This window comes from Camellia sinensis, chromosome 1 (genome assembly GCF_055761805.1).
Source record: "Camellia sinensis isolate YWXY chromosome 1, ASM5576180v1, whole genome shotgun sequence".
NCBI classification, from domain to species: domain Eukaryota; kingdom Viridiplantae; phylum Streptophyta; class Magnoliopsida; order Ericales; family Theaceae; genus Camellia; species Camellia sinensis.
The window spans coordinates 157,946,453-158,018,541 of record NC_138961.1 but is presented as its reverse complement, the minus strand read 5'-3'; the positions used below and the strand labels follow the sequence as shown (position 1 = coordinate 158,018,541).

General features: G+C 32.3%; 1 protein-coding gene across 13 annotated transcripts; it reads left to right on the top strand.

The window, feature by feature from the left end:
• The first annotated feature begins 27,347 nt into the window (after positions 1 to 27,347).
• LOC114259441 (uncharacterized) lies at positions 27,348 to 56,963 on the top strand. 13 transcript variants are annotated; one of them, XR_014340444.1, is made up of 14 exons: positions 27,349 to 27,509; positions 27,653 to 27,885; positions 28,162 to 28,210; positions 35,404 to 35,464; positions 35,568 to 35,907; positions 36,158 to 36,191; positions 44,899 to 45,635; positions 45,778 to 45,826; positions 45,914 to 46,039; positions 50,447 to 50,537; positions 54,745 to 54,849; positions 54,979 to 55,070; positions 55,173 to 55,326; positions 56,445 to 56,963. XR_014340444.1 is itself a non-coding variant. In XM_028199458.2 (13 exons), the coding sequence occupies exons 2-13, from the start codon at positions 27,701 to 27,703 to the stop codon at positions 56,709 to 56,711; spliced, it is 2,199 nt and encodes a 732-aa protein (XP_028055259.2). In that variant the 5' UTR covers positions 27,348 to 27,509; positions 27,649 to 27,700; the 3' UTR covers positions 56,712 to 56,963. The 13 variants fall into 13 exon arrangements, 4 of the variants coding, with proteins under 4 accessions (XP_028055259.2, XP_028055261.2, XP_082743932.1 ...); XR_014340450.1 differs by having other exon boundaries at positions 27,649 to 27,885; positions 54,984 to 55,070; positions 55,178 to 55,326; XR_014340447.1 differs by having other exon boundaries at positions 27,649 to 27,885; positions 54,984 to 55,070.
• Positions 56,964 to 72,089: the final 15,126 nt, after the last annotated feature.

The window sequence follows — 72,089 nt, the reverse complement described above, 5'->3', positions numbered from 1 at the left end:
AAATTCAAAATCAAATTCATGACTCGAGTCGAATACCCTATATTATAGTACTAAAATTATAAATTTTTATAAAATTATTAATTATGAGTTTAATTATGAAATTTGCATATAAAAACCGTTTGCATATCGTTAAATTAATAACAACGGCTAATGAATGAATTGTTAACAAAAGAAAAACATACTAATACTAATGGGAAATATTGATCCATGTAATTTTAAAAGTTTTTTTTTTATGAATTAATTAGTCTTTTTTATTTTGAAAAGTTGTATTTATTTGATTTGGTATCATTTAAATTTAAGTGAATGCTCTTTTGTGATTCATTTTTTTCAATTTTCAAATTCGTTTTTTGGGATGAAAATAGAAAGGTGAGATGTGAAAGATTCTTTTTGAGTGGATTGGTGGCTAAAGTATTGGTTGTCAAACGTGAAAATTTACATTTCTGTTAGTATGATTTTCTGATGTTATATTGGAGTGTTACATTAGAATATTACGTTTAAAAAAAATATAATAAGGAGTTTTTGTTAGAACAATCTTCTGTGTAAATAAAATAACTCGAAATAAATTCAAACAAAATAAATAAATAACATACCAGATTTATTTATCGAATCAAATTAAAATTAAGACCAAGTCGAGTGTGTGACACTCTGTCTTTAAGACAGATTCGCCCCCGCTACGGTGCTTACGGTTGAGTGGCGTCTATCTCCCAGGATACAATGATCTTCACAAATTGTAGTAGCGCTTCAAACAATTTGTTCGGCGAACCAAACCTGTGATCTATACTCTCTCTATTTTATTCTAAAACTAAATATGAAGAATAAATGCACTAGAGAAAAATTGGACAGCAATGATGGAATATCATACTGAAATTTTCGGAATTTTTCCAAGTCCCAAAACTGCTGGAATAACATCTATATATAGGGAAAAAAAGAGACAAAAAACCTGCCCGAACAGGTGCTACCTGTTAAGTATCCAAAACAGTTTCGGACCGTTAACACTATGAAACCTTATATTCAAACAAATTTGAAAAAGGTTGTCCGTTGGTCAACTAAAGCAACTGCTTGTAACCTTATTTATTAAAAACTATTTAGAATATATATATATATATATATAACTAAATTGAAAAAATTAATAAATAAAGTAAGAGATACAAATTTTAGGAAACAATTAAGGAACCTAAAATTTGAATTTAGAATTTAAATAAAATTCCCACAATTACAAACTTTAGGAAACCACTTAGGAACCTAAAATTTGAATTTAGAATTTAAATAAAATTCCCACAATTACAAACTTTAGGAAACCACTTAGGAACCCAAAATTTGAATTTAGAATTAAATTATATTCCCACAATAATTTTTATTGAAAAAATTCAAAAGAATTTTTTTATCTAAAAAATTAATGTTAAACCCAAAAACGACGTCAACTTCCCATTCACTCATAAATAGTTTTGACGTTCCGTCTTCACCGTGTGACTTGCTACGCGGTAAGGAACACGTCACCTCTTCGGGCCCACCTCAAAAGACGTTTGGGGCCCACTCAAATTTGGGCTCAAGAATATGCCTATATTAAACTATTTTTCCAACAATCCCCCACATGAATGGAATTTGACGAAGAGAAAATGCAACAACATGACCTAATAACAGAGAGTACAGAAATTGAAAATATTCTGCAAAGAATAGGTAGCTTTTGGCTTTGAACCTTCCCTTGTGAGACACTATCGGATTTACTAGCTAACCAGTGAACATGATGTCTTGAACTGTTCAGCCGTTTGTGTAAACCAAGACAATAGAACTCACACAGATTATCTCCAGACACAATTTAGTTCTCACTATTGTGTTCATTTTGGCCATGAACAGCTTGGTTTCTCATGAGTGCTCGAAAGACTTGTAGCCCTTCACAAATCTTATAGAACCGGCCCAGTTCACACTCACATAGGTGATTCTTATGAAGAGTATCCTGCCATACTCCACTAGGTTTATCTAGATATAAGAATCATTAAAATTTTACTTAACCTCAAACGCTGCAGACATCACTATTTTATCAAAGAAATAGGTAGGAGTTAAACTCCCCAGTGATCCTTCTGGGTCAATCACAACTCGGTTGTACCTTTGAACCTAGATCTTAGGATCTCCAATCAACTAGGTTGGGTTGCCGTTGTGGTAACTCTTATTTAATAGGCTTAAGTCCCATTCCCCTCGATGAATTCTCAACTAACTCTCTTGCTAACCCTTTGGTTAATGGATCCGCTATGTTATCTTTAGACTTAACATATTCTATGAAAATAATTCCATTAGAGAGTAGTTGTCTCACGGTGTTATGTCGACGACGAATATGTCGTGACTTACCGTTATACATATGACTCTGTGCTCTACCTATAGCTGATTGACTATCGTAATGTATGCATATAGCAGGCACCGGTTTTGGCCATATTGGAATATCTTCAAGGAAGTGGCAAAGCCATTCTGCTTCTTCCCCTGCTTTGTTTAGAGCTATGAATTCAGATTCCATAGTATACCTAGCAATACAAGTCTGTTTGGAAGATTTCCAAGATACAGCCGCCCCACCAAGAGTAAAGACATACCCACTGGTGGACTTCGAGTCTCTAGTATCTGATATCCAATTTGCATCACAGTATCCTTCAAGTACTGCTGGATATCTAGTATAATGAAACCCAATGTTACGAGTAAATCGGAGATATCTTAGAACCCTTATAATTGTTTTCCAGTGTTCTACTCCCGAATTACTCGTATATCTACTTAATTTACTTACTGCATAAGCTATATCTGGGCGAGTGCAGTTCATCAAGTACATTAAGCTTCCAATAATTTGGGCATACTCTAATTGAGAAATACTTTCCTGTACATTCTTAGAAAGATACAAATTAACATCTACAGGAGTTCTAGCAAGATGATCATCATCTTTGCTGAATTTGTCAAGTATTTTCTCAATGTAATGAGATTGTGACAAAGCATATCCTTCTGATGTTTTGGTAATTTTTATACCAAGTATTACATCAGTAATGCCTATGTCCTTCATGTCAATATATTTATTCAACATTTTCTTAGTAGTTTTAATCATGTCATTATTACTACCAATGATGAGCATATCATCTACATAAAGACATACAATGACATAACCTTTATCTGTGTTTTTAATATAAACACATTTTTCACACTCATTAATTTTAAATCCATTTGACATCATTGCCTTGTCAAATTTCTCATGCCATTGCTTTGGCGCTTGTTTTAAACTATATAATGATTTAATCAATTTACACACTTTCTTTTCTTTTCCTAGAACAGAAAACCCTTTTGGTTGTTCCATGTAAATTTTTTCATTTAACTCACCATTTAAGAAAGCGGTTTTAACATCCATTTGATGAATTTCTAGATTGTATAGAGATGTAATGGCAATTAGCATTCTAATGGATGTTATTCTAGTAATCGGTGAGTATGTGTCAAAGTAATCTAGACCTTCTTTCTGTCTAAAACCTTTGACTACAAGTCTTGCCTTGTATTTGTCTATTGATTCATCTGCTTTCAATTTTCTTTTGAAAATCCACTTGTACCCAAGAGGTTTACAACCTGGTGGCAAGTCCACTAATTCCCAAGTGTGATTTTGCAAGATGGATTCAACTTCACTGTTGACAGCTTCTTTCCATGACGGAGCTTCAGGACTGGACATAGCCTCTTTAAAAGTTAAAGGCTCATTTTCTAACAAAAATGTGAAAAAATCTGGACCAAAAGATTTTGAGATTCTAGCACGTTTACTACGCCTAAGTTCCTCTTCCTCATTTTGATGTAACTCTTGTTCTAGATCATGTTCTTGATCCTGACTAGTAATAGCATCAAAAGATCTCTTATTATTACTAGTCTCTTGTCCAATCTTATTTGGAAATACATGTTCAAAGAATGATACATTCCGAGACTCAAAAATAGTATTTATATGCATTTCGGTATGTTCTGATTTATGAATCAAAAACCGATATGCACTACTATTCTTAGCATAACCAATGAAAATGCAATCAATGGTCTTAGGACCTATCTTAGTCTTTTTAAGACTAGGAATAGCCACTTTAGCCAAACACCCCCACACTTTTAAGTATTGGTAGGATAGTACTCTACCATGCCACATTTCATAAGGTGTTTGATTCACTTTCTTTCGAGGTATTTTATTTAAAATATAATTAGCAGAAAGTATTGCTTCCCCCCACAAGTTCTGAGGTAATCCAGAACTGATTAACATGGCATTCATCATTTCTTTTAAAGTCCTATTTTTCCTTTCAGCAATTCCATTTTGCTGAGGTGAGTAAGGAACAGTGGTTTGATGAATTATTCCATATTCTTTACAAAACTCACCAAAAGGTGATTCATATTCACCACATCTATCACTTCTAAGTTTCTTGATTTTATTACCAAGTTGATTTTCAACTTCATTCTTATATTGAATGAAAGTTTCCAAAGCTTCATCCTTGGTTCGAATTAAATAAATATAACTATATCTAGTATAGTCATCTGTAAAAGTGATTACATACTTTTTCCCACTTCTGGTTTGAATTGATTTAAAATCACAAATGTCACTATGAATTAATTCAAGTGGTTCTGTACTTCTTTCAATTGAATAAAAATGAGTTTTAGATAATTTTGCATCAACACAAATTTCACATTTATGATTTGAATCAATGTTAAATATAGGTAAACATTTCATATTAATTAATCTACGCAAAGATCCATAATTAACATGTCCTAGTCTACCATGCCATAAATTTGAAGACTCGAACAAGTAAGAAGAAGATGTATTATTAATAACTGAGGGTACAACAGTCATCACATTTAATTTGAAAAGGCCATCAGACATGTAACCTTTTCCTACATACATCCCGTTTTTGGTAAGTACAAACTTGTCACTTTTAAAAACTAGCCTAAACCCATTCTTACTCAACAAAGATCCGGAAACTAAATTCTTGCGAATGTCCGGTACATGCAGCACATTGTTGAGAATGAGTTCCTTTCCAGGTGTCATCTTGAGTGCAATCTTTCCTTGTCCTTCAACTTTGGAAGTTGAGGAGTTGCCCATAAAGAGTTGTTCACCATTGTCCACTATAGAATAAGATGTGAACATCTTTTTGTCGGCACAAATATGGCGAGTAGCACCAGTGTCCACCCACCATTCTTTAGGATTTCCGACAAGATTAGCCTCGGAAACAACTGCAGAAAGATTGATGTCATCGACACTATTACAGATGTAACATTTTCCATTAAACTTGCACTTTTTATTTCCCCCCCCCTTTAGAGCCTTGTGATGAACTTTCTTCAAAAGACTTTCGTTTTTTGGTTTTTGAAACATGTTCCACCACATTTGCCTTAGATTCCATAGGATGCTTACCAGCCCGCTTTTCAGAATTGCGGTTGTCCTCCTCAATTCTCAAACGCACAATTAATTCGTCCATAGAAATTTCTTTGCGCTTGTGTTTGAGGTAGTTCTTGAACTCCTTCCAGTCTTTTGGTAATTTTTCAATTAAGGCTGCAACTTGGAAGGATTCACTGAGTGACATGCCTTCTGCGTGAATGTCATGCAGAATGAGTTGGAAATCTTGAGCTTGACTGATCACAGTTTTTGAATCAACTATTACAAAATCCAAGAATCTGCCAACCACAAATTTCTTTGAGCCGGCATCTTCCGTTTTGTACTTTTTCTCCAACGATTCCCAAAGTTCCTTTGCTGTCTTGATTGAATTGTAGACGTTATATAATGTGTTGTCAAGTCCATTCAAGACATAATTCCGGCAAAGGAAATCGGCATGTTTCCAAGCATCAATCGCAGCAACCACTTGCCGGTCGGTTTCATCCTCTTTCAGGATAGGAGCATCTTCATGGAGAAAACGAGCCAGGTTCAGAGTTGTAAGATAGAACAACATTTTCTATTGCCATCTTTTAAAGTCAGTTTTTGAGAACTTTTCTGACTTTTCACCGTGATTTACCAGTACTATTACAACAGGAGAAGGGGTTGGCGTCATTGCAGCCACCACAGTAGTACTTGTTTGGGCATTAGTTTCAGTAGCCATCAATTCTAATATATAAAATAAAATTATAATTAGAATTTACACTACACAGAAAATTAAACCAAATTCACAGAATTAAATTCTGTAAAAATAAAAGAAACAAGAATTTAACTTTTATTTTCCAATTAATTTGAAAATAAAATAAAATTTTATTTAAACAAATTAATTCCACATGAAAAATTAAATTCTGTAAAATAAAAGAAATAAAATTATAACTTTTATTTTTCAATTAATTTGGAAATAAAATAAAATTTTATTTAACCAAATTAATTCCACACAAGAAATTAAATTCTGTAAAATAAAAGAAATAAGAAAATAACTTTTATTTTTCAATTAATTAGGAAATAAAATAAAATTTTATTTAACCAAATTAATTCCACACAGAAAATTAATTTCAGCAACACTTCAATAATTAAAATACTGAAAACAGAATTTTAATTAATGAAAACTCAGAAAATAATTTCTAAAAAACCAAAATTAATTTCCTGACAAATTTCCACAAAAATATATTCTGAATTGTTAATGACACCAGTACCATACTGCTAGTTGTCAAAGAAAAGAGACAGTATATTACTACTATCTGTCAAATAGCATATAATCACTATTTGTTTTTCCAACCAGAATATTATTTTGTAAATTCACAGAAAATAATTTTCTTCCAAAATTATTTACAAAGAATGAAAAAGGGAAACAAACGAAAAATTCTATAAACAGAATAATTCGAATCTGTCTTAAGATTGTTCGAACAATCTTCTGTGTAAATAAAATAACTCGAAATAAATTCAAACAAAATAAATAAATAACATACCAGATTTATTTATCGAACCAAATTAAAATTAAGACCAAGTCGAGTGCGTGACACTCTGTCCTTAAGACAGATTCGCCCCGCTACGGTGCTTACGGTTGAGTGGCGTCTATCTCCCAGGATACAATGATCTTCACAAATTGTAGTAGCACTTCAAACAATTTGTTCGGCGAACCAAACCTGTGATCTATACTCTCTCTATTTTATTCTAAAACTAAATATGAAGAATAAATGCACTAGAGAAAAATTGGACAGCAATGATGGAATATCATACTGAAATTTTCGGAATTTTTCCAAGTCCCAAAACTGCTGGAATAACATCTATATATAGGCAAAAAAAAAGACAAAAAACCTGCCCGAACAGGTGCTACCTGTTAAGTATCCAAAACAGTTTCGGACCGTTAACATTATGAAACCTTATATTCAAACAAATTTGAAAAAGGTTGTCCGTTAGTCAACTAAAGCAACTGCTTGTAACCTTATTTATTAAAAACTATTTAGAATATATATATATATATATATAACTAAATTGAAAAATTTAATAAATAAAGTAAGAGATACAAATTTAGGAAACAACTAAGGAACCTAAAATTTAAATTTAGAATTTAAATAAAATTCCCACAATTACAAACTTTAGGAAACCACTTAGGAACCTAAAATTTGAATTTAGAATTTAAATAAAATTCCCACAATTACAAACTTTAGGAAACCACTTAGGAACTCAAAATTTGAATTTAGAATTAAATTATATTCCCACAATAATTTTTATTGAAAAAATTCAAAAGAATTTTTTTATCTAAAAAATTAATGTTAAACCCGAAAACGACGTCAACTTTCCACTCACTCATAAATGGTTTTGACGTTCCGTCTTCACCGTATGACTTGCTACGCGGTAAGGAACACGTCATCTCTTCGAACCCACCCCAAATGACGTTTGGGCCCCACTCAAATTTGGGCTCAATAATATGCCTATATTAAACCATTTTTCCAACAATTTTTGTGTGCTACATTAATTAGAATGTTATGTTTGGAAAAAAATATATATATACTACGAATTTTTTTTATAATATTATGTTGCTACGTTTGAGAAAAATATACTAACGATTTTTTTAGTGTGTTACATTGGAGAGTTACGTTTGGCAAAAGTACATCAAGGAGTTTTTGTGCGTTACATTGATTGGATTGTTTCATTTGGAAAAAATACACTAAAGAGTTTTTTTGAAATATTATGTTGTTACGTTTGAAAAAAAATACACTAAAGAATTTTTTTAGAATATTATATTGTTACGTTTGAGAAAAATACAGTAAATAGTTTTTTAGTGTCTTACATTGAAATGTTACGTTTGGGAAAAGTACACTAAATTTTTTTTGTGTGTTACATTGATTAGAATGTTACAATTAAGAAAAAAAATACATTAAATAGTTTTTTAAAATGTTACGTTGTTACATTTGAGAAAAGCACACTAAGGAGTTTTTTAATTTGTGACATTGGAGTGCTACATTTGGAAAAAATATATAATGAGTTTTTGTGTGTTACATTTATTGAAGTGTTACGTTTGGGAAAAAGATATTAAGAAGTTTTTTTTTTTTGTAATGTTTCATTGTTATGTTTTAAAAAAATATACTAAGGAATTTTTTAATATATTACAGTAGAGTGTTACATTTTTAGAGTCTTACATTGAAGTATTATATTTGAAAAAAAAATACATTAAGAATTTTTTTTTTAAGTGTTATGTTTAATAATTTTAACATTATGAAAAAACTCACATTTGTCCATCAACAGATAACACGCGCGTGTTTATGTTTGGCCCTTTATATAATTCACACCAAAAAGAGACATTTGGGTCTATAAGAAAAAATGGAGGATCAAACAGTTCATAACATCACTATATATAATTTATTGGTACTTTACCCTATCATTTACATATTTCATAATATTTATACATTTTATATATTTCAATATAATTTTTATATGTCAGAACACATTGATAAATAAGGAGACATATACATTTTAGTATAAAACAGATGACAATATAATTTTTTATGGAAAATGTTTAGAGCTCTAATCACAGCTCTAATGAGCTGACAGTGAGCTCCACCCAGAGATGATGTGATGCATGTATCTTTTTTTTTTTTTTTTTTTTTTTTTGGCTACATGCCAAGTCAATGGAGCTTTGATTAGAGTTCTGAATTACGATTCTTTTTTCATCCATATAACCAATGAATTATTGATGAAATGGAAGATAAGTGTTATGTGTACTAAAATTTAACAAAATTCAACCTAATTATGCTAAAATTGTAGGACTTATGGTATTTTCTTCAAACTTAAGGGAAAATTAATGCAATCTATCCTTCTTATTTTTTTATAGGTAGAGATTGAGTAGCAACTTTTATTAATATTATTATTGATAAGAGTTTATTTACAATATGAAGCGAATTATACCTAGACGATCATAATAGGATAAAAATGAACAATACAACACATAGCGCTACAATGGGCCAAAAATTATCAATTCTCGTCTTAAGGAATGTTTGATTCTTTAGCCACTTAAATATAAGAAGTGTAATTTTATTCATATACTTTTGAAAAGGGTAAATAAAACAATTTTTTTTTTTTCTTCTTGTTGATGGAGAGCGGTGGGATCATGGGATGAGAACACTTTTTTTTTTTAGGAGTGGTTTACATTCTCAACCAATTATAAAGTGTGCTTTGTCTGCATCCTTTAAAAAATGTGTCAATAAATTAATTTTCAAATAGAGGTGTATAAGAATGACAAATTAAAACAACCCAGTTAGTTCTTGGAAAAAAAAAAAACGGTTAGTTGAGTGGTATATATATTATAGTAGTTGGCACGCGTAATGTGTGTGGTATTCAAATAAATAAAAATAAAATAAAATATTTATTATATATTGTGTATCACTTAAGCAGTAGAATTTTCATTTAATAGATCAAAGGTTCAAGGTTTGAGTCTCACTACTCTCATTTATTTAATTTTTTTTATTTTAAATAAAAAAAAATAAGAGACACAGCATAAGGAGAAACAAGCAAAGCTTGGACACCAAGTGAGTTGTTCAATTTATAATAGAAAAATGAGGGACACATGGTATACGGAGAAGCAAGCAATGTGTGATGTCCTGGGTCATTAAGCCGATTTGAGTGTGCCTTTTGAACTTATCGTTTTACATACAGAACCTTAAGTGTCATATAATGTGTCGGTGTTGGAGAGTTGAACCTGATTTAACCTTTTTGGCAATTCAGTGAGTGAGAATTTTTGAGTTCCGGGCGTAAGAATGAATTGGAGAAGTGCGGGATTAGGCTTTCAAGTTGATTTATGATCGTGTTTGTTGTTCATTGTTCCAGTGGAGTTTTGAGTTATTCATTGTTCATTTGATTTCTGATCAATGAATTTCTCTGACTAAATTTACAAAGAAATTTTATATACAAGTCAGATTGCAAGTGTGTGATAGCCAAATGTGCCCGAGAAATTTCAGAGAAAATCAAATGTGCCAGAGAAATCAATATGCAAGTTAATTTCTCTGACTACATTTGCAAATAATATAAATTTTTTTGATTATATTTGCAGAGAAATTTCAGAGAAAATCAAATCTACTAAAGAAATCAATATGCAAGTAAATTTCTCTGACTACATTTGCAGAAAAATCTTACATGCAAGTCAAATTGCAAGTTTGTAATGGCCAAAGAAGATTAATATGGCAGAGAAATTTTATAAAAAAAATCAAATGTGCCAAATAAATCAACATACAAGTGTGTAATGTGTCTAGTGAAAATCAAATGCACAAGAGAGAAATAGTAAGTGTGTGATAGTGAGAGAAATTCCACACTCGAACACACACATACATGAACATACTTATAGAAACTTTAAGGAGATTGTGATGTGTCTAGAGAAATTTCAGTAAAAATCAAGGGAGTGTAATATGGCCAGAGTAATTCCACACAAATAAATTCTATATTTCAAGTGAGTGAAATGTACAAGAGAGTAGTATGTGTGTGATGGCCAGATAGTATGTCGGGTTTTAAATCGGAGAAATTTTAGTTTTACAATTTTCAATATGCCAGAGAAATTTTAGTTTTATAGTTTTCAACATGCCAGAGAAATTTTAGTTTTACAGTTTTCAACACGCTAGAGAAATTAAGATTGATTTTCTCTATAGATTGTGTTGAAGGGCTGAACGAACGTGAAATCAATCATGGAGGAGGGGGGAGAAGATCAGTCACTAGAAAAAATGGAGAGAGAAGTGAACTCGATCGTTTTTCCCTATTGATGGTTTTTAAATTTGAATGTAAAATGCGCATGTTTTTAAGGGATCTCAACTAGTATAAAAGTTTTGGGTGTCCTTTATTTTCTAAAATTGTAATATTATGAACCTTAAAAAAAAACCTCCTTACAAATAGGATTTTTAAGTAATTTATCCTAATTTTTTTAATATAATCTTAAAATATTTTAGGTAAATTATCAAATTTAAATTTGAATTATTCTTCTTATTTTCTCATTACATGATTAATACCAAATTCATGCATTTCAAATTCATAAATACACAAATCTCAAAAAAAAAAAAAAAAAAAAAATCATAAATATAGAACCAGACCTAAATTTGATTAATTCTTCTTGTTTTCTCCTTAAATAATTAATGCCGATTGATTTGAAACTTTGCAATTGGGAATATTATTTACAACACGACAAGGCATCCAAAACAAAACCAAAAAAAAAAAAAATTGAAGTGTAGGAATGCAACCAAACCTAATTTGTCAATTTTGCCACCTAGTTGGATGCCTGTAACCACACGCACATAAATTTGTTGTATCTTCTCTCTCATAAAGACAATAACTATGAGAAATGAAAAAGGAATGTGTGAATATAATTTTTCTTCGATAATCATGACAACTTAAAATAGATTTATGATTTTCTCACCGTTCTTAAAAAGAAAATATTAAAGACATCATCAAATCTGATCACGTAAAATATTGTCTTTCAAATTAAAATAGATTTATAATTTTAGCACTATTCTTTAAAAAAATGCATTAAAGACATCATCAAATTTGTAATGGATTTCTTGTTTGCTTTGGTTGAATTGGTATCCAATCTATAAATAAATAAATAAATAAATAAGACATCATCAAATTTGATCACATAAAATATTGCCTCTCAAATTGGTCACGTTGGGCTGCAAGAAGAATCTGCCAAATTGAACCGCGCATTTGCGACTAATTCAATGTAAGAAGAATCAGCGAAATTGAACCGCCCATTTGGATTGAACAAAATTTGATTTTCGGTTGTTTTTTATGAGGTATTGTTAGTTTCGGTTCTAGAATTTTACATCGATACCTACTAAAGTATTATATTTAAATATATTGTACTATTTGAATATTCGAAGATAAGTAATCAATATTACAGATTCTGCAATAAAAAAATAGGGTTGAAGGCATTTATAGAGTAGCTCTCACCCTTTCTCTTCGTTTATTCTTGATGTGAGACTCTACAATTTTCTATAAAACCTTCAAAAATTTTCATGAATTCCTCATTTACACTAAGTTAAAAAATCTATAAAATCAAACCGTAACATATAGTTGATTTTGATTCCTCAACCAACAAAATCAAAGGATTCAGTTTAGTGCTAAGATAGCTAGGGCATTTGGCCTAGTGGCTGTATAATATCCTTTTGTGGTGTGAGGTCTCGAGTTCAACTCTTAAGAAGAGGAATTTAATACCCTTTGTGATGGCGATTTATTTCTTCGCAATTTTGGGGGTTGTATGTAGTTAGTAATAGTTGTTGGGTTTAAGCTTAGGCTTGGTGAGCTTGATATATTGGTTGTGTTAGGCTTTGTCAACTTTTTAGCTATTTGGGCTAGTAGTTAATTTGATAAATTCTCTAAATCGATTGGCCAAAAAAAAGAAGTTTAATGTTAAAGTTTTCCTCTCCTTGATCAAACTAAACTATTTACACCCTTAGTCATAAGCATTCTTGTTCTTAAAAAATTATCTTCCATACCACCATCACCCCAACCACCCCCTGGCTCCTTTCTCTACCCGCCATTATCCTCATCTGAAATGGTAAAAGAGATAAAAGACACACACACACACACACAGAGATTGGATGTAAAGAGAAGATGTGAAGTTAAAAATGGGAAAATGTTTGGAATTATGGGAGCCATAAAGAGAAAATAAAATTTCGAAATTTTTTAAGTGGGTGCAATGAAAATGTTGGTGTAAAAATTGAAGTGGTAAATTACACTTTGTACCCCTGCACTTTGCACTAAATTCTATTTTGGCCCTTATACATAAAATCATGACAGTTGACCCCCTGCATTTCTGGTTAAATCCTATTTTGATCCCTACACATGAAGTTATGATAGTCAACCCCTTATATTTTTAGTCAAATCTTACCTTGGTTCTTACTAGTGGTGAGCAGTGGATATACCGATCTGCCAAAACCGACTGAACCGAACCGATCCGCCGCATTTTGGACGGATGCGTGATGACGAGCCCACAACAAAGTCTATCGTGACATGCTCCCACTTCCACTCAGCTATAGACAAGGGTTGCAACAAACTCTGATGTTCGACTTCACTTGTTGACAAGTAAGGCACCTTGATACAAATACGACCGTATTCTTCTTCATTCCCCTCCACCAAAACTGGCGACTAAGGTCGTGATACATCTTTGTGTCTCCTAGATGCACCACAAGGCGTGAATGGTGAAATTCTTAGAGTACTTCATTTCGACAAGACTTTGGCAGTAAAAGACGGTCACGGTATCTAACACTCGAATCGGGATACACATTCAAGCCTTTCTCTACCTTCCTACTAGAGATCTTCTCCCGAAGAGATTCTACCTCAAGGTCACTCTTTTGCACTTCTATCACCCGGTTCACAAGTTTAGGTTATGCAACCACCGAAAACAACACTGCAGACTCAACAGACTCGCCAAGATGTAAGTTAAATTCACCAATAGCACCCAACATCTCCTATTCCCAAATGGAAATATTAGTTACATTGCTGATGGATTTCCTACTTAAGGCATCGGCCACAACATTGGCCTTCCTCAGATAATAATGCAACTCAAAGTCGTAATCTTCTATATACTCCATCCAATTCCTCTGCCTTAGTTTGAAATATTTCTGTGTAAACAGATATTTTCGATTCTAGTGATCAGAAAAACACTTCAGACTTCTGACCATACAGATAATGCCTCCAAATCTTTAAGGCAAAGATCACCGCCGCTAACTCTAGGTTAGGAGTAGGATAGTTCCTCTGATGTGTTTTCAACTGCCGTGAGCCATAAGCTACTACTTTCCCCTCTTGCATCAATACACAACCCAAACCTTCCCACGAAACATCGCAATACATAGAGTAGCCCAAATCCCTCTCCGGAATAATCAATACTGGAGCAGTGTTAAGTCTAGCCTTAAGCTCTTGGAACGACTTTTCACAAATCTCACTCCACACAAATTTAATTCATGATTTTCTCCAATCCGCCAATCTGGCGAACGGATGGCGGATTTGAGATTCTTTTGGCCGCAACCGAACCGCCAAACCACGAACACCCCTAGTAGTTTATAAGATTTTGTGTTTTCAGTTTGTTTAAATATTCTGTTTGTGTTTTAAATTAAAAAAGAGTTTAAGTATTCTGTTGAAAAAAAGTTTTCAACTTGAATATCTTTTTAAACCGTCAAGCCGATTCGCATCCATCTGCCAAACTGTCAATCTGCTCAATCTACATCTGCCGAATTGGCGGACGGATGCGGATTAATTTTCTCCAATCCGCCAATCTGGCGAACGGATGGCGGATTTGAGGTTCTGTGGCCGCAACCAACTCGCGCCCATCCCTAGTTCTTACATAAGTGTCAATGTTCACCTTTTGTGTTATTTCATTGTTTAACTCTTTAACATAATCTATCATGTGATAAGAATGTAACTACGAAATGAAAGTAAAAGAGAAAAATCATTCACATTTCCCACCAATACACGTTTTGTCCCAAAAATTACATTAAATTATGACTATATTAGGCTAAAACAAAGTGCAAATTGTCAACAATTAACAAGATGAACTAGGATTTTGCATAAACTGGAATCACAAAACTCGATTTTCCACATTAACATAGTCTTTACGAAACTCTCATATGGTTATCACGTAGGACAAAATGTGGATTGGTAGGAAATTAGGATGATTTTCCTCTCTTAATCTCATTTCGTAGTCACATTCTTGTCACATGTCTAGATTCTGTTAAAAATTTAAATAATGGAATAATAAAAGGGGAGACATTGACACTTGTGTAAAGACCAAAATGCGATTTGACCAAAAGTATATGGGTTGATTATCACAATTTCATATGTAAGGACCAAACTAAAATTTGACAAGAAATGCAGGAGATTGACTATCATAATTTCTTATATAAGGGTCAAAATGAAATTTGATACAAAGTGTAATTTATCCGAAGTCAAATTTATTGTGAAAATAGGTATTCCTTTTTTCTTTTTCTCTATAGTTATGGACAACTTTGCCCTTGCATACATTTATTTTTAGCTTGTTAAGTAAGGAAATCAAACATTTGTGTGTCATTTATAAAGAGAGATGTGGTTTATTGGGTGCTCCAATCTAATTCTTGTCCCTTAGTACATTGTTGTCATTCTAGTCTTGGCCCTCATACTCGTCATTGGTGTGAGAACCAGCATTTAATTTTTTAAAAAGAAAATAAATGAATAAATGAATTAATTAATTTTATCCAGAGTCTATCTAAAATATATATTAGTGTATAAGTTAGTTTCAAATTAACCCAATTCAATCACTAACAAAAGCATTATTAAGAATAATAATTTTATGGATGTTCAATATTTGTTGTTTATAAATTGTTTTAATAAGGATTCAACATGATAATTATCTTTGTTAAATAACTTAGTTAAAAGCCTTAGTGTATTAATTTTTAAAAAAATAAAAAATCTGAAATTTCAAATTTTCTGTGGCAATGAATGCCACATGTTTGTATGCATGCCATATAAGGACTATAACTCCACCATGCTTCTTGGAATTGAGATATACGAAATGACTACATAAAGTGATGGAGAGAGAGAGAGAAGGCTCAGTTGGTGAATTCATATATATATATATATATATGTTAGGTTTTTATTCTTAGCAATCCCGTTTGACAAAACTCCTTTAAGTTGTATTTGTTTTCGCACTTTTTATTTCAGTGAGGCTATGAGTGTTTAGATGTGAATCCAACCCGAATTGTGCCTTGTAGAGAAGTTTGTGATGTTAATGCTTTCAAGATTGCCATTTCGCTGATTATGACGGGGATCGAGTTGCCCGGTCAGCTCGCGGGGGTCGAGGGGGCAGCGCCTCTTAGCGAGTCCGGGGCAGCGCCACGGCGGGGTCGAGGGGCAGCGCCTCTGAAGCAAAATGCAAAAATGCATTCCAAGTTGTCTGTCCGCTCGAGCGGAGAATGCTGAGTTCCAGAAGTTTAGTTCGCCTGCAAAAATACTGGATGTTGTTTTTTCCCGCTCGAGCGGAACTTTCCGCGCTCGAGCGGATTGGCCGCTCGAGCGGAGATCGCGGGACAGTTTTCTATAAATACGTGTTTCAGTCCAATTCTAGGATTACGCCTCCAGATCTTCTTCTTGGGTTCTAGGGTTTATATCTGGAGATATTTTGCTAGTTTTCTTTGATGTTTCATTGAGTATTCAACTCATGGTTTAAGAATTATACATCAAAGGATTATTTGTTTGTTCTACACAAAAGAGAGAGTTGTTTTTCGGTGGATTCTGAAGAATTCGAGCCTGAAGCTTTGGTGGATTTCGGAGTGGCTCATGGTCAAGACAATTCCGAGGTGAAGACGGGGTTGGAAGAGACACATAGAGGTTGGTTCAATTCGAGCGTGGATTCACTAGGTAATTGAGAGTATACCTGTGTAATTCCTTTATATCTTCTTAGTGTACTGTTTTGTGGCTGTTGCCCGTGGTTTTTTATCACAGTTGGAGGTGCTCCAATTGTGGTTTTTTCACGTTAAAATCGTTGTGTCGATTTGTCTTGATTGCTTGATTAGAATTGTTATATACTGCTTAAAATTTATACATAATCACAAATCAACATCTAGGGGATTTCTAGATTTTTCAATATATATATATGTGTGTGTGTGTGTGTAAATGTTGCTCCTCCAAATCAGTGAGGAGAGGAAAATAAAAGGAAATCGGTGAGCAAGCTAGGCAGTAGGGACAAGAAGGAGAGGCGAAGATTAAGGAGTTGAAATTTTCCTACAATTTCACAATTCCATTTCAATCCTATAACTAAGTAAGAAAATCCTCTTAACCCTCTCATTTTTTTTAATTGATGAAATTTTCAGATTATATTCATAGGATAAAATGACTAACCTTGTAGATAGAATTTTATTTATAGTTGTATGTAAATTTATGATTTGTATGTCAAATATTTGAAGATATTGGTAGTCTTAAAATTATGAGAATATTATGGAATTTGGACTTGCATGTGTAATTTATGCCATTAAAAAGATTATTGAATATTTTATTTGGCCCTTAAATCTGTCAGAAAATTTTACGAATTTTTAGATAATTTTATACTCAAAATTTTGAGATAATTTCTTCTACAAAGTTGTTTATAATGATGTCTACTTCATCAAGAAATTTTTGCAACAATTATTGAATTTTGTACGAATTTATACAAAATTTTAACCAAATTTGGAACTATAGGCAGATTTTACTATGTGTTTGAAAAATTATTAAAAATTTTATATTACACAAAATCTGGTAATTTCCAAATAAAAAAATGAAATTTGAGAAGTCTAGTTTCATAATAAATTTTTAGATTATGGAATTGATTTATGAATTTAAGTATGAAATTAATTTAAGAAAATGTGATAAATCTGTGTCATGAAATTTCTGGGAATTTTACAAAATTACTTATAACTTATTTTTGGAAAATTATTTATGGAAAATTACCTAAACATGTTTATTGAATCTTCTATATATTTTCACGAATTTTAGAATTGCATAAATAATTTATTTATAATTTTTATTACCTAAGGTATATGCTGAAAATTTCTGAGCAGGTTTAAGATCATTACTTCAATTAATTATTTGGATAAAAAAATTAATTATTGTGTTGGTCTAATTCATTAAATATTGTAAATTAGTAATCCATGTATGGGTGTATTGTGGTTTATTTAGTATTGTGCTAGTCTAATCTTGTAAATTAAAAATCAATGCATGTGTGTGATTATGGTTTATTTTCTTTCTATCTAAATTATTATTCCATACCATGGTTTAAGTTAATTGTTTATTTAAATTTTGTACATTGATTTATTATTGTATGACGTGTAATATTTTATGTTAGGAATTTTAATGAGTTGATATAACATTATTTGCGATTAAAAATTGGAATTATTTGTGATTAATATAAAAACTAACTAGAATGATTAATGGCATATACAAAGTTAACAATTGAGGGTTAATACCGGTTGTTTCAGGGCGAGCCCTGATTTTTAATAATTTTTATATAATTGTGTCGCGAAACCCTAAGATGGCATGGGACTTATTTGAACCCTCATCGGTATTTGGTTTTGAGATAAGGGTGGATGTGCGGGTGGCACACAGGAAGGTTACATATCCCTATCAGACTGTTCCCTTGGGGCAAACCACGATGCCACGGCTTGGGTATATAATTTTGGGTGGAGGCATCCTTGGTAGTTCTTGAATATTTGACCAAGGGGGGTTTTCAAATTAATCGTGGCCATGGCTTAATGGTTGGTAAGAAAATCTCTTTGGTGAGATTTTGAGTGTCACCTAAATTAATAAAATTGTTGAAATTATTTTAAATTGTTATTATATTATCATGCTATTAATTATGTCATTTTCTCTTAATTGTTATGATTATTATCTGATTATTTTCTCTTAAAAAGAATGGTAGGTTGGTTATGTTTTCTTACCGTGTTGCAAAACCCATGGCATATATTTTGTTGCCCTGGCATTTTATGCCAGATTATGACGAGAAAGGGGCTGAAGCCGAAATTGGGGCCGCTTCTAATATAATACCGTGGCTAACTTGAAATCAAGAATTTAGCAAAATAAAATTTTATTATCTTTTATATTAGTAATTACGAATGTTATAAAATTGTTGTAATATTGTATGGGGACTCATAATTTTGTTTTGTAGTTAAGCTTTGACTATGTGAGAAATTAAAATTTCCTAATTAATTGTTAATTTTTTTTTTAGCAAGTTATTTGTAATTTAAATTTTATGATGTTTCAAAAATAAAATAAAATTTGGGGCGTCACAATTAGCCTTGGCTTGCTCACTCAAAATAGAGCCAAAAGTGGAATCGTCAAGTTTGTGGAAAATATGGTTTTTTGGGAACAATCTCAATCTTTATATAATTTTACATTAATGATCCATCTACACAAATTTTTTATCTGAATGGGTTTCTTACTAGACTATTATCGGTAAAAAATCCATTCGGGGTGATTCGGGAAAAAAATTTGTGTGGATGAATCATTGTTGATAATTCTATACTTGTAGTGTGTTAAATCACTTTGTTGGAAGTTGTGTTTTGAGTACTTCAATTTTCTATTTTTATTTATTATTTTAATTTTTTTTATTTGAAAGTGGATTTCTTAAGATAATAAAATTTCATTATTCAAAAATAAAAAGAAAATATAGTGAAATAGTTTTATCATTTTGTAATCTTCAATTTAGAATTTTTTTAGGTACTCTACTTTCTCTGTTGTCCCTTGTTTTTGCATTTTTTAGCCTTCAATTTGAAATTTCTCTATTTTATGAAATTTCACTCTCCAAATAAAGTGAAATTTCAAAATATGAAAACAACTAATATTTTAGAATTTTATATTCATTTGATAGATTTCAATGAAAGAACTGTAAAAATATATACTTTTAATAATAAAAATAAACATATAACTTGAAGTTATGATACTTTAAATTTTGAAAATCAGAATTTACAAATAAGGGAGAGACTATGGTACACACCCCTCAAAGGGAAAGACTATGGTACACATTATATGCACCTTATAATTAAAGAAAAAAATTGCATAACTCCAAGCTTTATGAGTGATAACTTAAAAAAGAAAAAAAAAAGTCATAACTTAGGTCTCGTTTGGGAAGCGACTGGTTTAGCCAAAAAGGCAAAAGGTTACTAAAACAATCAAAAAGTCAACAACCCATACAAAAAAGTCAAAGATTCCATTTTCTCTCTACTTTTTGCACATCTTTTCGTAAAATGTCAAAAAGTCATCCCAAACATACTAATTTTTTTTACATCACATTTTAGCCAAAAAGCCAAAAAGTTACTAAAAAAACTTGTTCCCAAACGAGGCCTTAATACCGCATAAGATATAACCAAAGATCTCATGAGTTATAATTAAAATAATGTCATAACTAAAGAAAAAAACTATTTATAACTATAAAAAAAAATATATCATAACTAGGCGTGCATATGGGTGTATATAATAGAATTTCCCTACAAATAAAGGTATTTTGGTAATCGTCAATTTTTTTACTATGTCCTAAATGCATGAATTTTATTATGAGAGGACTATCACCAAAAATTCTACTTTCATCCTATCTTATTAGGGGAAAATTATACAACAGCTTTGAAATATCATGTGGGCATATTCTTTTACCAATTATCATTCATTATATCTTTTCATATTCTTCAATCACCCAATATAAATAATTAATACTCAACTTTCTCTACCAATTATATTACAATAAAATATCACATGACAATATGCTCAGACTATTGAGTAATCATCACTTATTAGGACATGCTTCTTGCCAAGCCAAACTTCTTAGTGCCATTTAAAATATTTGAAAGTTTGACAATGTTATTATTGTAATTAAGAGTCATTTTGATTAGGGGTGAGCATGGTCCGGATTAGATCGGATTGGGGTAAAACCAGGATCAATCCGTTATCTACGGTTCTTGAAAAATTGGAACCAATCAAATCCGTTTAAATCATGGAACCAATCCGAACCAATCCATTTAAATACGGATTGGATCGGTTTAGGACCACGGATTCACATAAGTAAATAACAAAAAAATATATATAACACTTTAATTTCATAAAAATATAAACATAGCGCTATATTAGTTCCACAATAGCAACATATATTTCTATAATAGTGACATATTGTTCTAGAATTTAAACAATCATAAGAAAACTAGTTTCACTATAAATATTTAGACCATTACAAATTAAAATTAAAAACTAACAAACAAAAGTAATAAAAGAAGATGTTATACGGTTTTAGGTTTGAGTTTAGATTTTATATAGAATAAGAGAAGATACTATGGGGAGGATATATAATAAAAATATATACTCTTTGTATACGGTCCGGATCGGTTCCAATCCGGAACCGTGGGGTTCAATCCGGAACCAATCCGTGTACTACGGATTTTTAAATCTTCAATCCAGAACCGAACCGCGGATTCAAAAAACCAATCCAAACCTATCGGATTGGACTGGACTGGATCAGATTACGGATTTCACGGATTCCTTGCTCAGCCCTAATTTTGATGAATTTTTTGTTTGAAAGTTTTAGGGCCATAGCTCAATCACATCTTTTTATGGGGGAAGTAACATTCCAGTGGTAATGTTAAAAATATTGTCACTTTCATGAAAAAATTTATACATTTATTTTTTAATATTGCAAAGTTTTTTTTTATTAATTTGAAAATATTTATTTTAGTTTCCACTTTAATGATATTACCCTTTTTTTTGTTTGGGGTAAACTATCAATAGATCCTAATAATTGGACTTAATTTCTATCAAATCCTATTGAAAATACGTCATAGTAAAATCGTCTCTAAAAAAAAAAAATTTGTAACTATTTTTTGCATATGTCGCTAAAAATTGGCAATTAGTAACTTTTTATTTGCCATGATTTTTATAAATTGTCGGTAAAACTTACAATTAGTGACATTTTTTCTGTGATAAAATTTTCAAACTGTCGTTAAAAGTTGAAAATTAGTGACGTTCTTTTGTGACAATTTTTTTAAACTGTCGCTAAAACTTATAATTGGTGACATTTTTTATGAAAAAAATTTCAAACTGTCACTGAAAATTAATAATTAGTAACGTTTTTTTAATAGTGTTTGATGAAAAATGCTATTAATTTTCACAGGACCTCTTGAACAATAAGTTCACCAATTACACGTAACTTCCCCTTTTATTTGTATGGTTTTAGATTGTGAATTCCAACCCCTCAAAATAATTAACAATTCCATATAATTGTTAGTCCATAATATTTTTTTAGGTAAATATTTTAGGATAAACTATTAATAAGTTGTAATATTTGAAATTAATTTCTATCAAGTCTTATTGAAAATTAGTCATAATAAAATCGTTGTTAAAAATAATTTTTTGTGACTATTTTTTGTATATATCGTTAAAAATTGACAATTAGTGACTTTTTTATCATGATTTTTATAAATTGTCGCTGAAACTTATAATTAGTAACTTTTTTCTGTGATTAATTTTTCAAACTGTCACTGAAAATTGAAAATTAGTTGAACTTAATTAGTAGTAGTTAAACTTAATTTCCATCCAGATCTATTTAAAATAAGTCCTAGTAAAATTATTGTTAAAAATAATTTTTTTTACGAATTTTTGCATATATCGCTAAAAATTGACAATTAGTGATTTTTTTTTATCATGATTTTTATAAATTCTCGCTAAAACTTACAATTAGTAACATTTTTCTGTGATGAATTTTTCAAACTGTTGCTGAAAGTTGAAAATTAGTGAACCTTTTTTTGTGACGATTTTTTTTAAACTATCGCTAAAACTTATAATTAGTGACATTTTTGTGACATTTTTTAAATTGTCGCTGAAAATTAACAATTGGTGACTTTTTTAATGGTGTTTAATAAAAAATGTCATTAATTATCACAGGACCTATTGGACAATAAGTTCACCTATTAAAACCTACGCGTAAGTCCCTCTTACAAAAAAATAGAAAAAAGAAAAGAAAAAGAGTTTAATTCATTTTTGTATTTTGTTATATTCAATAAATTTTTTAAAATTTTTTATACATTTTAAATATACCAAGATTAAAATATTGATTAAAAAATTATTTTTAAAAAATTGATTAAAATATTTTAAAAAAATTATTAACAATACAAAAATATTAATTAAAAACTCGTAAAACTGTTTATGAAAATTCCAAACTAAACAGGGTCAAATTCACAAGTCCAAAATCCTATATACAAACATCATTCCTCACAGGTTAGTGCATCATATACGGGAGCTTCTATTTACACATCCCCATTCCCCTCTTTACACACATTTAATAAAAATTATTTTTATTATAATTTTATTTTCAAGTGAAATTACTATTATGAACATTAAATAAATACATTTAGAAGTTGAATGCCGAATAAATGAAAAAAATTCGGAACTCTACTTCCGAACAAGTTGTTTATTTTCGGAATGCTACTTCCGAACCAATTGTTTATTTTTGAAACTCTACTTCCGAACTAATTATTTATTAAAAAAAATATGTAAAGAGGGGAATGAGAGTGTGAAAATAGAAGCTCCCATCATACACACATACTATCAGTTTATTATAACACTCTCATATTTCATTTTAACGTAACTACAAATTTCAAAGTGAATCCAACTTCCCTCGAAGCCATTGAAGCTTAAACCCATATCTCAAAACCTTGCTACTGCCTTCCCTCTTCTTTACAAACGTCGCCCCTCCCCTTCTAATCGAAAACCCTCCTAGACCACTCAATATGCCCTCACTTTGACTAAAAACTCCCATCTTTAAACCACTCAATCTCTCAGTGGTTCACTGCCTCATCTGCAGATTAGCATAAGAGTGATAGGAAAGGAAACGTGGAAAGACTAGGTCGGTGTTGATTTTGAAGACAATCACAGCTAGATTGATATTGAAGATGATCAAATCGACAATGAAGACAATCAAATCAACATCAATGTTGAAGTTTCGAATGTTTCTTGGTCTGAGGTTGGAGATGGGCTTTTGATTCTAACGATATTAAAATTTTAAATACGGTCAATCAATTAATGGCATATAGAACCTACGGTAGATATGATATTTTGATCATTCTATAGTATCCTATTGCCTATCATGTATATAGATGTATGTTTTAGCTTTAATTAATGGTATTGTTGTTGAGGTTTCTGTCCAAATATATAACATAAGGTGTAAAGTGTGAAAATACTTCAAGGGAGTTTTAAACTTTAAGGGGATAAAGTGTAAATGACCTATAGTTGAGGGGTTTACTATAATTTCCCCTAATAATAATGATAATGTAAATTACACTTTTCATCTTGTTGTTTTATTTATTTTACTCTAATTCTTATTGTTTTAATTTGGATAATTCGGCTGTTGCACTTTAAGTTCAATTATTTGGCCCTTTTGTCTAAATTTTCGTTAATTTTTTTATATGTGTACATCTCACGGACTAACAAGTATATTAAAATTATTAATTTTAACCTTTAACTTGAATAGAATGACTAAATTGAACTAAAATTAAAGTGTAGAGACCAAATTATTTAATTTAAAATAATAGAGATCAAAGTGAAATTTAAATCAAAATATAGAAATTAAGAGTTTGTTTGATTAGTAGGATTATAGTATAGTATTGGGATTGTTAGTTTACATGGACTCATAATCTCAAGTCTGATTGCAAATTTTATTAACTGGATTGGATTACATGTACGATAGGCATTCACTTTGATAAAATTGGCAAAATTTTAATATTGATATGGGTTGAGGCTCATAATTTCAAGTATGAGAAAAAAGCCAAAATAATACATAATAAATGGTTATCTCATTAATTTAATTGGATAACTAATCTTACACTAATTCATGAGATTATTAATCATTTCACTATTAATCCTATTAATCGAATAAGGACTAAAAGTATAATTTATCCACACAAAAAATATTGAGTAAATCACACTTTACCCTTTTGTGTTTGGTTATTTTTTCACTTTGAACCTTAAAGTTTTTTTCCTCACTTTTGCCCTTAAATTTTTTTCCCCGCTTTAGCTCTTCATGTTTCAATATTTTTTGTCTAAAATTAGACAAAAAATGACACATTAACAATCACATGACATAAAAATATTATATTATATATAACTCACACATCTGACATAACTCCAAAGCCTAATATAATAACATATTTTTAATGTCATGAAGCAGTTAACATAGTATCTTTTGTCCAATTTTGAATAAAAGTTAATTTTAGGAGTAAATTGAGAAAAATTTAAAACGCAAAAGATCAAAATGAAAAATAAAATTTCAAAGACCAGAGTAAAAAATAGCCAAAGATAAAAAAAAAGGGGGTAAAAATTAGGGTGAAACACTAATAAATTTCAAAATGTGATTTTGTGAATTGTTTAACCTTCTTTTTTTTTTTTAACCCAAAAGTTCCATTAAAGTGAAATTAATACAGAAAGATAGTCATTTACACGTTTTTTTGGTTTAATTTTTTAGGGATAAAAGTGAGGTTTTCTAAATGTGAAATTACACATTTGGGTAATTTGTACTATAAACGTTTTGAATTTTTTTTTTCCTGAAACAAATCCCACATTACGGACAAGAACGAACACTCTAATAACATAACAATCCAATGTAACTTACAAAAAACTTTTTAGTGTAATTTTCCCAAATGTAACAATGTAACACTAAAAAAAAAAATTTTTAGTATATTTTTTCCAAACGTAACACTCCAATCAATGAATCCCAAACATAACATTCCAATATAACACAAAAAAAATAAATAAAAGTAACTTAGTATACTTTTTCAAAACGTATACTTACAGTTTGGAAATATACATTGCCAAAAATTTACTTATGAATTTTTATACTTTTTTTGGAATGGTTTGAACAATTCCATATTTTTTTTTTTGTAAGTGTTATATTGGAGTGTTACATTTAGGAAAAATATACTAATGAGTTTTTTGTGTGTTACATTGTAGTGTTAGAGCATCTTCAACGGTAGTAGGCATTTTACCTATCTAAATATTACTATAAAGTATACATTTTATTTTGCCTATCAACTGTTTTATGTTTTTACTCCAACCGTACTCTTTATTTTAGCTATTTATCCAAATACTATTAATTTTATAGAATGCCACGTCAACAACAAAGATGGAGGGAAATGATCCTAATGATTGAATACATTTTGCCTAGCATTGAAGGCTAGCTACATGTAGCTAGTGAATATGAGTTGAGCCAAAATGCCTAATCATATGCCTAGTGCATTGGAATTAAAAAAAGTGAATCATACTAGGCATTTTAACTAACAAGAATTATATGCCTAGTGCATTGGAGATGCTCTTAAAGTAAGGAGTTTTTTTTTTTAATGTTATGTTGAAGTATTACGTTTGGAAAAAATACGCTAAAGAATTTTTTTTAGAATGTAATATTAGAGTGTTACGTTTGAGTGTTTCATTTGAGTATTACAATTTGAAATTATACATTTGTCCAAAGCTTACTAAGGAGTTTTTATACTCCTTTTGAAATGTTTGAAAAATCTCACATTCTTTTTGAATATTTGAAAAATATATTCCAAGTCATTTTTGTATTTATTTTGAAATGAGAGAAGAGTTTCACATTTTAAGTCATTTCAAATCGAAAAGATTCTCATATAAAAATTCATCTAAAATTTGATTCTCATAGGTTGTGTATTTTATCTTTCTAGCATAAAAGAAAAGAAAAAAAAAGAAGAAAAAAAAGAAATATAATAGAAATAGGGATATAACTGTAAATCTAATTTTTAAATAATATATTAAATTTACCTTTCTAAAATCAATGGGACTAATTGGTCTATAAAAAAATTATTAGGACTAAATGAATCATCATTTCTCACTATAGGATTTATAAGTAAAATTTTCAACTTTTTAAGTAGGTTTAGATTAGGTGTATTTAAAAAATTATAAAAATTACATAAAAAATTTATTAAAAACAAAATAATACAAAAATAAAATAAAATAAAAAACTCAAAATTTTGAAATGTGAGTTAAACCAAACAATATTAACAGCATTAATTGCATTTTTGATTAATATATATTGAGGGGTTAAGTGTTAAGTTTTAAACGTAAATGATTTATAGTTAGAGGGGGTTTAATGTAATTTTTTCTTTTTTTTATTATTATTTAAAAATAAAAATAGATTTACGTGTAGGTAATAAGTAGATTTATTATTCAATAATCTTAGGATAATTAATGATATTTTTCATTAAATATCATTAAAAAAGTTATTAATTGTTAATTTTTAACAACAGTTTAAAAATTTTATCAAAAAAATGTTATTAATTATAAATTTTAGCTACAATTTAAAAAATTTGTCATAAAAAAATTTTAATCACCAATTTTTAACGATATATATAAAAAAAAATTGTCATAAAAAATTATTTTGAAGGATAATTTTATTATTTAATAGAAATTAAATCCAAAAATAAAATGAATCCACTCAGTAATCCAAATCGAAACATGTTCGTCCCGTAAACTTGATAAACACTGTCCTCCTGGGGCGCGCCAAAAGCATGAGTAGAACGACCCTCTCAAAACCCTCTTCCCTCCGTATCGGCTACTCTCTCCGTACACACGAGAAACACCATTGGAGGTACAATCTCTCTCTCTCTCTCTCTCTCTCTCCATGTATTTATGCTCACATCTACAGCTTCTATGTATATGTACAAACCCTAGGATCAATATGTTTATTTATTTATTTATGATAATAACATTTAAATCTGTGACTGAAGGTAGGTTTGTCTATGGGAACTCACAGCAATTAGAGTCGAAACTCTTAAAAAAATGGCTCATTTGCGTGGTTCTGGTAATATGATGATCAAACCTAAGAATGGAACTAACGATAGTGTCTGGTCGGATGAGCCCGATTCCATTCCGTTGAAAAAACGCAGGAAAATGCTACTCGCCATTAAGCTTATTTCGAATTTTGCTGACTTTGAATCCGAAAATGAACTGAATCGTGCATCGATGTGAGTTTCGATTCTTCATTCATTCATGTTTCCCTAATTTTTTTAATGCTGTTTTGGTTGGTGGATCTGAGAAGGGGTTTAGAAAGAAAAAGGAAAAAGATCGGTGAAATGTGAATAAAATATACATATATTTTCTCTAATTTCACATACGTTTTCTTTTTTTTTCTTTCCAAATCCCTCAACCAAATACATAATAAGGTATTAGATTGTGGGCTTAGTGCTAGAACTTGTGTGTGTGTGTATGTGTATGGTTTTTTGTTTCTTGATTATTTGCAGATCTCCAGTTGATGATGTACATAAGGAAGAACAACATTATGATTCACAGGTAACTTAGCCCCAAAACTGTGATACGCAATTTCATGTTTGTGTTCTTATACAAAAATTGTTGTGGTTTTGTTATTCTGTGGTTGCCCTTGTGCGTTTGGGTCGTACTGGACTGGAGTTTTTGATTTGTTTGTCATTTCATCTCCTTTCTACTATTTGGTTTAAAATTATTTTTGTTGGCCTTTTGTTATCTTTACTCACTTCTCCTTTTACTGTTCAGACTATATGATAATGTTGTGGTCTCTTGCTATCTAGGAAGAACGGATACGGACACGGACACGGAAAAACCTAAAATATGGGATACGGGTATCACAAGGATATGTTTATACAATAAAAGTATTTTTATAATCTTTGGAAACGTAGCGTGCATAAACATAAAACCAAATGCAAGAATACATTTATTAACAGCTGCTACTAAATTCCTTAATATCAAAAATATAATTTTATGTTCATCAAAGATTGTATCAAATAGTATTCAATTAACAACTAGGCATACTTACAGAGAATCAACAACCAACAACAACAGGGGCTTTGATTAACAATTCAAAGAAATTTAAAGAACAATAAAGATAACAAAATTTAGTAGTGATAACGTAACTTTCACAATATCCACAAAAAATAAAATAAAATAACAATAGAAACAAATTAAAAAGTAAAAATAGTGAACAAATTTTTTTTTCCCTTCTTCAAAATTAACAAAATTGAGTAGCCCTTATAGCAAGGCTAACACACTAGAAATTGGTCTAGCATAAGGGAATAAATCGAAGACAAATTAGGCCTGACAAAATATGAAGAGATATAGAAATAGAGGAAGAGAGAGGGATAGAGGGAGAGAGCACTGACCTTGAAAAAAAAATTGGATACTTATTTGGAATATCCCTCTTGTATCCGTATTGGATGCATTTCTGTATCCGAAACATATTTGATACTTGTATGTGGCTTTTTTGGATTTTCTGTGTTTCATTGCTTCTATTCTCATCTTTTAGTTTTTCTTTGTTATTTGCTATTGCAACTTTGCATAATAATCGATTTGTTCTTGCATTTGTTTCTAGGGGCACTGCAGTGTTCCCTTAATATTGACCCCATTTGATGGGATTTAAGGCTTGGTTTAGTTTGGTTTGGTTTATGGATTGTAGTCTTTAGGAATATGTCTTCGTATATGTTCCATTTTTAATACTTGAGAGTGAAAAAACTGGAGTTATAAAGAGATTAGTTATCAAAGAGAATGCTTTTAATTCAAAGTGATTATTCTAACGACGGTTCCTGTTATTCTTGTTGGTATTGTAGTTATAATCATTTCTCTACAATCTTCCCCACCCCACACGCACACACTTTAATATTTGTGTTGATGTTTGTTTTATGGGTTGTAAGCATAGAAGATATTGTATACTTTTAATAAAGGTGAGGATGAAATTAGAATATGGAATTATTAAGAGATTAATTGTTGATGTGGGCTCTATATGTTCAACATGACCACATTGTTCCTGCAATTTCTCTTGTTATTGTAGGAATCATCATACTTCTATTTCCCTCCTCCCCTAGGGTGCGTGCGGGGTTGATGCTAGTTGTTGTGTCAGCAGTGGTGAACCTAGGATTTTGATTGGGAGGGGGGAGGGTGGGTGGGGGTTGTCAAATGTTAAGACAAATTTTTGGGTAAGATTGGTTTGGGACACAAAACTTAGTTTGGTTTTATTTTTGTAATAAAATAAAATATAGATATTTTAAAACTATTTCAAATTCCAATATCACACATTTCACTACAATAAAATATTGTAACATTCATAACTCGAGTAATTAAAAAAATATCAATAAACTACACAATAAAAATGAAATGCTTTCGTGGATTTATTTGTGAAGCATATAAGAAGTCAATCTATGTCCTGTTTAGTTAATTAATGTTATGTCGAGTTTATTGGAAGAAGAATAGGAGGTATATAGGAGGCACACATATATAATTTTAGAGGGAGAAATTGAAAACATTTTGAAAACATATATATATATATATATTTTATAATTGAGGAGGGGCATGTGCCTCTCTAAAGAAACTCTGTATTATTGAATCATTGAAAAGATACAGTGATGAAACTAATCTATATATACATACAATAGAGTCACTAGCCTAACTATGGTTTATACTAACTCAACATCTATCAACTTCTTAACTATAGTAGACCATCGATATATCTAACTCAACCGTATCAGTTATTCTGTTTCTCTGTGAGCTGTTCTCTTGATGATGAGCTGGATTGAGTTACTTGTATTGGTCGTATTGGTGACTTATCATTCCCCCTCAAGCTAGCAGGTGGTGGAAGAACCAATAGCTTGGACTGAAGCAATTGAAAGCAAGCTACCGACAAAGGCTTGGTTAGAATGTCGGCAAGCTGATCAAAAGAAGCCACATGTTTGACAGACAAGAGTTTAGATGCCACTCTCTCTCGAACATAATGGTAGTTGACCTCGTGTTTAGAGCAAGCATGAAACACAGGATTGCTAGTCATGGCTATAGTAGAAAGATTGTCACACCATAGAGTAGGTGTGGATAGAGAAATATGAAGATCTTTGAGAAGTATTCCCAACCAACTAAGCACTGCATCTGTTTGAGCTAAAGCACGATATTCAACTTCAGTTGAAGATCTAGAAACAGTGGGTTGTTTCTTGGTGGACTGAGAAATTAAGTTGGGACCAAGAAACACACAATAGCCAGTAGTAGAGCGACGATCAACAATGTTACCAGCCCAGTCGCAGTCAGAATAAGCATTGAGAACAAGTGGACCAGGTGAAAATTGGAGACCAAAAGCAAGATTGTCTTTGACATAATGGAGCAGTTGTTTGACAGCATTAAAATGATGAATAAGAGGGGATTGCATATGTTGGCAAGCAGAGTTCACAGCAAAAGCTAAGTTTGGGCGTGTAATGGTTAAATACTGGAGGGCTCCCACAAGACTATGATAAAGGGGTGGTTGGGCAAAAGGAAGATCATCATCCGAGCTGGAAGAAACAAAGAATTTGGTAGCCATAGGAGAAGCATAGGCCTTGCAATTGAGCATTCCTACCTTAGCCAAAATATCAGTGGCATACTTAGCTTGACTAAGAAAGAATCCATTAGGAGAAGAGTGCACAGATATGCCAAGAAAGTAATTGATAAATCCCAACTCTTTCATCGAAAACACAGTGTGCATATGAGTGATTAAAGATGAATTGTAAGAGGAGTCACTGCCAGTGATAAGGTCATCATCAACATATATAACCAAAATGGTAATGGAAATAGGAGTTTTATGAGCAAACAAGGATGAGTCACAATGACTAGAAATAAAGCCTTGAGAAAGGAGATGGAAAAAGTGAAAATCCAAGCTCTTGGAGCTTGTTTAAGACCGTACAAGGCCTTGTGAAGTGTACACGCCATATGAGGTTGAGCTGAATCAATAAACCCTTGAGGTTTGAGACATGTAAACCTCCTCTTCCAACACTCCATGTAAGAAAGCATTACTTATGTCAAGCTGTTTGATAGCCCAATTAAAGGGAAGAGCAACACATAACAAAATGAAAATAGTCGGTTGTTTGGCCACAGGGCTGAATGTGTCTTGGAAATCCACACCCTCTTCTTGAAGATAGCACCTTGCTTTGTATCTAGTAATGGATGCATCTGAATTAGTCTTTAATCTGTACACCCGTCTACACCCAATGGGTTGTTTGTTGGGAGGTAAGGGAACTAGGGACCAAGTGGATTGCTTCTGAAGACCTTGATATTCCTCAAGTATAGCTTTGGACCAGGCTTGAGATTGAGAGGCTTCTTTAAAGGATGTAGGTTCAGTAACAGAGGAAGCAACAAAAGCAGAAGAAAGAGGAAGATGAGACTTAGACCCAGTAACCATATGGTGTGTATTTTGAGAATTCTGAGGTGGAAATGGTAAATCAATAGTAAGTGCAGAAATAGGAATAGAAGAAGATGGATGAGCAGATGAGAGAGCAACTGATATAGGATCTGAGGCTGTGGCAGGGGCTACAGCTTGGGTTGGAGTAGGGCCAGACAGAGGAACTGGACAATGACCAGTGTTAGGAAAACAGCATGGTCTGCCGCAGAGTCAGTCATAGGTGGAATACGTATAGGTGCTGCAGGTGGAACAGGTATAGGTGCGGTAGTGGGAGCAGACATAGGGACTGCTGCAGCTGGGACTGTAGGAGAAGCAGGCTTGGGTCTTGTCGACTGAGTAGGTGGAGTAGACCAAAAAAAGGTGTGTAATTGAGTAAGACAGGGAGATGAAGAAGTCAACAAATGAGAAGAGGAAAAAGGAAAACTATGCTCATCAAAAACATGGCGAGATGTGTAAACTTTGTTTGTGACAGGGTCCAAGCATCTATATCCCTTAATGGCTGGATGGTAACCAATAAAAATGCAAGGGATAGACCTAGGTTGAAGTTTGTGAGAGGTGTAAGGTTTTAACCAAGGGTAGCACCTACAACCAGAAGTCCTGAGAAAAGAGTAATCAGGTGGTTTATGATAGAGTACTTCAAAAGGGGTGAGAAATTGAAGTTTAGCAGAAGGAAGTCTATTTATAAGAACAACTGCAGTAGCCAATGCATCAAACCACAAAAGCAAGGGTAAGGAGGAATGATGCATAAGGGCAATGGTGGTTTCAATTCAATGAGATGTCTATGCTTCCTTTCTGCGACCCCATTTTGAGCTGGAGTATGAGGACATGTGAGCTGATGCAAAATGCCTTTAGAGGAAAGGAAAGGCGGAAATTCCTTAGCTAATTATTCACAACCATTATCACTCCTTAAAATTTAAAGAGAAGTAGTACATTGTGTTTCAACCATAGCCTTGAATTCAAGAAATTTTGAAAATACTGCACTCTTATAATGAAGAGGATATAACCGTGTAAACTTGCTAAAATCATCAATGAACGCAACATAGTATTTAAATCCTGTCATAGAAGCAGAAAAGGGACCCCATACATCTGAGTGTATTAAAGCAAAAGACTTATTAACAATGGAATTAGACCAGGCAAATGGTAATCTATGTGTCTCAGGGACACAACAATGAGAACATAAACCAGTGGTAGTGTGTGAGAAAGATGAAAGTTTAGCAGCAATGTGTTGAAGTTTCTTGAATGATGGATGGCCTAACTTGAAATGCCAATTAGTTGCTGAAGTAGACTTATCAGGAACAGAAGTAGTAGTGCTATGATAACAAGTAGCAGGATGTGTAACAGATGTAGGAAGAGGAAGCTGATAAAGGCCATTAGAATGGCAACCTTTATGCAGAACCCTGTTGGTAGCCTTGTCCAGAATGGTAAAAGTGTTAGCATCAAAAGTGATGGAACAATTGTTACCAGAAGTGAGCTGATGAACTGAAAGCAAATTAGAAGAAACGGAAGGTACATGGAGTATTTCGTTAAGAAGAAGAGGAGTTGGAAGAATGCCTTTACCAGTATTGTGGATAGGAAGTGAAGTACCATCACCAATAGTGACTTGATCTGGACCATGATAGGGCTCATGCATAGAGAGATTAGCTAGATCATTTGTAATGTGATCCGAGGCTGCTGAATCAATGTACCAGTTGGCTGGTGGTGAAGACTGTGATGTAGAGGCAACGTAGGCCTTGGGAGCAGATCTAGGTTGAGACTGAAAAGGATTATCCATTCTATACCAACAAGGCAGAGTGATTAATTTTGCCACAAATTTTACAGATAACAGAAGGTGAGGAAGAACTAGAGCCATGTTGTGATGAATTCTGAGATTCATGAAATCTTCCTTTTCTTCGATAGCCTCTATAAAATCAACCTCCATTTCTGTTATGCCTCTATAGCCTCTGCCACTACCAGAAGTATTATTACCAGAATTGCTTCCGAAGATCTAGAACTGGAAGAATGAGATCTGCTACCACTAGTAACTGCATATGCAAACGGAATTTCAGAAGCATGATTATGCTTAATAGCATTTTCGATTTGAATTTCTACAGAACAAAGTAAAGAGTACAAGGACTCCATTGAAATTGGATCAGATCTTGCTCGAATTGTGGTCTTTAATGCACTGTATTCATTAGGAAGACCATTGAGTATTAATAGAGCTAGATCTTCATCATTCACAGGAGAAGCAGCCAAGGCCAACTGATCTGAGATTGCTTTGAATTGAGACAAATATTCCTCCATAGTTGATCCTTTTTTAGTCAAACAACCAAGGTTGTTCTTTAATTGATGAATATGTGATCGAGATAACGAAGTAAATCTCTTTTCAAGAACAGTCCATACCTCACAACTGTTTGTGCAATGGAAAACAGAGGTAAAAATCGTTGGTGATTTGCGGTGATGTAACTTAGAAGATGTGCATCAGTGGTTAACCATTGCGCATATTCTGGATTCAGAATTTCTTTGTTGCTTGAATCGACAACAGTTGGAGAAGGACATTGCTTCGTTCCATCAACATAACAGGGATGCTTTGTTGCTCTCAATATGTTTAGCAAATGATTCTTCCAAATGATGTAATTGGATGAATCCAGTTTGACAGTAACAAACGAACTCAGATTTGAAATGAGAAGAGAAAGATTTTTAAGAAATGAGAAGAGAAAGATTTGGTGGAAGAGACTGAGATTTAGCCATTGATGAAGATTGTTGAGATTTTGCCATTGATGAAGCTTGTTGAATCTTCGCAAAGGACCACAGCTCGTTTGAGCTTCAAAGATCTGATACCATAAAGAAACTTTGTATTATTGAATCATTGAAAAGATACAGTGATGAAACTAATCTATATATACATACAATAGAGTCACTAGCCTAACTATGGTTTATACTAACTCAACATCTAACAACTTCTTAACTATAGTAGACTACCAATCTAACTAACTTAACCCTATCAGTTATTCTGTTTCTCTGTGAGCTGTTCTCTTGATGATGAGGAGGAGGACTGAGTTACTTGTATTGGTGGTATTGGTGACTTATCACTCTCCTGGTCCCTTATGCCACTGTGTGTAAGCATTAGTCTTCATGCTTGAGACCCTCCAACATTTTTCTGCTTCTTTATTTGCTGACCCGGCTTCTCATTTGTTAATGTTTGTCTTTATAGTTTTAGTTGAATTAACTCTTTTACTAGCATAAAGTGTCATTTCAGTATTGGCATTGTTCATCTGTGGGGATGTTGGTCTTTAACTTGTTTGTTCTAGTTCCTGATACTAAACGCTACGTGCGTGTAATGCAGGGTTCCAATCCTGTTTGCTTTGCTCGGGAAGAGAGGTTGTCACTAGAACAAAGTCATGCTGGTAAATTTTGGAGAAATTATTTTGAAGTTTGATGCTGTACATTTCTTTGCACTATGGTTCAGTTGATCAATGATTCCAACATGCCAATATGAACAATATGCAGGTATGCCTTTTGAATACAGTTGCCAAGGGACTGAAGTGAAGGAGTACATTAACTCCTATGGGACACAAGTTAATAAAGTTAATACTTATGCTGTTTTAGTGGAGAAAGTTGTTGCCAGTGCAAGCAGTTTACCCGAATCTTCAATGCCTTTAAAGTATCCTGTCAAACTGGAGGTTGATTATGCAGATAACAACTTGACAAGTTCATTGATAAATGGTGTAGAGGGCTCTTTGGGTACTTATGTACAAGCAGTTAAGATGAAAACTGAGATTTTTGATGACTTTGTAGATGATCTTGATCACTTTGTACTGAAAGAGCGGCGAAGGTTGCTGCTATCAAGGTGCTCTTTTGTGCTTTGTGATTTGTTGTTCTTTTTAAATTAGGGGCCCTTGGGTTAAAAAGTGCATGTGTGCATATTGAATCTATTGATTGTGTTAAGTGCTATAGCAGATGCTTTCAGTTCAGGTTTGGAGAGCAAGTAGTTAACTGACATCTTTAATTTTTCCTTCAAGGTGTTCTTGATTCCCTATTGTCTCTTATTTTGGAGTGGAGGAACTTGTGATTTCTGATAACTCTGTTTTATTTTGCAGGAAGCCTTTGAAACTGACAAAACCAGTTCTGGAGGTAATTCGTCCTTTATTTTATATGGTAAAGATGAATATCTATTATTCATATTGGATAATAGAACTTAAAAGTTATTCACTAGGCGTAGAAGCAATTGAATCCATTACTTTAGCCGAATTGGATGATGGCTTGCTAAGATCTTGAATAACTGAAACTAATGTTTCCCAAAGTTTGTCTAATTTTTAACTACTATGGTCCAATCCAATAGTCTAAAAATTCACGTAAGAGAATTAGATACAAGATTTACTTAGTATAAAGTAATTATTGAATTTTGTTTATGTTATGCACATATATTACTATATAATATAATGGTCATGTTTGGTTTGTATTTATGAAACAATTTTGAAAAATAATTTTATGGAAAGAGTTTACAAAAATTGAAAATTTGTTTGGTTGTATGTTTTGAAAATAATTTTGAAATTTTAGAGTTTGAGATGATTTGATTTTTTTTTTTTTTTTGTAGTTGAATAGATGGGTGTCAGAGAAAAGTGATTGATTGATGTATAGGATGTAAGAGAATGAGAGAGGAGAGAAAAAAAGTGATTGATTGACGTGTAGTAGAGAGAAAAATGATTTTGATTTTGATTGATGTGTAGTAGAGAGAAAAATGATTTTAATTTTGATTTTTCAAAAATTTTCAACCAAACAAATTTTTAAAATTTTTCTCACAAATTTCTCTCAGGAGACAAACCAAACAAGGCCAATACATTCTTAGGTAATATTATATCAACATATATTTATTTGTGGCGTGTCTGAGCTGTGTCCATGTCCTACATTTTTGGAATTTTCCGTGTTGACGTGTTGTGTTGTATCCGTGTTCCGTGTCTATGCTTCATAGACTCGAGGGACCAAAGTTGAATTCAAAACAAATTACAGGTTGTAGTTTATTTTGGATTTCACTTTGGTCTTTCTAGTTTTGCACGTGATTTTCTTTGTTCAAAATGTTAACAATACATGATGGAGGGACCACATTCCAACAAAATTGAAAGTGTAGGGACCAAATTGTTCAAATTGAAACTACGAGGTAGGGTTGTTCACGGGTTAAGTCAATTTGAGTTTGCTGCTGAACCGTCATCCGAACCGACCTCGTTGGGTGGGAAGAAATGGCATCCGATTTCAACTGAGTATTGTTCAAAATCGCAAAGTATCGGGTCACTATTTTCACGGTTGGATTCGGTCGGTGCGCAGTAGAGAGGACAAACAGACATATGAGAGAGAGAGAGACAGAGAGAGAGAGGGAGGATGATGGAAGGTAGGCAGATCTGAGAGGGAGAGTGAGGGGAAGATCTGATGGGGGCAAGTGATTAAAGAAAATACTAGGAAAAAGGGGGTTCGAGGCGTGGTAAAGCGACCATGTAGCAACAGCGGTAGCAATGTCAGGGCAGCATCGTTGTATTCAACAAATATAGATACCAAACCAAATTAAACCAAACTAATGGGTTCGGTTGTATGAATCTTTCTTCTCCACTCGACTTTATCTAAGGCCATTTTGTTAGTCAAATTAAGGAACAAATGAAAAAGACAATGAGAGAGAGAGAGAGAGAGAGAGAGAGAGAGAATCTGTATCTCATAAAAGAGTGGAAATGGGTGAAGATAAATGAACGAAATCAGAAAGAGACAGTAAGGAGAGAGACAGATAAAAATAAAAATAAAATGAAGAGACTTTAACCAGCTAGCAGGCTAGCTTTTTGACCAAGGAGAAGTCATAAGTCCTATAGAAAAAAACAAAGAAAAAAAAAAAACAAAGTAAAGAGATAGCTATTGATCAATAGTAGAGAGAGAGTGATAGAATGTAATTAATGTGATGGAAAGATGCAAGTCAGGTACAGTAACAAAGAGAGAATGCGTCAGTGTAATTAATAAGTAGAGAGAGTGTTGGTGAACAAAATCCAAGACTGACTAGGGAAATATGAAAAGTCTAACAACACGTAACATATATATTTATATATTATTATATCGGTCGAGTCAGTTTTTTTCGGTTTTGTTTCAATGAAATCCATTGCTGACCGCCAATCCACAAAATTTCAAGAATATGAACTGCAGCTGACCGGAACACCATGCAAAACTATCTGTTCAAGGTCGGATTGGGTCGGCCTGGACGGGTTCTTGAACAGCCCACTACGAGGATCACAGTGAAATTTGCTCAAACTAGAGGTACCAGTGGTGTAATTTACCTTAAATAAATATTGTCCCTTCTACTCCGCCAACTTCAAGTGCCTATGGAACTTCTCAACTACATTCCAATAATGTAAATGTGAAATTTGGAAAAGTAGAATTAGTTCAAACAGGTGTGTATAAAACTTCGGATTATTTAGACACACTACAAGTTATGAAATCAGAAGTGATGAAAATTTACATGTCAACATGGGAGAGTACACTCAGAATTAGGGGTATTCTTTGAGCTCGTTTGGCATCAAGTTATATGGCTAAAAAAGCCAAAAAGCCACAAAAAGCCAAAATGTCATGTCATATACATCAATCAATCAATCACTTTTTTCCTTACAACTATCTACTAAACTAAGAAAACTCTTCCGAACGCAACTTTTTTTAACTCATAAAAAAGCTGAAAAGCCAAACAGCCAAGTTCCCAAATGGGGCCTTTGTTTTGATCATGCATGATTCACATGTTAGATTCTTGGGGCATCTTTCTTGTTTTTCCTATTCGTTGATTTTTGTTACTTCTAGATGATTACCTCCTTTTGATGCCAAGTTTGTAGACAAAGTCCACCACAACATGGGCCTAGAAGCCTAAATTTGGCAAGATAACAAGTCCATAGTTGAGAAACAAGAGTAGCACAAAAGTTGCTTGAGACATTTGGAAGCTACTTTACATATAAATGGTGAAATCAAATTGTTCTCTTGTTTCAAGTATTTGAACGTGTACAGATATTATTAATGAATACAAGTGCTATTGTAAAGAAAAGAAAACAGCACTCATATTGTTTATTAATTACATTTGTTAGCAGTGAGGCTAGATTAGGGTGTTAAACATAGTTCATTGGGCATGGGGTTGACATCTTCTCTATTGTGTTCTGTTCATCTCATCAGCGCAATGTTTAACCATGGAAAGGTGGACATTTCTTTCTGGTTGGCCTTAGCTCAGAAGGCACAGTAGAGGAATGTCCCTCTTGGTTGATGGTTCGAATCCAGTAGGTTGAATTTTATGATTTTAGCAGAAAATAAAAGCCTTTTTTTTAAGTGGGATTAAAAAATTATTGAGGTTTCCTGATTAATGTTGTTGATTTAATGCCTTCATGAACTTAATGATTTGTGGAGGAAATATGGCAAGTCATTTCTTTTATGATTTTATCTATTTATGCATTTTGTGATGGTTGGGATGTAATTGATCATTTTTTGTTTGGTAAACTAGTTGATTGCAAGTTCAGTTACAATCAACTATGGTGCTTTGCTGGCTATCAGCCTGTATAGCTAAATTTGCTGAATAGGGGAGGCACTTGGGCATCTGTGGCTCCTTGTAGTCTCACCATTTTCCTTTTGCTTATTGGTCAAGACATCACTAGATTCCTGAATAATTATTCAACCGTAACTGGTGAACTGCACAAGAGTGCACAATAGATGTGCTAAACTTTGGTTAATTCATTATTCTTACTCAAAATGGGGTAGTGATTGCAGAATAAGTGCTCTGATGGTTCTTTTTCAATACTTGTTTTTCTCAACCATGGTATTTTTAGGAAATGTTGTTCCTGCACTTGATGACTAAAAGATGCTATTCACTTTCAGTGATGATTCTGTGTTTTTGGATGTGTTGTGAAATGGCATTTAACATAATTTTTACTGGAGCTTGAGAAATTGTTTGACCGTTAAGATGTGTGAGATACTGAGAAAACCGTTTTTGTTTTTTATATGAATCTTATATTTTCTTCGCTTCTTTGTGGATATTATCTAGGGTTGGGAATCATGCTGTGCCGTGCCGTGTTATATCGGGTTCGTGTTCAAAACAATCCAACAAGAACATGGACTATTTAATTAAACATGTCAATTATCTTGACACTGACCTGACCTGACCTACTTACAATTGTGTTAACCTTAACACGACACACTTAATATGATTAGCAAAAGTTCATGTTTTACCTAACCAAACCTAGCCTTAAGTCTCATTAAATGGGGTCAGCTGCATGAATCATTCTTTTCCACTCGACTCTATCCAAGGCCATTTCGTTAGTCAAATTAAGGAGATTCATATCTCTATTTACTACACTAGTCCACGTTAATCTAGGTCTACTACCCTTTCCCCTAACACTGTTGTTACCCAAAAAGCAACCCGAGAGAGGGGGGAGGGTTGAATTAGGTTTCTATAAATTTCAATTAATATTACCCCAATAAAAATTACGACTAGGATAGCACAAGATTAACAGATAAACGATAGAGCTAGACAAAAAATATTATTAGTTGATGCAATGAAAACTTTAACAGTAAAATAGCTAAGCAAAAATGCAGTGGTTGATTTTGTGCCTTAACAAATTTTGATATAGATAAATAAGTAACTCACACTCAATGGAAGATGGTGATAGATAGCTATATAAGGTAATTGAAGTGATCACACAAAAATAACAAGTGTTATAATGACTATATCAGTGAGGTATAGTTAGCACAGAGATTTTGTTCAATGAAGTGAAGTTGTTCACAAAAATAACAGATAGGTATATCAGTTGAAGAGATTTAGGTGTTTAGCTCAAGAACAACAAATACTCAAACAGAGATAGCAATGAGAAAAATTAGCACAAAGAATATGAAAAATATAGCAAGTGCAGTGAGGAAAATAAAGAGATAAGGGAGAGGGAGACAAACAGATTTATAGTGGTTCGGTTTCAACCAAGCCTACATCCACTCCTCAAGCTTCACTTGAGATTTTTCACTATGTTCTAGCTGCACAGGGGTGTTAGCAACCTCTTCATAAATGGAGCAATCCTCCACAGATTTTACACAAACTTTCTAAGTCCAAACCCTTGCTCTCTTTAGCTGATTTTCAATCACACTTAAAGAGTCACGAAACCTGAGTGTACTACACTCTTACAAGACTGAAATGAAGTTGATTTGCTTTCAAAGAAAGCTACAAATAAAATCTCTCAAAGATAAATATACAAAGGCGAAGCTCAGTGTTTTCTGTATAACCTCTACGGAAAGATATGCTTAAGGCTGAAGCTCACTGTATTTTCTGAGGAAAAGATGTAAACCAAAATGAAGAACATTTCTTAGAGAATAGATGAAAGATGAGAGTGATTAAAGATGAAAAATATGTTCTTGTTTGTGTTGTTTTATTTTTTTAATTAGCAAGAGCACTTCTAAAGAGAAATTTATCAGTTGTTGTATGTTGCGTGTGTTGAGAAGATTGAGTGAGATTTTGGTTAAATCTACTCTATTCAATCTTACATTTCCCAGAATTAGATGTTGAACGATGAGTTGAAAGATGGGCTTGATTGTTGACAAGTATTTTGAAAAAGAGTCGTTGCAGCACAGAGTGGTGGTCCACCTGGATGTCCCAGATGAAGTTGTGTTCTTGGTGGTCATGTCATTCGCTGGGACGCCTGTTCGGATGTCCTCTCGGATGTCAGGTCAAGTCCCAGTCGTCAAGGATGACTGCTGCAGTTGTCGAGTATACTGCTGGTTTGACAGCCTGTGCGAAGCAGAACTGCACAGAATCGAAACTAGGCCAAACTACCTTGACCGGTCGTCCTGTCTCACGTCCGACCCCCTTTGGGCTGGACTGCTCTGGGCTGCTGCTGTGGTGGTTCTTTTCTGCTACGGTTTGGGCTTAATTTCACACATGTTTATGCTTCATTTAGAACTCAAGAATAACATCATGATTGAATAAATTGACGTGGAATAAATTATAAGATTTCAATCTATTTTTCTTTTCCAAATAAATCAAAACAAGAAATAAAACAAGACAAAAACAATCATCAAAATATAAAAGGTCTAACAACTATCATCTACTGTCACTGTATCGCATCTCTTCACTACTGCCTCTATTGGTCTTTGTTGTATATGACCAAATTATCTCAATCTATTCTCTCCCAACTAATCTTCTATCGGTACTACTCGTACTTATTCTCGAATATACTTATTTCTAACTCTGTCTTTTTTAGTCTTGCTACACATCCACCTTAGCATCCTCATCTTAGCAACACTAATTTTATATACATGTTTCTTAGTTGCCTAACATTCCGTCCCATATAATATCGCTGGGTATAATAGCCGTTTTATAGAATTTCCTTTTTAGTCTAATGGGTACTTGTTTATCATATAGTACTTTGGACGTACTCCTCCACTTAAGCCACCTACCTTAATTTTGTGGTCCACATCCGCTCCAATTTCCCTAGTCGTTGTAAAAATTGATCGTAAGTAATGAAAATGTTCACTCTTAGGTAGTTTTTGGTTCTCAATCTTTACTTCTCCTTTGTTTCTATTGTGACTGTTATTAAAATTACACTTCATATACTCTGTCTTAATTCTGCTTATCTTAAATCCTTTAGATTCAAGTGCTTTTCTCTAAATCTCCAACTTAGTGTTAACTCATTCTCTAGTCTCATCCACTAACACTATATTATCTACAAAGAGCATACACCATGGCATATTATCCTGAATATTGCGTGTCAACTCATCCATAATTAAAGCCAAAAGATAAGGACTTAAGGTTGATCCTTGGTGTAACCTTACAGAAATTAAAAATTCGCTCGTTTCTCTAGCAAGCGATCTAATAGTGGTCATCACACCTTCATACATATCCCTAATCACATCAATGTAACCTTTTGTCACCCCTTTCTTCTCTAGCACTCACTAGATTATATCCGATGCACTCTATTATATTTCTCAAGATCGATAAAAACCATATGAATGTCTCTTTTCTTTTCTCTATACTTTTCTATTATTCTTCTCAAAAGATAGATCGCTTCCATTGTTGACCTACCAGGCATAAACCTAAATTGATTCTCTGACACTTCTGTTATATCTTGCAGTCAACGTTCCATTACTCTCTCCCACACTTGCATTGTGTGACACATTAACTTGATTCCTCTATAGTTATTACAATTTTAGTTGCTACAATTTTGGACATCTTCTTTATTTTTATATATTGGCACTAAAGTATTCTTTTTTCACCCCTCTGGCATTTTCCTAGCCAACAAAATCTTGCTAAATAACCTAGTCAACCAAACAACCCCCTTCTTACCTAAATATTTCCACGCTTCAATAGGTATATCATCAGGTCCTAAAGCCTTATTTAATTTCATCTTCTAAAGTGCAAACTCTATTTCAAAGTCCCTAATCCTACGATAGAACCTATAGTCTTGGTTTTTCTTATTACCCCCTACTTCCTCCCTTTTGACCTACCTTCATGTTTCTCATTTAACTTCTCAAAATAGTTCTTCCACCTCTCTTTAATCTCTTCATCCTTCACCAGCACCTTAGAGTCCTTAACCTTGATGCACTGAACCTGATTAAAATCTCTTTTTTTTTCCTCTCTCTTATCTTAGCAAGTTTGTATATTCTCTTTTCTCCCTCCTTACTATCTAGTCTAATGTACAGGTCATCATAGGCTTTTAACTTAGTCTCCCTCACTACTTTTTTGACCTCCTTATTGGCCATTTTGTAGCGCTTAAGGTTTTCCTCAGTTCTATCATTCTGTCACTTTTTAAAGCTTTCTTTTTTCGTCTTTATTACCGCTTGGACCTCCTCCCTCCACCACTAAGTTTTTCTAAAGTTGGGTCATTTTCCTTTCGACTCTCCAAAGTAACATTATTGTTGACATTCACATTCACTTCTGCCACAAAAAACATTGCTGGTACACATTCAGAAACTCTCATGTCTACTAATCTTGACTTCTGCCCATTTATCATTAATTTAGGGTTACACTTCATTAGATATATATATTATATGAAAATTTAAGTTTTAATCTAACGAATGAGAATGAATTACTCAATATCTTATGGTTACTAAATTCAGGTTGTATCCGGGTTATATGCCAGTCAATAGTGGGTTTGTGTCAACGTATCGACACGAATTTTTACACGGGTCAAACGTGCCCATTTTGAGTTTTGCGTGTTCAACCCAAACCCGACCCATTTAATATTCGTGTCTTCGGGTCACGTCATATTTGGGTTTGAGTAAAAAATGCTTAACCCTGACCCTCTAATTATATGTATGATTCGAGTCATGTTAACGGGTTACGTGCCAAATTCTCACCCCTAATATTATCATAAGGTTTATTTACTCAAAGACCCCCTAAACTCTTGAGAAGTGTTACTTTAACCCCCTAAATTATAAAAGCGTACAAATAGACCCCCCTAAACTATAAAAACGTATCAATAGGATCCCCTAAATGAAGGGGTGAAAGTGAAATACGTCAATAGTTTAGAGGGTCTATTTGTATGCTTTTATAGTTTAGGGGGCAAAGTGATACATCTCAATAGTTTAGGGGGTTCAGTCGTATGCTTTTATAGTTAAAGGGTCAAAGTGATATTTTTCAATAATTGTGGAGGTCTCCATGTAAATTACCCTTATCATAATATAGTTGAATTCAATTTTTTCTGTATGAATCTTCTACTACTACTACTATTGTTATAATTATAAGTAATGTTATTATTATTAATTTTTTTTTTTGTTTTATTTTTTTATTTTTATCATTTTAATGTGTTAGTTGAAGCTGTAACTCTTTCTGATTAATTTTGCCTTACCTCATGTTGTGCAGGGTGATTGTTCATTGTCCTCTAAGCCAGTTGTGGAAACCACCATTCAACAGAGTGTTGGCACGAGGAAGGGAGACAATCATTCTTGTGCTGCAGAATCCTCAGTTACTGGAGATCATACTCATGTTGTTTCAGAAAGAAATGCTTCTGATTTTTGCAAGACTTTGGAATCAGGTTCTTTGAATGGTATTATTGCAGGATCATCTTGTACAGTACCTCATTGTTCAATATTGATGGAGTCATGCCAAGGGATTGAATCTGGTAAATCAGGAATGCTTATTGGAATTCAAGGAAGTGACAGGATATGCTCATCTAAGAAGGCTTCTACAATGTATGAATTATGTGGTGGACAGAATTATGTGTCTGGTAACCCTCATTGCATGCGTACTTCAGTTATATCGTCAACCTTTGTAAATATCAAGGCTGAACCCTTGGATTACAGTGATGTACATAGCCTGGATAAGAGTGCTGTATGTAACTTTCCCTCTAATAGCATGATACCAGTCAAGAGTGAACTAGAAATCCCTGAAGAAATTTATGGAGATAAATTAGACCATATGTTACTACGAGATCGGATTAAGTTGCTGGCGTCAAGAGATCCTCCTAATTTGGACAATTCAAAAAATTTTAAATGCTTGAGGAAGATTGTGCCTTCTGTCCGAGACTGTAGTCCTATTGTATCTGAATCTTCTAAACCTTTAAGAATAAGCCGTCCACGGAAGAGGAGAAAAACTGCCACGTAATATTTGTTTCTTTAAACACTTTTATTTGTCTGCTCTTATCTTTTATAATATTTAGTGTACGTATCTTTGTAGAAATATCTTGGTATTTCTTTTTCTAGCTTTGTGATTTGTTTCTCTTGTTTTTAATATAAATTGCAGTGATTCGGTTGAAACAGCACTGGAAGAAGATGCTCCTGGACTTCTGCAGGTAATATCAAGTCAGTTTTGTGTTTTCTTTAGGAATTGGGCAGCTGTATTTCTTTAGGATTGGGGTCTTACAGATGTCAGTTGGCAGGTGTTAATTGGCAAAGGGGTATCAGTCAACGAAATTAAGCTTTACGGGGAGATGGAGAGTGATGAAGCCCTTGATGAATCATTCAGTGAAGATGGATTTTCAGAGCTTGAAGCTGTAATATCGAAGGTTGATGACGATTCTGTGATTGTGATATCTTTTTGATCTGCAACAAAGAAATTTGATTAATAATAGGAAAAGAATTCATACAAAAGAAAGTGTAGAACAAGAAATCCAAAAAAAATTACAAGAAAACAAAATTACAAGGGAAAAAAAAGAAAAAAAGATTACATTTCACAAACCACCCTTCAATCCTAATTAATAAAAAAGAACAAGAAACTAAAGCCCCAAAGGAATATTTATGACATTTTATGCCATAGTCCATCTAGATCTTCAATTTTGTCTTATAAATATTATTGCATTCCTTTCCTACCAAATCTCTCAAAATATAGCAAAATGGACACAACCCCAAAGAACTTGGATGTTGCAGTTGGTGCCAAATCTCTTATACTTAATTGAAGGCATCTATAGACAACAAAGAGGAGCCATGCCTCCTAATACATATACACCATATGTAACAGTTTGTGCCACAATAATAAAGCCCGCTGGGCAATCCAAAAAAAAAAAAGAAGAAAAGAGTTCAATACTTTCTTCTTCCCTTCTACACAAGCCATGCCATTGTGAAAGTAAAAGTAATTATTAGGTCTCATTCTCTGAAACAAATTATTGGTATTAATCTTAATATGAGCTGAGGACCATAAAAATACTTTTACTTTAGGCTTACTTTGTTTAGGATGAAAGTGATAGAAAGTGAAGGAAAGAGAAAAATAAACTTTTTCTGAGTTTGTTTAGCATGAAAGTGGTAGAAATTTCAAGAAAATCAATTTTCTTGTAGGACTCATACTAACATTTTAACTAAGTGATGTAGGACGAGGATTACTTTCCTACAAGTAGTGAGCCCAGGTTAAGTATACTGGCAGCAACAACAATAGACTTATAGGGCTGGATTTGATGAGAGTTTGTTGCCGCAAAAGTAATTAAAAAATAGGAGTTCAAGGGTTTCCAAAAGGGTAAGGTTTTGGGAATGAAAACAAAAGTTTTTAGGGGCTGTTGGGTGCCTGTTCTAAGAATTGTGAATAGTGACGTGAATAGTAACCTTGTTGGAGAGAGAGAGAGAGAGAGAGAGGTGCTTCACCCTCTCAAGGGATAGGCCAATCACCCAAACACAATCTCAAATTTTCATAATATTAACTCTTCTCAATCATTGAGATTACACATATTTATAGGTTAAAGACTCCTAATTCTATAATGACTATAACTAAAATTTAGAAATTAAAAATATCTAGTAAGTACTAATATTTTAGACCAACTATGACTTTCAATTCTACTTCAATCATAATAGGAAACTTTAATGATTTCTAATTATAATTCAATATCAAAATAGGAAATTTAAACTTTTGACCACTAAGATTATTTTAGGCATAATAAAACCCATATATAATAACCCATTTAATGACTTGACCCAAAATAATAAAACCCATGCGTACAACCCATGCCCAACAATTATTGGAATTATCATTATACCCTTAATTACTAAAACCTACTATAATGACATGAAGATTCGAAATTATTCATCTTTAATTATTGATGCCCTAAATGTGCTTCATGTAAGATTCCAGTTTGCTCTTTTTCTTCTTTCCATGATCTTCATCACTAAGTTTTGAATTTCCTTGCAATAAGACATTAGAAAATACAAGAATAATTAAATTTGTTCATTTAAGTGTTATATATAAATTAAAATTTTGAATTGCTCTATGTTTTTCTTACAAAATTTTCATTCTAATCAAATATTTGCAAGAAAATATATTTTCCTCTCTATCTCTTTCACTTTCACTTTCACTTTCATTTCTTCTTTCTAATCAGATGGAACTTTTAAGGACACAATCATTCCAAATCACTTAATGAGGAGCAAAAAGAAGAACATTAGGAATATCGATTAACTCATGGTAGAACTGAAGAATGAATGGAATAGCATCATGCCTTAAAGAAACATTATGAACTATGGCTAACAAAGATGCCAAGTTGCCAAGGCGGAAACAAATGATTTAAGTGTCATCCCTTATTAAAACATCCTCCCAAAACGAATATACTACCCATTCCCGACCATGAAACAAATGAAATGTTAGAAATGATCAATTTGCTAAGAAATGCACTTTTTCCTACAGACCACAAGAATTTTAACAATTCAATTGGGTCTCATACTTGCTCCTAATCACAGCACGTGATAAAGAATCTTGCTCAATGGGGAATTTCCATGACCTTTTACTTAAAAATGCCTTATTCTTAGCAATATATTTCCAATGGCAAGTCCCTTTTTGCATTTTGGTAGGGACACCAAATCCCTGTTAGAATGTATTAGGAATGTTTCCTATGTTTCTTATTTCATCCGTATGTATATTTGGTATATTTATTTATGCCTTAGAGAGCTCCTGTAATTTTGCTAATGATCTAATATAAAAAGGGATGAGATAGGACTCATACCTCTAACTCTTTCTCTTCTTTAAACCTACATGGTATCAGAGCCAGTGGGAGAAACCTAAGCACAGCCACCTTCTTCCACCGCAGGACTGCCCAGACCCTTGTCTGAGACAGTCAACCCCCCACCCAGGCCAACCGAAGGAAGTTTCTGCCCATTTGGCCCTTACCCAGTTAGGAAGAAGTTCAGTCGGCTCTTCCCCAGGCTAGCCGACGCTTCCTCCGTCCCCCGCTAGGCCTGTCGGCAGTCCTAGCCTGTCATCTTAGGTTTGTCAGCAAACTTGGAGGCCTCTTTTGTCTCTCTCTGGGCCAGTCGGCAGCCCCTGGTTGGTCGACGGGGCCTTCGTTACCTTTGTTGACTATTGCCTCATCAGTCTGAGTGTTTTTCTTCTTCGTCTTTCGTTTTTCTCTGTATTTCTTCTCTTTTAAAACAAAAGGAAAAAAGGGGCAGTAAGGGAGGAAAAAAATGTAGTAAAAAAGAAAAACAAACTCGTAATTCTTTATGCTTTCATAGGCGTATAGTGGTGTCTTTCAACTATTTTCTTTCGGATTTGCGATTGGCATTGTGTTTGAGAGTTAAATAGTAGAGTATCCATGACATATTCCCTTAGTGAGTCCATTACTTCTCAGTTACCTAAGAGCGAGAGTACCATTGTGCCTACTACTATGATTGATTCTCTCCACTCTGGCTAGAAAATCACCACCTCTCTTTAATGGTCAGAATTATCTAGCGTGGTCGTAGAGTTTGACTATTTTTTTGAGGAGCAAAGGGAAGATGGGATATGTTGATGGGCGTGTTCAGCCCTCCAGTATCACAAATCCGGGTTATGATCAGTGGGAGATTATCGACTCTCTTATCATGGGCTGGTTGATACATTCCATGGTGTCAGAGATTGGTGAGGGATACTTGTCTATGGACACAATACAAGATATTTGGGAGGCTGGGGCCACTATGTATTCTCGCAAAGGCAATTTTTCACAGACTTTTGAGTTGCAACGCTCCATTGACCGGTCCGTCTAGGGTGAGATGACTATCCTCCAATATTTCACTTTTCTTAGCAATAGGTGGAAGCGACTTGATCATCTTCAAGAGTACAAACTGGTCTGTCTCACTGATTCTGCTGGTTATCGGAAATTTGTTGAACAAGTGCGGGTCTTCAAGTTTTTGGAAGGTCTGAATGTGGAGTTTGATCCTGTTCGGAGTTATGTGCTTGGTATGGATGTGTTTCTTTTTCTCCAAGAAGCATTTGCTTATGCATAGAATGAGGAGAGTCGTTTGGCGATGCTTCCATCTACCTCTTCTGACTGATTTGCCTTGGTTTTTGCACCCTCTAGAGATAGGGATCGTGGTTCCCGTCCTTCTTCGAAGAAGGATACCCTCTTCTGTGACTGTTGTCGTCGTCCTCGCTACACTCGTGAGACTTGTTGGAAGTTGCATGGGCTGCCATCTAGGGGTCGTGGGATCGTTTTGGTTCTCGTGGGGGTTGCTCTAGTCAGTCTAGAGGCCGAGGGCTTAATGCCCGAGCCCATCATTCTAATACAGTTGAGCCACCGTCCCCAGCTCCGGTTGTTTCTTCTGTTGATATCTCTGGTTTTTCTACTTCTGAGGTGGAGGTTGCTTTTCGCCACTTGCTAGACCATCGGGAGTCTAGTTCATCTTCAGGTAACTTTACCCATTCAGGTAACTTAGCTTGTTCTACAAATGCTTTCTTATCTCATCAAACATTGCCGTGGATTATCGATTCTGGTGCTTCAGACCATATGTCTGGGTCTTCCGATTTGTTCTCCGCATATACCCCTTCTTCAGGATAGGATAAAGTTAGAATTGCTGATGGTACTATTTCTTCTGTGTTTCGGAAAGGTTGAAGTCATGCCACTGTTTCCCTTCCTTTGTCTTTTGTTCTACATGTTCCCAATTTAGTGTTAATCTTTTATCTTTGAGTCGTATTAATCGGGGCTTAAATTGTAATGTGACCTTTTTTCCTGATCATTGTCTTTCAGGATCTTATCACAAGGAAGATGATTGGCAGTGATAGAAACGCGAATGGTCTTTATATCCTGGATCAAGTAGACCTGGTGGCTCATTCCTATGGTTATGGCAACGTCATCTTGGGCATCCATTTTTTTTGTTACTTAAGCATCTTTTTCCTTCAGTTTTTTTTTGAAAAATAATGTTTTTGAGTTTAACTGTGAGTCGTGTCAACTTGGAAAACAACAGAGAGCTTTTTTTGCTCCTTCTAGTAATAAAAGTTTAGTCCCGTTTTCATTGATTCATTCTGATGTATGGGGTCTCTCTCGTTTTATGTCTTTAAAGGGTTAAAGATGGTTTGTCACATTTATTGATGATTGTTCTAGGACCACCTGAGTATATCTTATGAAGGACAAATGTGAGGTTTTTTTTCTGTGTTTCAAAAATTTCATAAAATGATTTGCACTCAGTTTGGGGCGGTTGTCAAAATTCTGCGTTCTGATAAGGAGGGGGGGGGGGAATACATTGACTCTGGCCTTGCCAGCTATTTTGCTACTCATGGTATTATTCACCAAACTTCTTGTACTAATACCTTTAACAGAATAGGGTTGCCGAGCGGAAAAACCGCCATATTCTTGATATTGCATATTGTTTGTTCTTTGAAATGCATGTTTCTCGATCATATTGGGGGGAAGCTGTTTTCACTACTGCCTTCCTCATCACTCGCCTGCTTACCCAAGTTCTCCACAAACACACTCCTCTTCAGGTTTTGTTAGGATCTCCCTCTTCTAGTTTTTCCATTCCTCTCAAAACCTTTGGGGGTGTGTACTTTGGTCATAACCATTCTCCTATCCCTTGGTAAGTTGGATTCTCGGTCTCTTTGGTGTGTCTTCCTGGGTTACTCTGCCACCCAAAAGGGCTAAAACTGTTATCATCCAGCCTCTCGGAAATGATTTGTCTCTATGGATGTGTCTTTCTTTGAGCCTTAGTCGTACTTCCTGTCCTCACCGGTGTCCCAGTTATCCCTTCAGGGGAAGCCTTGGTGTGAAGCGATTCCTGTATCACTACCTGTATCACTACCATCAGTGATTGAGCAGGATGTTAAGGGTGACTTAGCAATTGAGACTGTTGAGTCTGAATTGGAATCCACAGTGAAAGATGGCAAAGTTTATGTCAGGGACAAGGATAGAAAACAAGTTACTTGGGTACAAGAGATCAATTCGGATTCTCCACTGCTATCTTCTCCTTCTAATGAGTGTCTAGAATCCTCTTCTACTGATGAACTTCCAGGTAACTCTATTTTTTCTGATCTAGATGTTCCCATTGCTAATAGGAAGGGTTTAGGTCTTGCACTCAACATCCTATTTTTCATTTTGTATCCTACACTAATCTGTCTTCTTTCTATAAAGCTTTACTGTCTAAAGTTTCTTCTGTGAGTCTTCCTTCTAATTTTCAAGATGCTCTTTCTACTCCTAAGTGGAAACATGTCATGATGGAGGAGATGAGAGCTCTTGCAAAAAATGGCACTTGGGAATTGGCTGAGTTACCTTAGGGCAAACGGCCTGTTGGCTGTAAGTGGGTGTACACTGTGAAGCACAAAGTCAATGGTTCAATTGAACGTTACAAGGCAAGATTGGTGGCCTAGGGCTTTACGCGGACTTATGGAGTAGATTACTAGGAGACATTTGTACTTGTTGCTAAGATGAATTCTGTCAGAGTCCTCCTATCCCTTGCTGCTAATCTCAACTAGCCTCTCCATTAATTTGATGTGAAGAATGCTTTCCTCCATGGTGATTTGGAAGAAGTGTACATGGACATTCTCCCAGGCTTTGAGGATGTTAAAACTAAAAGAAAAGTGTGCCGCCTACGCAAGTCACTTTACCGACTTAAACAGTCTTCTAGGACTTGGTTTGAGAGATTTACTCAGGCTATGCTGCGATATGGTTTCAAACAGAGTCAAGCTGATCATACTTTGTTTGTGAAATACTCCTCACATGGTAAGACGACAACTCTTATTGTCTATATAGATGATATTGTACTCATAGGGGCTGATGTTGAGGAGGCTCCTCGGTTAAAGGAGTATTTGGCCAATGAATTTGAAATCAAAGACTTAGGCAGCTTGAAGTACCTTTTAGGTATTGAGGTTGCTAGGTCCAAAGATAGCATCTTCATATATCAAAGAAAGTATGTGCTTGATTTGTTAAAAGAAACTGGAAAGCTTGGCAGTAAAGCTTGCGATACACCACTAGACCCTGGACTGAAGCTTAGTGAGGATCTAGGAGGCGAGCTTGTAGACCAGGGGAGGTACCAGAGACTAGTGGGCAAGCTTATTTACTTATCTCATTCGTGTCCAGTGAGTATGGTTAGTCAGTTTTTGCATGCTCCACGTGCAATGCACTTAGAGGCCGTTATGAGGATTCTGAGGTACTTGAAGTCTTCTTTGGGAAAGGGTCTCTATTTCTCCAAACATGGTCATCTTAGTGTGGAGGCATATACAGATGCTGATTGGGTTAGATCAGTCACTGATAGATGGTCAATCTCTGGCTATTGTACCTTTGTTGGAGGAAATCTAGTTACTTGGCGAAGCAAGAAACATAATGTAGTTGCGCGGTCTAGTGAAGAGGCTGAATTTAGAGCTATGGCTTAGGGGGTATGTGAGCTATTATGGATTAGATTATTTTTGCGGGATTTGGGGATTCATCGGATTGATTTGATGAGACTATACTGTGATAACAAGGCAGCCATCAATATAACTCACAATCCGGTTTAGCATGACAGGACCAAGCATGTGGAGATTGACATGCATTTTATCAAGGAAAAGCTCACTAGTGGCACTATATGTACACCATTCGTGAGGTCTGGGGACTAATTGGTTGGTGTTCTCACCAAAGGATTAGGGAATAAACCATTTCGTGATATTCTCAATAAGTTGGGTATGAGAGATATCTTCGCACCAACTTGAGGGGAATGTTAGAATGTATTAGGAATGTTTCCTATGTCATCCGTATGTATATTTGGTATATTTATTCATGCCTTAGAGCTCTTGTAATTTTGCTAATGATCTAATATAAAAGGGGATGAGATAGGACTCACACCTCTAACTGTTTCTCTTTTTTAAACCTACAATCCCTACAAAACTGTCTTTCTTCCCCTCACAACCCTCTCACACCTCACTTTTTTTCAATTTTTTAAATTCTATTAGCACCATAATCTCAAATAAAGATTAGAAATATATATTAAAACCAAGACCAATTGAACCAAAATACACCCTTCCCATAAAAATCAAAGCCCTCTTACTAGTTTCCAATCTTTTCAATGACCGGACTTAAAAATCTTCACACCTAGGATTATCCTCTAACGCTGTGTTTGGTTGGGGGATTTGAGAAGGGATTTGGAAAGGGAAAGGGAAAGGGAAAAGGTAGTGAAATGTGATTAAAATATATTTATATTTCACCTAGTTTCACACACCTTTTCTCTTTTCCTTTCTAAATTCCTTTTCAAATCTTTCAACCAAACACAGCGGAAAGGTAACCCTTCTTACCTAGGATTCCCTAAATACCACAATTGGTGCCTTGTGGATTCAGTTAAGGTGTGACTCGTTGTGTGTCTGTAGGTCAATCTGTCAATATGCTTTTTCATATCAATAAGTTTTTGAAATCAAAAGAGGCTTTTGATTTGAAAAATTTGTGAATCAACCGAAACTTTTGATCCTAAGCTCCTATAAATATCATTCCTATGTTACCTATATTACCTTACCTTACCAATTAAATCAAAAGTTTCTTTTAATTTTGAGACTTGCCTTTAGATTTTTAGATTTAACCGAAATGACTGACAAGATGTGATAACAGCTGAGGTATAATCCACAAAATCTTGAATTTGCATGTTGAATTTTATCTCCTGACAAACAAAGGCTACTTCTGAGTAGAAAGTGACAGGGGATAAGAGATGGGGTTCTGAAATTCCCAAATTTATATGTTTTATTTGGTAAGTTTTAGCTTTGGAGGAATGTAGTTTTGTCCAAATCCAAATGAGGCACTTTGACCATTTTTTTAAGCAGGCAATTGGCAGGGTCCTTGTGTTCATATTAATTTATATACTCATTTATTTTACAAAATACTGCTGGTAGGTGGAAGTTCTTTTTTTCTTCTTTTTTTTAGTCAATTTTGTTTTTGTTTGGTACTCTTTGATATTTGATTATTTTAGTAGTTTATCATTGGCATGCAAATAGGTATGCATTGTTAGTTCAGTTATTTTGATGTTTTGATTGAACACTTATACTGTTAGTTCTTAGTTTCTGATGTTAGTGCCATTTCTAATTATGTGTGGACAGCTTTTCTCTCAACGCCAGTCATTATTGAAGCTTGCTCCCATACGATGCACAAAGGGAGAGAAGGCTAGTTATTGCTTGGCTTGTCTAATATCGCTGGTGGAGCAAGTAAGAACATTACTGGAACTTAGTTTTGATGTTGTGAATAGTGAAATTAACTAATATCATTTGCTTTCGCTTCCATCCTTATTGGTTGTGAGTTCTAATATCTCTTAATCACTCTTCCTTTAATTTTAGGCCAGATATCTACAATTTCGGAATTGGCCTGTTGAGTGGGGGTGGTGTCGAGACCTCCAATCATTTATATTTGTTTTTAAAAGACATAACAGGTGTGTTTGGCAACACAAGTTGTTTTTTAGAATCCATCTTTTTAATTTGTTGTTCTTATGGGGATGATGGGGTTACTCCTATCCAATTTCACTTGAATGCAGAATAGTGCTGGAACGTCCCGAATATGGCTACGCAACATACTTCTTTGAGTTGTTGGATTTCCTGCCCATCAATTGGCAGATCAAGCGCTTGGTGACTGCAATGAAGCTTACTAGCTGTAGCAGGGTTACCCTGATTGAGAATAAAGCATTATTGGTAATGACTTTATAAGTATTTCTTATATGATTGTTGACTTCGATGGTTGAAATGGTTAATTGCTATGCTATGCACTTCTAAAATTCAAATCTTTGTTCGTTGTTAGTAAGTTGAATGACCTACTATGTTGTTGCATTTTAGAATATAATACACAATATAATACAGGGCAGAGCATGTGTCATTGCCTGTATTTCAGTTCAAAATATGAATTGATCACTGAATCAACCATGGTTTTTATTCATTAGTTGATTTGCTTTATTCATTTGGGATTGATCATTGTTTGATTCAGATATTTGGGATTAGAATGCATGCCTTACACTGCTAGACTCACTTCATGATAGTTGTATGCCTTGCAACTCTTGTATAATAGATGTCTATTCTATCTGTATCTGTATCTGTATCTATATTTGGAGTCACTGATAACGGACAGTTTGAGTGCAACATGTGAAAAGGCAAATCATGTTCCTCAAGTTTTTGTCATCCTAATTTACGTGGAATAGCCATTGGGACAATTCGAAACAGAGCTAATAGGACATGAAGTAGGGAAAATATTATTCAAGTATTTATTGTACTGATTTACATGAAGTAGCCATTAGGAAAATTAGAAACATAGTTAATAGGACATGGTCATGTGATGTCATTATTATTCATTTGATAACCTTGCAGCATTATGCCAAAGGTTAGGACTTGGCCTAATAACCTTAAGGTTATGGGTTCAGGTCATGGGGCCATCACTTTGTGCATTATGCCAAAGGTTAGGTGTGCACTCAATCTTTTCCCTCCCAAACACACATTAATGTGTACTAATTGGGCGTTATTTTTTTTTTTTTTTGATAACCTTGCAGCATCCTGCAGGCAGGACTGACACTGGCCAACCATCCCTTTCGTGGACTTCTAGTGAAGAATATGAGCATGGGTTCACTTCGCTTATATCTTACTCAGGCTCTGCTATATTAGTGACATTAACTTGTTTGAAGACTGACTTTTGAATAAAACTAAATAACCCACTACTGAACCTTGTATATTGATCTCTTCATAATTTCCAGATATTACTGTTTCACAAGGCAAACTGCTGTCAAGTTTTGTATCTTACAATGGCATTCTTCTTTTATTAAAAGGTGGGAGAGGACTTAACTGAAGGCGAAGCAGATGTGTTGAAGGAATATGGTTGGACGCCAAATAGCGGCTTAGGAACCATGCTCAACTATTGCGACAGAGTTGTTCATGACCGAAAGAATGAGAGGGACAGCTCAGAGTGGAGCTCAAAGATCGGGAAGTTACTTGTAGATGGTTACAATAGGGGAACTATTGTATCGACCGATATCCCAAAGAAGGCTATGGAATACTGTGGTGGTCAGGGTCCACAAATCAAGTTGAAGCTCTGACTTATGGTTAGTTCGGTTCAAAAATTTGTAAATGCTTGTCTAATATTACACAGTTTTCAATTTTACTCTGTTTAGTGGATTTGTTACAAAAATGAGAGTCAATTTAACAATTTCCTTTGTGACTAGACCAAGTTATTAGCAGGGGATGAAATTTTGTGTTGATGGGACAGTCCATCTTTGTAGTTGATTTTATTGACATAGTTGCTAAACTGAATGTGATAGTTCTCTGAATTAAAGTTTCATTGGCTGAAATACTTCTGTTCTGTCTTAACCCAGTGATGAGTAGCGTATGCAAATTGTTTGGTTTTTACAGTTGCTACAGTCTTTATGCTTGGAATTGATTAATGCACCATGACAAAATTTCCTTTTACCTTTTGGAATTTTTTTCCTTATATATATATATGTATTTGGGGTTTTTGGCTGTTGGTTGTGGGGGAGGAGTTGGGTATCTACCCTCAGTGATGTCCACTTAAATATTACTAGTTTTACTAAAAAATTGACATTTAATTTAGGAAACTTGGAGATTTGGCTTGCTGAATATGATCTTTTGTCTTGGAAAACGACACTAGATGTTTGGTAAACACAGAGAGCTGGCGCCATGCCTTTTTCTGGCAGAGGAAAATTCTCAGTTGAAGTTGTTACTTTCAGTTTAGGTTAGCTGGCTGGCCATGTTCATTTTGAACACAAAATTATCATCTGTACGTCTGTCACATTCCTGCCTACCCCTTATAAATTTTGATCCAACAGCTTTGAGTTTTCACTTAGCCACTCTTTTGATTCAACAACTAGGACTAGGACGGGCATGAAAGCTCAGTGGTGACATTTGTTATTGTCTCATGCGGAATATTGTTTCTAATTGAAGTACATGACCTTTTTTTTTTTTTTTTTTTTGGTGGGGCTGCTGCTGCTGCAGCTGTAGTCGTATTGTCATCTTGCCCCTCAGCCTCCATTGAAACATGAACGTGTGTTGGAAGCAAATAGCAATTTAGCAACAACACTTGTTTTAGGAAGCAAATAGCAATTTAGCAACAACACTTGTTTTAGGAAGCAAATAGCAATTTAGCAACAAAATTTGGGACTACGAGTGGTAAGACCACTTCTAGTTTGTTGTTGAAGTACCACTTCTAGTTTGTTGTTGAAGTCTCTGTTAATGTGAAACATTACGGCCTTGTTTGGTTTGATTTTGAGAGTAGTTTTGGAGAATTTTTTTTAAAATTTTGTTTGGTTTAGTGATTTTGAAATTTTTTTTTTCCAAAATTACTTTATCTTTCCTACACATTAATCAATCACTTTTTTTCTCTCCTCTCTTTCTCAATCACTTTTTCTCTCACACACATCTACTCAACTAAAACAAAATATCAAACCATTTCAAACTCTCATACTCTAAAACTATGTCCAAAATGTACAACCAAACAAATCAAAAAAATTTCTAAGCTCTCTCCAATTTTTTTTTTGAAAATTAATCTTTCAAAATCAAACCAAACACACCCTAAATAATTTAGGATAAATTGCAAATCAGTGGAAGAATGAGAAAGTAATTTCAATTTTATAAAAAAATAAAAATAAAAATTGGTGCAGTGTTCCATATGTTTTGGTGCAAATGTTATTCGCAAAACTGCAAAAATAAAGTTTTTGTTGTTGTTGTTGTTGATGTTGTTTGTGATAATTGGGTGTCTGAATTAGTTTAATAAAACTCATTTCAACACTTACACCAACTTGTTTGTTTATATAAGAGAGAGTGTGTGTATATATATATATATATGTATATTTTATTATTAAAAGTGTGATTATTTTGCTAAAGTGTCATGTTTTTGTAATTCCCCCAATAATTTAAACCTAGTTAGTTGGTTGCAATAAGTTCAAATCCCAAATGTCTTATGAATGTAACTCATAATTTTGTGGATGTGATTGTGTGTATTTTTCTTAAATATCCAAGTAAAATGCCTTATTAAAGGCTAGAAGTTTAAGTCTTGTCACTAATAAGACTTATTTTCGTCTTGTCACAAATAAGACATATTACTTCCTCCCCCAAATTCCGACTTCCAATTAATGTACCAAAAAAAGGTCCATTTTTCAGTAGGTAAAAAAGAAAAAAGAAAAAAGAAAAAACAAAAACACAAGTTATAGGCAAAATTATATTATGTAATTTACATTTGTTATAATATGAAGCAGTTGTTTTTATTTTTAAATGTTTTTGGTGATAATGACGAGTAAAAAAAATTATACTCTCTTGGCAACATTATAAAATAATTAAAAAGTTAAAAAATAAACTAAAATTGCTATTTTCCAAAACAATACCGAGTAAGTTAACTTTAGCTTATTTGGTGCAATTTATTATTATTATTATTTTGAAAATCCATGTAAGTGTTTTGTGCAACTTTTTATTTTTAGTTTTGTAATTTATAAACAAAAATAACTTAAATAAATATGTTAGCAAACTGAAAGAGAGATGCTTTTAAATCATACATCATCTTGATTATTAGTTTTTATCTTGAGAAGAGAAAAACTAATTATTTGTTTGAGTGAAATGATTTGTCGGAGGGGATCACCAAACAAAGTCTCTTGCTTAACCAATCAAAAGAGACCCAACAACTTTGCTCCTAAACTCAAAGGAGCTTTCAACTTGCTTACACACTTGTGATGTGTTAAAAAATGATTGAAAAGCTCATGGTCGACGACACTAATGCCTGTGTCCAAAAAAAAAAAATAAATAAATAAATAAAAAATGCACAGAAAAATTAATATATAAGTTAAATTCATTTTGAGAGTTTGTTTAATTAATTTTTTGACTTTTTATAAAAAGACATAAAAAAAATAAAAAGAAGAGTTGACTTTTTTATTAGGGTTGTGCAAAATACCGTCTAATCTGTTAAAATCGCACCGATCTATATCAATCCACACCGCTCTATCTGCTAATCGCGGATTAAACTTTAAAATTTATAATTAGCTTTTGAAACCGCTTCGCTCCGATAGTTAATACATATATATTTTTTAATCTCTAATGAAAGATCAAAGTAAAAATGAGTGTGAGAAAGATTTAGGATGTGAAATTTATTACAAATTAAAAGTTATATATATAAAAAATATTATATAAAATTAGTTTGTATTATCTATATGAAAAATATTATGCAAATTAGACTTATATATTATGCAAATACTTGATAATTAATTAGAATATTTTTTAATTCACCAATTCGCCCAAACTGTAATTTACCGATCTGCTAATTCATTAATCCGCTATCCGAGTTATAATTTTACTCTCAAATCATTTAAACTGCATCTCGCACACCTTTACTTTTTATAATATTTTTTTTTGACTATTTTATGTGCTTACCAAACAAGCCTGAGTGAGGTACACTTCAACACCTAAAACAAATTTGAGTAACATTGTCTAAATTCATTCTGAGTTTGGTATCTCATCTGGCGGGAAATTCTAATATACACGCTCTTAAAAATAATATATTATATGTTTTAATTATGTTATTATTTTGTTATAATTAATTTTTTAAATTATAACATTATTTTAATTATGACTAATGAATTCTTTAGTTATGCCTTGTGTTTAGTTATAATATTTTTTTTAGTTATAATTCAAAAAATATGAAATTATATATATATATATATATTTTTAATTATAAAGTGCATATGATACGCCGCCTTTGAAGGGTGTGTACGATAATATTTCCCTTAAAATAAATTTAGATCATACATTAGTTTTGGTGTACTTATATATAGGGTACAACTTGTCTCATGTTGAGATCAAAGATTGGATCCGTACAGTCCGACCCATGGGCTCATCTTAGGGCCCTGTTTCGATAATCCGAACCGTTCAATGTGTAAAACTCGTCGAGTACTATATTCCTGTAAAAAATCATATTAATCTAATATCGATAACTATTTGATTGGATAAGAATTTTATCAACTGTTTATTTTTTCACCGTTCATTTTTTTAAATACAAATCTGTTCTGATCAAATAACTATTGATATCCGATCAACGCGATATTTTATAAAGATATAGTACTCGATGAGTTCTACACATTCAACAGTTCAGATTATCGCAATGTGACTCCAAATGGGCCCATGGACGGAATTAGACGAATCTAGTCTTGATTTTAATATGAGACAAGTTGGACACAATATATATATATATATATATTTTGTTTGCACATAAACATTAGTGCATTGACAAATCTAATTGACATTTGGAATGACTAGGAAAAGAAAAGTGAGAGAGAAGATGGGTTATGTGTCCAAATGCTACTCATGAACATATTATATGGTATGGTAGGAAATGATCAAATAATGGGTACCCCCAAAACAAAATGTCCCAAAATGGCACACCTAGGCATATACAAGAACAATGTAGACCATGGTGTTGTTCAAAAAAACAAAACAAAACAAAAGAAAAATGTAGAAGCATGGTGCGGTTGCAGAGAGGATAAGGTTTTGTATACCAAATGGAATGAATGAATAGGATCAAAATTAAAAAAAGCTCCGAATCTACAAAAGCTTGAATCCAGCTTCATCATAGTCATCATCACTAGTGAAAGTGATAGCCATAAAAAAATTGAAAACATAGTCGTGAGCATGTTCTTATTTTGTTCTAATGAGATTGTCTGTTTTATCGATAATGTTATACAAATTTTTTTATATAGAGTGATATATTTTTTTATGATTATTCCATTTAAAGTCAAAAGACTCACTACTGTATCACATAATTATAAAAATATTAATATCACATCATTTTAAATATAATTTACATTTAAAAATTCTATTAAATTTTTTTTTTTTAGATTCGTTTGGGATGTGGGTTGACTTTTTGACTATTTTAACTTGGGGTTAAAAAGTTTCGTTTGGAATAGACTTTTTGGCTTATTTGACTTTTGTGAGAAAAAAAATAAAATGATTATAAATTAAATATGATATTTTATCTTATTAAATTAAAAAATTTATTTTATCTACTTATAATTAAAATAACTAAAAAATCAAAAAATCTGACATGTGACATGTGAAACAAAAACTTTGTATGTTGTTTCTTCTCTTCACACTTGTGGTGGCAGAGTTTCTTGCTATATATTTGTGCTAAAAAAAAATGTGGCAGTTATTTCCCACTTTTAAATGTTGGACCCAAAAGACATAATTACCAAGTCCACATGATTATAAACCGCGTACAAATTGACATGCGCAGACCTAGGTGGACCTAAACAAAGGATTACTTAAAAAAAACAACAATGATTCATTTCACTAAAAACATCACCACTAATAGCACTAATGCATTAAAAAAATAAAAAAAAAAAAAAAAACACAACTCCAAGACCAAAACATCACATCATTAATGGCGGGACCCACTGCCACCTAATTAGTGGGAGCACTAATTAGTGCTCCCAAGCATTTTTAAAAATACTCTTTTAGTTGTTAATTCATTTTAGATTATATTATTATATATATATATATATATATTTAAAATTAAAAAAAATTAAAAAATCAAATTTTAATCGTCTTACCAAAACAACCCGAAATATGAATACAAACAAAACACCTACTTAATTTTCTCCCTATCACAAAAACATAAAGTTGAATTTGCCTTTTTATCGCAAAACAAAATTCAAACTTTAGGACAAGGAAACTACACCTAACTTTGATTTTAATTTTAATTTTAATTTTTAATTATGTCGGTCTTCCTATGTCAGCCTTACATCACCTTGCTTGAGTGAGTGCTCAAGTTTGTTTTCTTAGCAGCCAATATGACACCAACTTGACTTGAATAATTCATGCGATAAAAAATTAATTGTATATTTTAATATTATTTTTGTTAAGGAAAGACATGACATTTTAAACCTTGTAGGTAATTCTATTTAACTAATTAAAAAGTATATAAAATAGGATTTTAAAATTAATATAATTATTTACAAGATAGTTTTAATTAAAAATAATATATTTTTTGTCGGCAAATCTAAGTAATACCAATAGGATATAGTTTTTATATATGAGGAAAATAGAATTGAGTTGAATATATAGTAGAAACTAGTTTCATTTTTAAGCTGTAAAAAGAAAATAATTTTATAGATGCTGTCACCAAAGAAATTAGAAATTTAAGCCCCACAAATCCTATAAGATTTTTTTAAAAACTCAAGTAGAATAAATTTTTAATAAAATACTATTGACTAACCAAAAAAATAAAATAAAATAAAATAAAATAAAATACATAAATGTTTGCAATCTTATCTGACAAGATGTCATTTTTTGAAATTATTGCATGTTAATCTCATCGCCAATAGCATCAAATGCATATATATATATATATATATATGATCAAGTAACTATCAAGTAACTATTTAACTATTGATCTTTCATTTAGTGCATAACAAAGGACTGGGTTTCTAAGTTTTGGTTTCTAATTGGATGGAGTAATTTTTTTTTTTACTAGGATAAATAGTTATCAAATAAATTTTTTTCCATAAAAAAATAATACATTCAAGGGTAAATTATACTTATATTCCTTAAGGTTTTTGATAATTATAAAAATCTCTCTTGTGATTTTAATAATTACACTAATTTCTCTTACTTTTGAAACTATTATAAAGATTTCTCCAATCTGTTAATTTCGTATAAAAGGCATTACTTGGGTGTAAAAATTACCATATTACCCTTTGACTTACACATGAAAAGACGCAAATATCCATAAACCAGGAAGGCTCATTCATGACCAACATAGGTAAATTACACTTATCTCTCATGAGGTTTTGCATATAGTATTATTTAATAAAATTCTTAAATTTCATACAATATTAAATAAAACCCTTAAATTATTAAGGTATTATTAAAACATTTAATGGAAAAAATTAATTTTTATTGATGAAATACTTAAAAATAAACAAAATCTCTGAAATTAAAGTTAGATAATATCCTAATAATTTAATATAAGATTTATTCCACACTACACAAATAACATAAAATTTATCATTTTAAGTAATGCATTTATAATTTAAATTTTTTTTAAAGTTAAAGTAAATGGATTTACATTTTTCCTGACAATTTGCATTACTTATTTATTCATATGTAAAAAAAACTATTATTTCATCTTTTCTCAATCATATATTATTTTCAAATTTTAATTTTTATCTTTGAGTTATTAAATTTCTAATCGATTCATATTTAAAAAAATGCAAGTTAATATTTTTATATGATTAAAAAAATTAAAAAACAAATATAGAAGTAAAAAAAATCTTACCTCTCATGAGGTTTCTGACAATTAAAAAAAACTCATTCATTAAAAAAAATCTTACCTTAAATGCACTAAATTTATTTTATCTTATTAAATATATATGAAATCGTTATTTATTTTCATAACTTTTTCAAAATATAAATATAATATCTTAACTTTTTTTTTCTTCCACAACAAGTTTTTGAACTTTTATAAACAAAAAATAAAATAAAATAAAAATTCAACCATTAATGAAAGTGAGAAATTAATTTTAAGATTTAATTTAATAAAAATACTTTAAATGAGATAAACAAAGATGAAGAAATAGATTTTAAGGAGATTGACCAATAAATTCTAAATGTTGAAATTGTGATCCAAACAGTTTCAAGATTTTTCTTATGTTCCGTTTGATCTATTGGATGTGTAATGACAAATTTACCATTATTTAAAATTTTTTAAGTGATTGTATGAGACTTCAGTAATTAGTGAGATTTGTTGGGTGTTACAATGAAGAAAAGTGGGTGTTATAGTGGAAAAAAGTACATCAATAATGACTTGGATCCCCTTTTTCTCACCCCCTTGACCCCCTCTTTTCATGATTGGTCACATTTTTTTTTTCCCTCTAATCACCACCCGCCACGTGTGTGTGGGGTGGTGATTGGAGGGGGTCTCAATCATCACCACATCAGCACTACCCCAACCTTTTGTTGGGCAAGTGAAAAAAAACTATATTATAGCTTTTTAGAATTTTTTTTTATGGTGGAACATGCCACATCATGCTACATCAGCACTCTTCCAATCCTGTTTAGGTTTTTGTTGAGTGTTACAGTAGGAAAAAACACACTAACCTTTTAGAGACCTGGTGATGCCACATGCTACATCAATACTCTCCCCAAAATGACATCGCCTAACGAGGCAAGGGTATAATTGTCCAACAAAAATTACCAAACATACAAAATAGGGTGCCACAATTATGTTGTCAATACCAACATGATTTATCAGAGTAGTAGAAAAAATGTGGGACTGATTGGAGTAATTGTTCCTGAAAGTTGACTTTTTGATAATTTTCCTTAGATTTTAAGTATGATGCATGACAAATCAATTGAATATTTTATTATTCTCAAATAATTCTCCATTCAAGTAAAGATTAATTTTAATTTTAGCTATAAAAAATGACAGATTATTTGAATTGTTTATTACTCTCAAATGATTTCTTAATCCTTCATTTCCTATCAACTAATTTTAATTTATTGTGAGGCAATTAGAATTTTTTTTACTTCTATATTTATTTTTTAATTTTTTTAATCATATAAGAAATATTAACTTGCGCTTTTTTAAATAAACATCGACTAGAAGTTTAATAATTCAAAGATAAAAATTAAAATTTGAGAATAATATATGATTGAGAAAAGATAAAATAATAATATTTTTACATGTGAATAAATAAGTAATGCAAATTGTTAGAAAAAATAAATCCATTTATTTCAACTTTTAAAAAAAATTCAAATGATAAATTTTACATTGTTTATGTAATGTGGAATAAGTCTTATATTAAATTATTAGAATGTCATCTAACATTAATTTTAGAGAGATTGTTTATTTTTAAGTATTTTATCAATACAAATTAAGTTTTTTTTTAATTAAATAATTTATTAATGCCTTAACAATTTATGTGTTTTATTTAATATTGCATGAAATTTAAGAATTTTATTAAATAATGCTAAAATATATATGAGTCTTTGATAATATACATACAAAATCTTAGGGGAGATGACTGAAAATTTTCATTAGAATAAATAAAGTAACTAATGGGCAATTTCGTCATTTTTGGTATTATAACCTATGACATCAGCATGATATCAACAAATTTTGTTAATAGCCTAACAGAAGGTAACAGTGGAAGAATCTTGATAATAATTTTAAAAGTAAGATAAGTTAATATAATTATTACAATTACAGAAAAAGTCTCTATAATTGTTAGAAACATTAAGAGATGTTAGTGTAACTTACCCTAAAAAAATTTATTACAAAAATATAGAAGGGTGTAAGTCACATTTGTATCCTCATAATTTTTCATTTGTGTCCCATCGAAGATTTATTTGCACCCCACATGTTTTTGATTTTTTTTTTTCACTATTCAACTATGCTATAATTCTCTCAATTTTTATTTTATTTTATTTTGCAATTATACTATGTGCATAGAGAGAAAGGGACATAAAATGCACAAATAAAAAATAAAAAATATTTACATCAGTAGCTACAAATATATCATCATCTCAAATTTGTTTATTTTGCATTCGATTTTCTCTTTTTGAATTTTTTTTGTTTGGTGTTTTAGCTTGTTGAATAGGATGATTTGTCCGGTTATCATTGGTTGTTTGAAATTTGAGTGGTTACATGGAGTGATGTAATTAGGTTTGGAGAAGGGAGAATATAATGCAGTCATTGAAGTATTGATTAACGTGAATCATTATGAACTGCCAAGATTGACTTCCTAGCTTTCGAAATGGAAGAGAGAGAAAGAGGAGAGAGAGAGGGGGCCCTAAAATCCACTGGAAAGGGCCAATAAAAAGGAGGGGTGCGCGTGGGGTGACGGGGACTATGATTGGGCAACCGCCCCAGTGAGAAAGACATTGCCACCAACCAATTCCCTCCGAAAAGTTAACCCCTCAAAAGTGCCTCCCCAATCATCCTACTCCAAATAACAAAAAAGAAAAGAAAAGAAAAATGAATAATGTCATATGCATTCGATTGATATATTAATTAATACATTAATTAATGATTTAGTATAATTTAAAAGATTTTTAAAATTTGTAATGTGATTAAAGAGTGAGATCAATAATAATGTCATAATTAGTATTAGTATACTAGTTAGTATATGCACCATCAAAAAAAAATAAGACACTCAGATCATAACTCTAATATAAAAATTTTCAACAATGCTTAGTGGCCAAAAAAAATATGGCCCGAGACACCAAAAACGACTATATGTCGTTTTGTGTGCAAAATGACGTTGTTTTGACACATTCGAACCATTTGAACCACAAAAATTCAGGTCACCAAACATTCTTAAATTTTTTTTTAAGCAATAGTCTAAAGTTCTTTTTTTTAATAGCCAAAATGATAAAATAATTAAAAATATTATATTATTTTTACTTATTTACTTATCTGTCTATATCATTTATCTGTCTACTTATTTGTTTAAGTATTATTCTTTTATTTGTTCATATGTTACTTATCTGTCCATTTAATTTATCTATCTATCTACTTAATTTGTCTATTTATCTATATCACCGCTACTACCACAAGTCACCTTTGGCAACTTTTCTAATGTTGGCGACCGAATGATGATAATCTAATGACAATGAGATAAAATAGAAGAAAAATCATTGAAAATAATAATTTGTTCTTTTGACTAAACAATTTCATCAATTATATCTTTATATGTTCATAAAAGATCAATACTTGAACCAAATAACATATCTTCATAAAAATAGACCTATCATCAATTATCCCTAGATAATAATCAGTGTGCTTAGTTTTAATTTTCTAAAAATTGAGTTTTTTTTATTTTTTGTATTTTTTTGCTTTTAGTGAATATTTTTTCAATTTTAAGTAATTTTTTTTTTACTTTTTAGATGCCCCTTATTTAGATGTATCTAAATAGTAAAATATTTGTGAAAAAATATTTTAAAAAATTAGTAAATACACAAAAATATGAAAAATGTACTGAATTTTCATGTTTTTTAAAATATTTTTTTGGTATTTAGTGAAATTTTTAATTTTTTTTCACAAATATTATAATTTTTAAGTTATTTATGTTAGGTGTGTTTAAAAATTAAAAAAATTACTTAAAATATTAAAAAAATTCATTGAAAATATTAAAATACAAAAAATTAAACAATAAAATTTCTTGAAAGCTATTTTCTGAAAATTAAAACCAAACAAACTGTGCATTCCTTATTTAAAAATATAAGATACAATGAAAACTTTTACTTTAAAGTAAATCAGAACTTAGGGGCAATTTGAGAAGAAGCTGAAAAAGCTAGCTATTTAGCTTTTTAGTTTTTTTACATAAAAAAAAAAAAAAAATACAAAAAAGTCAATTTTTTTAACACAAAAAAAGTAAAAAATTAAAATTTTACCAACTTTTCAAAACACTACTTAACCCATCATTCTATATTGATTTTATCTTCCCAACGAAGCCCCAAATAGCTCTTCCCAAATAGCTCTTCCTATATTGTTTGTTATGTATAATTTTATTTATTTATTTATATAACACTACTAACATCTTAATTTATTTTTCTTTCTAATTCCTCTCTCTTTATCTATATAATTCTACCAAACTGTTTCATGTTCTTCGTCATGCTTTACTCCCATCCCACGTCATTCTTCCACTGCACTCCTTTTTCTCTCCGTTTGTCAATGATCCTATGTATGGCTTCGTTTGGGAAGCCAAACCTTGGATTTTTTTAGCTAAATAGTCACAAAAAATAAAATATCACATTCAACTTATCATTATTATATTCTTTCTCTCATAAAAAATTTAAAAAAGTCAAAAACTCTTCCCAAACAAAGTTTTTTAGCCCCAAATTAAAATAACTAAAAAAATCAAAAAACTAAAAAATCAACTCACTTCTCAAACGAATCCTATGTGACCTACTGTTGAGTCAATGATTATAAAGGATTTTCTGCTTTTCACATATACACATTTTAAAAATATTACGATCCAATTTTTTATTTTTTATTTTTTAAATTTAATGCGAGTCAAATTCGTTTTAATATAGCTGGCTTAGGGTTGTACAAGTCGGTTTGGATAACTTTTGGAAGAAAAGTAGAACTTGTTTAGGAAGAAGATTTGTGTTAAAATAATGATATAAGATAAAATAGGTTATTTTAATTAAATATGATAAAATGTCACATTCAATTTATAATTATTTTATTTTTTCTCTCAAAAGTTAAAAAAGACAAAAAATCTATCCTAAACGAGACTCATTAACCTCACGCTAAAAGAGTTAAAAAATCAAAAAATCAAAAAGCCAATCCACGTTCCAAACGAGCTCTAAATCATCAATCAGATAACCATTGAATGATTTTGAAATTTTCAACATTGTCAACCCATCCTTTTAAAAGAGTAATGTCATGTCTACTTAAATTCTTATTGGAAATCTTACTAAAAACATAAATGTCACCACATCATTGAATATTTAAGTATTATTGTATTTTTAACAACCAATTACATTTGACTTCTTCTATTTTTAGTAAGTTTTTAGTATGATTATTAGTATATGTAGAATTATTTTTGAAACCGCCATTGGTTGAGAATTTTAGAAATTTTAAACTTACAATTTTTGTGAATTTCACAATATAGCGATTAGTATGTTACTAGTTAGTAAACCAACATCCTCCATAAATTTGAACTTAAAATCTCACTCATCTAGGCAGTTGAGCGTCCTCTTTATAACCATTTGGGCAATTGCTAAGGGCCGTTAACAAACCTACAATTTGAGCGGTTACAAAAATAAAATGAGAAAAATATTAATGAATGTAAAACCTTAAAAGTATATTATTTATTCTAAATTTCTAAACAAAATTTATAAATTAATCAAATACATGATATTATTCAAAATCATATTTCACTAATTAATAAAACATAACAATCAAATTACGAAGAAGACATGTGATGAAAATGAGACATGAGTGTCATTTGATTAATCGTATGAGAGAGAGATTATGTAGAGAAAGGTGTTTTCAGAAGTTGGTAAAAAGTTAACTTTTTAATTTTTTGACTTTTTTGACTAAAAAAGTTAAAAGCCAAAAAATTGACTTTTGTAACTTCTTCCCAAAAGAATGTATAATTTTGTATATGTATATATACATAGGTGGGGTTGGAGAGAGATCGTGTGTCGAGAAATATAGGCGAGATAATAAATTTTAGGGCAAATTACATATATTTCTCTCGAGGTTTAGCTAAATTATAAATACCCTCCTGAAGTTTCAGAAATTACAGATATCCCCCTGACGTTTATATTTTCATAATAAATTGTCTACTGAGGTTTATATTTTCATAACAATTTGTTCCCTAATTTGTTATGCAAATAGTACATTCACGGAGGTATCTGTAATTTTTCAAACTTCAAGAAAATATCTATAATTTTACTAAATCTCGAGAGATATATGTAATCTGCGCTAAATTTTAATTTACAAGCCAATCGACCATTCGATTTTTATCATTTAATTAGTTCAACGGAACATGGCCAGTTTCTCAAATACAACATCTGAAAAATTATAAATATTTTATTGCCTGAATTTTTTAATTAATCAAATTAATTAAAAAACAAATTTTTAATTATTCTCTTATATAATAATAAAATTATTTAAATTATTAATTAAAATATATTTCTATCATTATTAAAAATTATTAATTAATTTAATTGTTTATTAATAAAAATAGTCATTTTTTATGAAATTAAAAATTAAAAAGAATCAGAATATAATTTTTAAAATTATATAAAATAATTTATATTTTAAACCAATCTAAAAAAACATATATTTATAATTTACCTTAAAAATAAAATATAATATAATATTCACACATTATAAAAGTGGGTGGACAAATTTAACTCGCGGTGATTGAAACGCGCGTGTGGCGGAGAATTCAGACAAAAGGGGTTCCTACTGCACAAGTGCACGACAATGTCGTCATATGCTTGGGGTTTGGTAGCTCCACGCGCTATCACTCACGTGTCTGTCAGTGCCAATACACCCGCCACATGGACTACAAAAAGGGAAAAATATCGTACTGGTGAGGTTTAAAAAATATAAGCGACATTTATAAACAAGTTTTAATTTATTAACTTATATTTTATTAAATTTTAATTAAGATTTTTTAAATTTATTAAATTTTTACTAGTCGAAATTGCCTTTCAAATAAAAAAATGATTGGTAGCTTGAAATTTGTGGCTCGATTTTGGCTCGAATGGCAAAACAACGTCGTTTTGCCATTCTTTTTTTTTTTTTCTTCGTTTTCTTTCTCTTCCTTTTCTTTATTTCTTTTCTTGTTCTTCTTCGTTGAACACAGGCGAGAGAGAGCAGAGCAGAGGCGAGAGAGAAACAGAGCTTGTCGGACACAGCTCGTCGGTGTCGCAGCTCGTCGCTAAGCCCCGCCTCTGCCTTCGCCCGCCGCCGCCTCCGCCTCCACCTCCGATTTTGATGGCCTTCTCCAGTCCAGTTCTTCTTCTCCTTCTTCTTTTCTTCTTCCTTCTTCTTCTTCTCTTCTTCCTCTTCTTCGAATTCGGGCCAAATTCGAGCTTCCGAATTCGAGCTACAAATCAGATCACTTTCAAATAATGATTATTCCTCATTTATGATTATCTACAAATGAATATGATAATTTGACATTTATTTTGATTTTCAAAACTTTAAAATATCAAATTTTAAATTGAAAAAACTAAAAAATAAAATGGACAAATTTCACTTTACCCTCTTGTAGTTTGGGCCAGGTGCGGATTACTTCTCTAACATTTGGAAAACACTACATAATCTCATGTGATTACTGGATTGAAGGGTACAGTTAACACCGTTAACTACAAAAATAAAAAGACTATTTTGCTCTTATACATATATACAACCCTTATTTACCATTCCTCATTCAACAGTCATGCATTTGAGAAGAGTAAAAGTTGTATGGAGAAAACCTAGGTTTCTACATATGAAATTAAGGTTTTGATTTAACAAATTATTTTAAACAATATAATTTCCATCCAAACATGTAAAGAAACTTGGTGACAAGTTCAAAAGCTTGCTATTTTCAAGAAGAAATTGTTAATTAGAAATGCAAGCACTTCAAAGAATACTATCCAGAACCACAAAAGCCCAAAATATATGGATTTGTCAACACCTACACATGAACTAGCTTGAATGTATCTATATGCATACCTATGTTGAGGTGAAATCTGTGGGCGATTTCACATTCTTAAATTCCTCTTATGTATTGGTACTTCGACAACTTGAATTTGTGAAAATGCAAAAGTTTTACTTTGAGAATAAGGCAGAGAATGCTCTAAAGATGTAAATAACATGAAATTCAAGAAACCCAAGTACTTGTACATGTTGATTCACCTCTGGTTCTATTTGCCAAAGATGTACCCAAAGTTGTACCAAATTCTCTGCA

What these genes read in the sequence shown, in the direction of transcription:
- LOC114259441 (XM_028199458.2), top strand. Translation starts at nt 27,701, where the DNA reads ATGGCTCATTTGCGTGGTTCTGGTAATATGATGATCAAACCTAAGAAT. An exon ending in AAGAGGAGAAAAACTGCCAC is followed by an intron (nt 45,636 to 45,777) that starts GTAATATTTGTT and finishes TATAAATTGCAG; the next exon opens with TGATTCGGTTGAAACAGCAC. An exon ending in TTGAAGCTGTAATATCGAAG is followed by an intron (nt 46,040 to 54,744) that starts GTTGATGACGAT and finishes ATGTGTGGACAG; the next exon opens with CTTTTCTCTCAACGCCAGTC.